At 50.4% G+C, this 71,576-nt stretch overlaps 1 protein-coding gene across 1 annotated transcript; it reads left to right on the top strand.

The window, feature by feature from the left end:
- Positions 1 to 19,642: 19,642 nt before the first annotated feature.
- On the top strand, positions 19,643 to 60,889 carry Kcnk3 (potassium two pore domain channel subfamily K member 3). Its single transcript, XM_015479418.1, has 3 exons — positions 19,643 to 19,648; positions 25,430 to 25,619; positions 57,617 to 60,889. Exons 1-3 carry the CDS (start codon positions 19,643 to 19,645, stop codon positions 58,552 to 58,554), a joined length of 1,134 nt encoding a protein of 377 aa, XP_015334904.1. The 3' UTR covers positions 58,555 to 60,889.
- Positions 60,890 to 71,576: the final 10,687 nt, after the last annotated feature.

Here is a 71,576-nt window from a genome sequence, read left to right as displayed (position 1 = left end):
CAACTTTGTAAGAACACAGTAATTTCAGGCATAGGATGGTCTGATTCCAAATTAGGAGATGGTGATATTCTAAATAGAATGATCCTCAGAGACATAATTTGACCAGTTCACAAACTGTATAGTATTAAAGTACTATACATCTCAGAGTAAATGATCTCCTTTAGGGCCCATCAGTGAGTTCCCATACTTACCAAGACCAACAGGTAGCCTCTCGTTTTGTATTAATAGAGCTCAAAGAGTTAAGTGGTACATTCCAGAACATAAGGATATCTCCCATAAAGCAAATTCTAGTCTCCGCCCAAAAAGGCATACACAAAAAGGCATACACTTTGTAATCCTAAAGTGTTTTTATTTCTCAGTTCAAAAAAACAACCCCAATTTATTATAATTCTATAATTCCAAGACAAAGGACAAGAAACAGAAAGACTTCAAGATTTTGCTGTGGGAGCCCTATTAAGACATCTAATCAAAACCGAAATCAAATCAGATGCAGAAATTTCCCAAGCCTGTTCCAAACAGCAAGATGTTGTATAACTTTTTAAAATTTTATTTTAAAATACAACTAAGCTCAAAAACAAAGAAGGAGAAGGAGAAGGAGGAGAAAGAAAAAAAGAGGGGTGATTAAAAAAAAATTAGCTACCAGAAATGAAGCAAAAATTGGTAACCAGAGGGTCAGAAAAAGCCAATACTCTCCTCCCCACCCCCTGAAAAAAGAATAGAAGACCATAGTGAAATTATCCCTAAGGAGGCTTTAATAACTCAGAGTACTTATAGAACTCCCATGAAAAATAGCTCCTGTTGAAGATGAGCTCACAGACAAAAATTATAAAACAGATGGGGAAGTTCAATGCCAAGATAGACATCTTATTAACAAATCAAATGTGATCATTTATATCAGAGAAACTAGAAATTATAAATTAATCTGAAAAGGACCTTAAGTTTGAGTAAGCATTTAAGAAATAAAAGAAGTTCTCATATAGAAAAAATAGAAAATTATAAAATAAGGACAAGAGGACTTACTATCTCAAACTGATTATGAGTTTGTCTATTTCTCCTTGCTGTTCTCTTTTGCCTCATGTATTTTAAATTTTCTTTTTAGGACATATATATTTGGTATTATTATGTCCTCTTGATGAAGTGTTTGTCCTTGGAAATACTTCTTTCTCTGAAATCTCCTCTGTATGGATACTAATATAGCTATTTCAAATACTGTAATAAAAAATTAAATATATATGGTCTAAGCATCCCAGTTAAAAGGTATAGTTTTCCAACTGGATTGGATTTTTTTCTTTAAACTACAGTTCAACTATGTACTTTCTATGAGAAACCCACTTCAAATATGGTTGTAAACAGATTAAAAGTGAAACTTATTCAAATATGTTACCTACTTTTCTCCTGGATTATCTTTTTTTCTTATTCCTTTATAGGAATTTCTTATATATAAGCAAAAATAACCTTTTGTCTAGGGTGACCAATAAATTATCATCTGACCCAATACACTTTTGAGAATGACAAATACTAGTCCAGAAGGAACATTAAGACAAGTTTAAACTAGAAGTTTAAGGAACTGAGGAACTCAGAATGTATGATTAATCTACTATTGTCGGTTACTTTTGCTTCCAAATTTTCTCCAAGTATATTAATTACTTTACAAAATTTTAGTAGACATTATTAGAACAGTACTAGGTTTACAGAAAATTACACGAGAAAGTACAGAATTCTCATCTATTCACCTTGCATGCAACAGTTTCCTCTACTATTAATATCTTGCTTTCATGTGGTACATTTGTTATAATTGATAAACCAGTATTGGCACATTACTATTAACTGAAGTCCATAGTTTACATTAGGATTCATTTTCTGAGTTGTACAATTCTGTGGGTATTAAAAAAAATGTATGGTGCCATCCATGTATCCACCATCATAGTATCATACAGAATAGAATATGCCCCATACTCTATCTATTCATCCCCCCCATGAACCACTAGAAACCATTTATCATTCTACTGTCTCTACAATTTTGCCCTTTCCAGAATGTAATATAGTTGGAATTACATAGCATATAGCCTTTTCAGACTAATTTCTTTCACTTAGCAACACATACTTATATTTCCTACATGATTTCTTGAGACTTGATAGCTCCATTCTCTTTGTCAGTGAGTAATATTCCATTTTACTTATGTACCACTGTTTGTTTGACCATCCATCTATTGAAGAATATTTTTGTTCTTTTGTATTGTGTTGGTTATTCCAGGTCTTTTGACCTCCCATACAGACTGTAGAATCAGTTTGCTTACATCCACACAATGACTTGTTGGGATTTTGATTGGGAGTGTGTTGAGTCTGTACATTAAATTGGGAAGAACTGATGTCTAATAACATTGAGTTTTCCTGTTCATGAACATGGAATATTTTATTTATCAGAGTTTCCCTTCATCAGAGTGTTATAGTTTTCTTCATATTGATCCTATACATATTTTGTTAGATTTACACGTAAGCCTGCCTGTTTATCTTTTCGTGCCCTGCACCCTTCTCTTTCTTTCTGGTACTAATATAAATGGTGTTGTGTTTTTAATGTCAAATTCTAATTATTTGTTGCTGGTTGTTGAAGCAATTGAATTCTCTTTTCAGGAAGCAAAATCATCACCAATATAACATCTAACTTAATTTTTCCCAAGTGGGAACTCCATTGTCCTCAAACCAGTTAGTCAGTTTGAACAGTTCGTCCTTTCTTACTAATTTAAAATGTTCCTTTATGGTACACTAGATTTCCATGGATCTGTTTCTTACTCCCGTTCCTTTGATTAAGTTATCTATTCTCATACCAGTAGCACTCTATTGATCAATTTATGGTAAATGTTTATAGATAGGCTATTCCCTTCTCGTTGTTCTTACTGTGTCAAGATTTGCCTGTATATTTTCCCCATTTTTTTCTTCTAGATGACTTTTAGGATTAGCTTATAAAAATGTAAATTTAGAACCCTTGTTAAGTTTTTATTGGGATGTCACTGAATTTATAGATTAATTTTGGTAAAATTGGATCTTCACCAGGACCTATTTGTATTAGGGGAGGTACGCTAAATAGCTTGGGAGCAGGCCTGGAACTTGAAGGCACTCAGACTAATGAACAGGCAAGTGCAACACAATAAGATTATTGCCTCTTCATTTATACACAATGGAGTATTACTCTGCATTAAAAAATGACAAAATCATAGAATTTACAGGGAAATGGATGGCATTAGAGCAGATTATGCTAAGTGAAGCTAGCCAATCCCTAAAAAACAAATGCCAAATGTCTTCTTTGATATAAGGAGAGTAACTAAGAACAGAGTAGGGTCGAAGAGCATGAGAAGAAGATTAACATTAAACAGGGATGAGAGGTGGGAGGGAAAGGGAGAGAGAAGGGAAATTGCATGGAAATGGAAGGAGACCCTCAGAGTTATACAAAAGTAGATACAAGAGGAAGTGAGGGGAAAGGGAAAAATAATACAAGGGGGACAAATGAATGTCAGTAGAGGGGGCAGAGAGAGAAGAGGAGAGGGGAGGGGAGGGGAGGGGGGATAGTAGAGGATAGGAAAGGCAGCAGAACACAACAGACACTAGTATGGCAATATGTAAATCAATGGATGTGTAACTGATGTGATTCTGCAATCTGTATATGGGGTAAAAATGGGAGCTCATAACCCACTTGAATCAAAGTGTGAAATATGATATATCAAGAATTATGTAATGTTTTGAACAGCCAACAATAAAAAAATTAAAAAAAAAAAATAATGGAAGGGGCTGGGGATATGGCTCAAGCGGTAGCGCGCTCGCCTGGCATGCGTGTGACCCGGGTTCGATCCTCAGCACCACATACAAACAAAGATGTTGTGTACGCCAAAAACTGAAAAATAAATATTGAAATTCTCTCTCTCTCTCTCTCCCTCTCTCTCTCTCTAAAAAATAAAAATAAAAAAGTTTAAAAAAAAAAAAAGATTATTGCCTCAGTTTACAATGCAGCCATCACAGGAGAGAGCCCCCAGGACATCCTGGGAGAGTCCAGACAGATTTAACAGACATAGAGGCAACATCTGAACTGAGACTTGAAAGATGAAAAATAAGATCTTTCCAGGGAGAAGAATGGGGGAGAGTATATTCCAAGAAGAGACAGTATGGACAAAGTTACCCAGATATGAGGGGACATGAAATGGCAAAAGGTGGTGGAGGGGGTGGTACAGAAATGGTGATGGATCAGCTAGAGGGACTGTTATGGTTTGGATGTGACATGTCCTCCGAAAGCTTCCATTGTGAGACAATGCAAGAAGGTTTGGAAGAGAAATGATTGGGTTATAGCCTTAGCCTAATCAGTGAGTGAATCCCTAATGGGATTAACTGAAATGGTAGGGTGTGGCTGGAGGAAGTAGGAATTGGGGCATGGCTTTGGTATATATATTTGTATTTGGCAAGTGGAATCTCTCTCTCTGCCTCCCGGTCACTAACAGGTGAGCTGCTTTCCTCTGTCACCCTCTCCCACCATGATGTTCACCTCAAGCCCTGAGGAATGGAGCCTGCTTTTTATGGACTAAGACCTCTGAAACCATGAGCCTGTTGAGAGCCATCTGTGAACTCTGTGTGGCATTGTAGCAAGTGAATAGAAAAATCTGGTATCTGGGAACTTCCAGTGGCAATCCCACTGGTTAAGACCTCCCAGATACAGGTGAAGTTCTCTTCAACTCTGCCAGGTCCCACACAGCACTGGAGATGGGGTGACCTGCTGTAGCCACACAGCTTCTCAGAGATGGGTGTGGCTTGCCAAGATGCCGATCAACCTGTTGACTGCAGGACATCATGAAGTAAGACTCCACCTCTAAAACCTTATCCCTGCTTTTGATGCTCTCTCTTAAATAAAGGAGGAGCCATTTTTTTAACTTTCAACTCCAGCTCCTGTGTGGGCTGGACCTATCAAGCGCTCTGCATTTAAAACTATTTTTCTGACTTTGTCTTTCATTTTTTCTCTAATTATTTCAGACTTTATTTTCTCAGGTGGCTTATCCCTTCCTGTACAAGAAAAATTACTGGTGGGGCACTGGCCACCTTGCAATATGAGCCCTCAAATAAACTTTTCCTTCTCTAAAATTGTTCTGGTCAGATTCTTCAGTCACAGCAACAAAAAAAAAAAGCTAAAACAGGGGCACTCATTTGCTGGTCAGCATGTGTAGACCTGGGAACGTCCTAAGCAATAACTCAATGAGTCTTTACAAGTTCCAATTATGTAACTACTGTTATGATCCCCGCTTTATAGGTGAGACAACATAGTTAAAGAGAGATTAAGTGACTTTCTCCAAGCCAAATGGCCAGGGAGTAATCTAGGTAGGATTCAAGCTCAGGCAATTTGGCCCCAGGGGACATCCATCTTCTTATCACTGCACACTCAGGAAGAGCCTCCTGTGCTGATCCATGGAGACTGAGTTTACCATCTAAACAACAAGGCTGCTGAAGCCAGAAGAGAACAGATGTGGTGGTTCCCTTTACAGAAAACTTGTCCAAGCACAGCCACAGGGAGGTGATATCTGGGGAGACACATGATGCTTGGACCGAAACAGCTGCTGGGGAAGAGGAGGAAAAGCTGGACAAGGGGCCACCAAATTCGAACCTTATAATCAGACTCCAAATTGAGTCTTATTCTTTATGCCACATTATCATTCATTCCTTCAACATTTACTCAGCCCTCACTGACTACCAGGTTGGCTGCTGGGTACCAGATTACATTCTGCTCCAGAACATGACCCAAAGTTAAAGGGGTGACTGATCAGAGCTGTCTCCATACCACCAACGACAAGAAGTCTCCCCTGGCTTCCACAGCAACCTCCCACTGCCTTTCCTGTCCATATGGGGGTCACCCTCTCTGTTTCCCCAGTGCAGAACATCTTCCTCCATCTTCCTCTCCTCCCTCCCTCTCTCCTGTCTTCCTTTCCTTTCTCTCTCCCTCCCTGCTTTCCTTCCTTTCTTTCATGCAATAAACATTCACAGATTGATGACTTCTACCAGGTCCAAATTAAGTGCTAGGGAAGCAGAGATAAATAAGATTAAGTCTTACTCTCATACTTCAAGGAAGAGAAAGAGAAAACAAACATGAGAAAGAACCATAAGGAATCTGTCCAGGGAGCCAAGGAGCTCAAAGGGCACTGTGGTGGTCAATTCAGAGTGTGAGTAGGGATATATCTTTGTAAAAGAAGCAGTTTCAGAAGCACTGAGGAGGTACAAAATATCCTGTAATGTTCTGGAAACTAAAAACATGGGATTGGGTTTCAAAGCTGAGTTTGGTTTGCAGTCACACAGGCAGAGCTTAGAATCCTGGCTGTGCCACACACGGTCAGCGTCAATGTAGATAAGTCATTAAACTTCTTTGAGACTGCAACCTCATTTGTAAAATGGGGGTGATAAACTTTTCCTTCACAGGGTCATTGTGAGAACTGAGAAAATTTCTTCAACAAAATATCTTTTGGTCACCTACTATGTGCCAGACATGGCTCCAGGCATGGGAATACATGAGTGAATAAAATTGATCAAGCCCCTGCCCCTGTGGGGCTTGTATTCTAGGCAGAATAAAGGGGACATGGCATCATGCCAAGTACTGACAAGTGGTTGAAAAATACAAAAGCAGATATCTCAGGTTGGGCTTCCTAGGAGCTGTCCCTGAGATGAGGATGTTTTAAAGAAGTTCTCCCAGGGAGATGGGCAGGGGCAGGGGAAACGGGGCAGGAAGGGCAGAAGGCCAAGCAGGAACCAGATAAAACCTGGCAGTGGGAAGCTTTAGGCTATTCTGCAGGCCCAGCCTCCCACTGCCCCCCACACCCTCACCCACTGGCTAAGGGGTACCCAGGGATGGAAATTTCCAGGCACTTCTGGTACCTGCAGCAAAGTTGGCTTCTTCTCCAGAATCCCTAGGAGGGTTCTGGAGAGGAGATGAGCAGGGAGAGGAAGGAAGGGAGGGAGGATTTGCACAAGGTCATAACGATTACAAGGCTGGGTCCAGCCCTGGCCCATCAATCCCAGTACTCTGTTGCTCACAGAGGCCCAAGCGTCAGCCCACGGGAAGGCCAGGCTCCTCAATATTTGCTTATTGAATAATGTCAGTGACTATATTTGTAAGTACTTCAACATGTGTGAGACCCTTTCATATAAGTTGGTGATTATTTGTATATGCTCTTTCCCCAGGATGGACATGTGGGGTGTACTGGAAAATGTGTAACAAACTGTCTAGAGGGAGGAAAGTCTTGACTTGTAACATTTGCCCTTTTATTTCTTTTTTCTTTCCAGTCCTGGGGATTGAACCCTGCAGTACTCTCCCACTGAGCTACATCCCCAGTCCTTTTCACTTTTTATTTTGAGACAGGGTCTTGCTAAGTTATCCAGGCTGGTCTCAAAATTTGATCCTTCTGCCTCAGCCTCCTGAGTCACTGGGACTACAGGTCTGAGCCACCACACCCAGCTACCTTTGGTCATTTCTGTGGTAGCCACAGTTCTGCCATGACCTACTTCAAGCCGGCCCACCTCATGCCACTGAACACAGGTTGGGAAGAAACACACACAGTTGGCTTTCAGGAGCCTGAATGAACTGGCCCCAGAGCATCACTGACTATAACCACTTTATAAGAAAATTGAGATCCAGACACTGGACCAATTCATACATTTGGTTAGCAGAGGCAGGACTGGAAGCCAAACCTGAAGCCTGCAAGCTCTACGCCCTCCTCTGCTGCCTGCCGAGGTTGAGGGGTGCTGCCTGCTCTCATGGGAGAACTAACTTCAGATCAGAAGATGTGAGTTTGAAGTCTGGCTCCATGACTTTCTAGCTAGACCCTTGAGCACACACTCGGCTTTCCTTACATGAGGCCGCAATTGCCTCGTCGATTAAATGAGAGAGACTGAGTACCCAGAACACACTGTCTCTCTGTGGCTCCAACAAACACAGCCCTGCTTTGCAACAGAAATTGGGGCTCCTATCCCACCTACCTTTGCCAAAGGTCCAAGGCAGGTAGAAGCATGACTGGGCTTCTGCTGGGGTCCCACCTCGGGCCTGTCTCTTCCTCAGCCCCCTGACTCCCAGCATTCCAGTGCAGTTCCTTGTTTCCACCTCTCCCCATGAGCTCAAGCCCAGAAGAAACCAGAAGCCTTCCCAGAGCTGCTGGAATCCTGTGCTCCATAAATCAGCATGAATCCTGAACTGTCAGACCAAAGGAACACTCTGGAAAAGTAAGTCAATCACCCAGTGATTGTTTTCAAACATCATTCCATTGAGTTCAGACCTGTCCGCAGGATTAAGCTGCCTTCCACCCCCACGTCCAGTAAGGATACTCAGAGCTCAATCTCCCTTTTCAGATATTCAAGCAGCATGGAGCAGCAGAGCCTGCTGCAGGGCTCAGAGCTCCTGGAAGCCATGCCCTGCTCTGTGACATGACACAGAAGGCGTTCAGCTGTCCTCTTGGAACCTGCACTCACCTAACCTGGCTAACTCTGGCCAAGGGAAACAGGAGATCTTTGAGGACCTTTGTAAGAGGGAGAGATTGTGCTCTCTTTAGGGACAAATCATGTGAGTCCACTCATGTGCGCACACATGCACATATATATTTACACACCTGTATGCCCAGTCCTGTCATTCATCCTAAAGCATCCTGGGATTTCAAAGATACACAGTGTGGTGTTGAGTCTGATCCTCAGGAGGGGCAAGAAAGAGATTTTTGGATGCCTTGGATCCCAGGAGAGGCTGAAGAAATGCAAATGGGGGAAAATATGGGTCGGAAACTGTCAGGGAACAGGGAACAGGAGAAGGGATTTCCTGAGTGCTGGCCTCTTGGAAAGAAAATGTTCCCAGAGCTAACTCCCTGGGAGATCCCAGGTAGCTGGGGTGTGCACAGGGCAGGTTTGACCTGGAGCTGAGAGAGACAGACATAAGGTCTGAGAAGGAGATCATTCTTGTGTTGTGAGTGGGAGAACCTGGAGATAGAGCTCTGACCTTAGACAGAAGGATGGAAGCAAGGGGCAGGCTGGGGTGAGGCCTGGAAACCCCTCTGCAATGGACTGGGACAAGCCCCAGCCATAGCAAGTCAGGTGGGCCAGTGTGACCTCGTCCTGATATGCGTGTGACGTCATCCAGAATTTCCCTTTAAGAACATGCCTGAGAAGGGTTCTGGACCAAACAGGATGAGAACATGAGGTAACAGTCCCTAGGTGGGCAGAAACCAGAAACCAGAAGGAGTCAGGGTTCAGAAGCCAGGATGACTCTGGGAGGTATTTCATGTCATGTCACTAAGTGGGGTGGTGACAGGCAGTGAGAGAGACTTTCTCTATGGGAACCTGGGCTGAGAAGAGCCAATCAGTGGTGTAGGCCAGGTTTCAGGTTAACCAAGGGATTTCCCTTGTAGCATTACCCTGGTGAACTGACCATTTCCCCAGACTGGGAAAATGTTAGGGTCTCAGATAGATCAAACTCCCAAGAGACGGAGACCCACAGACCCACCTTATCCAACATGCTCAAACCTGTTGTGGGCTCCTCTAAATTCTGTCCCCTGGGGATCTGTGCCAAATCTGAGGACCACTCCATCCTAGTCACAGTCAAGCCCAGAAACCTGCCCAGCCCACGTAAGAACATGCAGCCTACATAGAAGGATTGCAAGTTCAAGGCCAACCTCAGAAACTTAACAAAACCCTCAGCAACTTAGACCATGTCCCAAAATAAAAAAATAAAAATAAAAATGACTGGGGATGTGGCTCAGTGGTAGAGCGCCCCTGGGTTCAATCCCCAGCACCAAAAAACAAACATACCAAAAAACATGCTGCCTAGGACTGTGGTGCAACTCAGTGGCAGAACACTTGCCTAGCATGTGTGAAGCCCTGGCTCCAATCTCTAGCACTGAGAATAAGAAAAACAAACCAACCAACAGAAAAAGAACATGCACCGTGTTCTCTGGAGCATTCCTAGATTCAAAGACTTCCTCCAAAGGCGTTGTACAAATACTGTACCCTGAGGCTCCAGGTTCCCCTTGGCCCTTCCCAGGTCCCTAGCCCTCACCCTTAGCAAACCTCAGCATGCACTGATAGCACTGCCACCTTGTTAGTCCCAAAGTTACAGATAACTGTGGCCACTTTCCTCTGACGGACAGCATAAGCCTCTGAGGCATCTGCTGGAGTCTCCCCTAGGATCTGCTCATGAGCGACCTTGGCCTCTGCTGGGGCAGAGGAGGAAGCCCTCTGATATTGGAGATCTGATCCAGCAGGATGTTTGGGTTGTGAGGATTCTGGAGACATTCATGTCCACTTCATATGCCATATAGGTGGGGATTCTGGGGCCTGCAGAGGGGACACAGCTACTCCTGGATTACAGAGGTAGGCTTAGGGCAGGTGCCAGGCCTGAGCCTCCTGCTGCCCTCTTTTTCTATCAAAGCTCACCGTGCTGCTCCTAGAGCCAGTCCCAGAATCTGAGATACAGACAGCTGAACCCAGGCAAAGACCCCAGACCACCCTACCCGCTTTTCCCAGGAGAAGCCTTGGTGAGGGCCAGGGGGATCTCTGGCCAGGGCAGGAAAATGCTGTCTAAACATGCAGTGGGGCCTGTGCGTCTGGCTGGCTGTCACCCGGGCCAGGTGGGCCTCTGACACATAGCAGGAATTTTCCATTGGCGCATCCTCTGGCTGGTTGAGATCCAAGGCATTTTTCAGACCTTTGGTTTTTTTTTTTTTTTCTTTCCTTTTTTTATACTCCAGTTGTCTCCCCTGCCCCATGAAGATACACCCTGGGGCCCAAAGCATGGGGACCTCAATTCTTCAGGAGGCATCAGGGGCCCTACCCTCTACCACCCAGGAGCCAGCGGTCATACCTAAAATACAGAATCCTGGCATGTAGGAGAAGAAAGTGCTTTTAAAAAATCTACACAGACAATGAAATTGAAGTTCAGAGAGAAAGGTGACATGCCCAAAGTAGATCAAACACAGCTTTGTCTAACCCTGGTCTCATTCTATTTTCACTGTACCAGTTCCCCAAGGTTAAGAACCAAGATCACTGGAAGGGACCATGAGCCACATGAGGGAGGTCCAAAGATGAAGCTTCAAGCAAAAACTGAGCCATCTGTGGGGAGACTGTTGGGTCACAGAAGTCCTCAGATGGGACTGCTTAGTGTGCAGGGAGACATGCACCTATGGTCTTGTCAATGACAACTCTATCAGCTCCTCCTCAGGGTCCTGTGTCCCACCATGCAGTGGTAGGAATGTTTTCTGGGCTGGGGCAGATGCACTTGGCCCTGAATCCGGAGCCTGGTGAACCTGTGAACATGCATGGACCTGGTAAAAATGTGTGGAATATGGTCAGGGAGGCTGGGCCTGCACATTGGAGACCAACTGGGCTGAAGCCCACCTGAGTCTTGTGGGATCCTTGTCAAATGGTGCTGGGGCCCACAGGGGACAGGCACAAGCAAGAGGCTTGTTTCCAAGGCTGTATTCTTAGTGGTTAGGCCAATACCTGTGTCTGCAGGGTGAGTTCACAGTTAAGGGAAGAAGAATGACCCTACAACCTGACTGGCATCCTGCAGGCTCCTCCCTTGGATCTAGGAATATTTCTCATAGTCACAACCAACTCCCTGGAGGTTGGGCCTTCACAAATCTGGGCTCTGGGAGACTCCAGCCTGTTCAGGAACATGGGCAGGTGGAGAAGGTGGTGACTAGAAGACCTGGAGCACCACTGGAACTGTGCAACCTTCTACCCTCAAGAAACACCTAGACCTAGGTCCTCAGTGTTTCCCAAAATAAGTCATGTGAAACAAAGCCAAAGAGCATCAGAGAAAAAGGTTTCCCATGGTTAAATCAGTTTGGAAAAGCAGATTAAACCAATCCTGGTTCCACAAATGGATTACAGATTTCCAGCCAATCCTAGACAGTGGTTCTCAACCAGGGGTGACTTTGTCCTCAAGGGGACATTTTGATTCAAAGGCTGAGAGAATGCATCTGGTTGGTGGAATGAGGTCATGGGTCTCTCCCCTTGCTGCAAGAGGGGCTGGGACAATGTAGGTCAGCCACTTCTAGAATCCCTGTCCTAAAGCATTGCAATAGAGATCAGGGCCACAGTGTAAAGAACCCCTTGTCATTCTTTTGGGCCACCCAGCACCTGCTCTCCCTGCCTAGGTCTGAGGATGTCCCCCTGTGTTTTGAGGCAGAGGCTGCCTCCCAGTACAGAAGCTGGAAGTAGCTAACCTACTATTGTAAAGAAGAATTAAATACAAAGAAGCAGAAGCCCCAGCATAGTGATGGGGTGGGGCTTGGGGTGTGGCAACGGTCTCCAGAGGCTACAGCGGAGGTGATGGTTCCAGGGCTGGTGGAGCTGGTGGCCCAAGCTAAGGTGCCTGTGTGGCAGTGGGGTCTTCCCGGAACCAGTGCTACAATGTGACTTTGGGTGCTTTTCCCAGTTGCTTTATTCCTGAACTTTATTTTCTGATCCTTCAGGAAATTCTTTGAGCTACCTCATGTCCTTAGAATAACTCCTTTCTAAGCTTAAATTCAGACAATTGGCTTCTGTGGCTTGCAATCAAGGACTGAGAGGGACTGAGTTCCCCAGATGTATCCGAGCAGAGTATTCTTTCCTTTGCAGAAGCATCTCAAGGAAACCTTTTGAACATATTTTGAGGAACATTGACCAAGGTGAGAGTCAACTAGGGATTCCCATGAACCCTGCTCCAGCCAGAGCCAACCCACTGTAATGGCTCCCCATCTATCCCAGGCCCAGGACCATGGAGAAACCCAGCATTTTTCTCCTGGGCCCCACTGAGTCAGGGTTATCCCACAATGACCCTCCTCTCCAGTGCCATCAAGAGTTGAGAATAACTGCAGCTGGCTGCAGCCTCAAGAACCAAAACAAAATCAAGGCATGGAGTGACTGGGCTTGTCAATGAAGGTGGGTGAACAAGAAAAATGTGCATCTAAAATCTGTTGCTTGATTGGGGTGATGCCACTGGTAGGTCAGAGGAAGGTTTAAAAATTCTTTTGAGAATCTCCAAAGTCAGGAGTCAGGGAGAGGTGGGGGCGGGGGAGTGGAGGAACTTTCAGGGAAGGTCAGGTGCCCACCCAGAGGGAGCTATTTCAGGAAAGTCTGTGTTCAGATTACACGGAAAGTAACAGGATCCATCTCAAGAGTGTTTAAGGAGCAAATTTCAATGACATTCCTTTATGTATTCAACAAATACCTATTGGGAACTGGGCATTAAACAGGTGCACAGGACCATGTTGAAGAAAATAGGCGTCCCAATCTGTCCCTGCCCAATTGCAGCCTGTGATCTAGTGGGGAGACCAAACTCTTGGGCTTATAATGGAACAGATCTTTCAGTTCAAATGGTGTTTTGTCACCAGGGGAGAAGGATAACAGCCAGAGGAACATGACCTGAGGGACTGAGGAAGGGACCATAACAGGAAGTAGAGTTCACGTGGGGGCCAACATGGAGGGAGCATGGTGAGTTTGGGGACCTAAAAGAAGGCTCCAAAAACCCAGGGGCAGGGCAGGGCAGGAGGGCCTCAAAGTCAGGCTGGGCAAGTAGGCAAAACCTGCTCCACAAGGGCCTTACAGGCAATACTGAGAACCAGGGTTTCAGCCTAAAAGCAATGGGAACCATTTAAGGATTCAGATTGGAGCCATAAGACATAGGGCTGAGGGAAACCTGAACCCTAGTCAATCCTCAGGACATTGTCTGAAGTCCCAGTGTCAGAAAATACGAAGTGACATCTTCAGTGGGCAAGGTGGATGACGGGTAAAAACTGAAAAGAGGGAAGCAAAAGGGAAAAGAGCAGATTTGAGGAAGCCCCTACAGCTGCCTGGGGAAGCACACAGTGTCTCCCAGGTGACGTCCCATTCGCAGAGGAGCTGAATAGCTATATGAGCAGCGCTGATCATGCAGACCCAGAGCATATGCTTTCCTGTCCGCCTCCCCCAGGTTTGTGTCCCCAGGTTTATGACTATCAGAGAGGCTCTGAGACAAACGGGCAGGGGAAGTAGTACACAGGGGAACCCCATCCATACAGCTGGGACAGCTCCAAAGGGCAGGCAGGACTCTTAGAATCATCCTGTCCAACCATCCCCGTTCCAAAGGAGGAAACTGAGATCCAGGGTTCAGTGGCAGAGCTGGAAATAAAGCACAGCTCTTCAACTCCTCCTCTGCTACTCTTTCTGCTGCTCCAGGTGTGTGTGTGTGTGTGTGTGTGTGTGCGCACACGCATGCGTGTGCATGTGTGACCAAGACAAAGCCATTCAGCTCCCCATCCGGCTATAATCCAGGCTGGCCATGATGTTGGTATGAATTAAGATGTTTATAGAAATAAAAAAAAAAAGCTTAGGAAAGAAGTTAATCTCTATATGGGGGTTCCAGTTTCAGAAGGTTAATGTCTTGATTTTTTTTAAATCCCTTTTCTGTTTTATTCAAAGAGGATTTGGTGTTCCCAGTCCCAGCTGGGAGCTTAAGAAAACAGAACAGTGCTTCTCAGCCTGCTGCCGTCCCTACCACTCGAAGCCTCTCTTGTTGGACCTGGGGACAGGGATGCTGGAACCTGGTCTAGGCTCAGGTCAGAGGCATGCCTCAGTTTCCCCCTCTATATGGAGGCCAGAGGCTTCCCTTTCTGATCCTCTCCCCACTCTTGGAGAGAAGGTTGGTTTGACCCAAGAGCAAAAGGGCTGGAGGTGAAGCAGGCTTTACAGTTGAAGTTATTGAGGGAACCTGTCGTAGTGTTCCCTTTGAGGAACTTCTGAGGTGGCTTAGGGAGGTGTGTGCAGAGAGAAAAGGAAAATGCACAAACCATAGTGTGTAGTGGGGAATAAGCCAGGTATCCCTCCACCCCCATCTACTGTCTGAGAGAACCTTGGAGCCATCTGTCCTCCTGGAGGAATGGAGATGACAGTGTGACCAAATATGTACTAGATGTACCCTTAAAACTGAGTTTTGAGGCAAATATGAGAGTATATTTCTTGAAAGTTGCTCAGCAAATGGACAGAGGCATTGGTGTAGCCATTTCTCTCCCCTAGTCAATCCTCAGGACATGGTATGAAGTCCCAGTGTCAGGCAGCTCCCTATCCACAAATTCCAGGTGAGCATCCTCCTGTGCAGAATTTGGCATTGCTGCATAGAAAGAAGTGAGCTGAGGGCCCCACCCAGGACTAAGCATGGTCTCAGAAATCATGACTACAACAAAAATATGGGTTCCAATTTCTCCAGATTCCCAAGGCTGACACAGGTATCTGTTCCAATCCAGTTTCCCAGCCATTATCATTGGTTCCATCATCTCTTTGCTACACAGAGATTATTTTTATTAGAATTTTCAGCAATGGGGGACTTGAGCTGTCAGACAAGCCTTAGTGCCAGATCATGCTAACCCTGGGATCTTGCCGTCTGGGCTTCTGTTTCCTCATCTATTAAATGGGACTTTAGACCAGCTCAATCCCCTATCACATACAGGTCCCCTTTGGCACTCATTTCAAGATTTGAACTTCTAAGTGCCTGCTGAGTCTCTGGCTGCTTCTGATCATCCCAGTCCTTCTACAGCTCACCCACCCTCAGCCAGGTACAGGAAGCTCTTTCCCCTGCCACATCTCCAAAGGCTCAGGCTGGCTTCCTTCCTGGGCTATGGTATACAGAGTGGGTTTTCCACCCCTTATCCAGGAAGGAAGGAACAGAGGGACACAACACACCAATCCAAATTTAAGGGACTGTAGTTTTCCTTGCCTGACTTGATCCTACCAACCTCCTGCACGAGGAGGATCAGGAGCCCCATCTTAGAAGACAGATTACACACTGGGAAGGGGAAGGGGCAGGAACCACCCAGCCATGCTGACCCCACGACTCTGCTCTTTCTCAACCTCATGCTGCCTCCTTAGATCTGCTCTGGAGAAACAGGGCAGTGTTCTCTGGCTAGGAGGCCTGTCGTGATTCAGTTCATCAAGCATTTATTAATAGACCAGAGGTTTGCATGACATAGTATTCAGGGGTAGAAAAGGACCGTGGAGCCTATAGGGTAAGTCCCTTCTAGCCTAGGGACTGAGGGTCTGTCCCTCCTCCAGGGCAGTGTCAGGCCGTCATCAGACACTCTTGGGCCTCTGGCAGCCGTTTTCCCGCTTGTCTTTTCAGATCCAGCCAGTTACAGCTCATTCCTTTGGTGCACATTGTTCCTTAACGACATCACTTTTTCCATCTCCCTGATGGCACTGTGCCCTTCCGCCTGAGTGCGGTTTCCCAGCTGACCTCCATCTCCTTGACATGCTGTGGTTTCCATGAATCATTGGACAGCACCATCTCTGGAGCATCAGAGAACTACACATACAGAGCCCAGTACCCCCTGCCCCATGCTCCGTGCATTGCCATGATCAATCCTCATCTATGTGACGGCTGATCCCTTCCCCTTCAGATCACCAGAGGCCCTGGTGGAAACAGTCTTCTCCCAGGCACCCAGCTTAAAATCCCAAAGGCATTCTTTACTTTGTGCACAGATGTGGAAATTCTCCTGGGTCCTTGCCTAGGCTGGGGTCTGGGTACCCTGTCAGGGCTAGGCCCTGGACAGCTCTGGTCCTCCCTTCTGCATCGCCACCATGAATGGTTCCCTAGCTTGTTCACTGGTGGTCCTCTCTCCCAGCCCCTTTTTGAGCTAGGGTTTCTAGGCCCTGTCCACAGTTTCTTCCTGTTTCCTATACGAAGGGAGTAGGGTAAGCCCAGGTGCAGGGTCCTGGCCCATCCTGCTCCTTCTCTGAGCTACTCATTCATTTATGTGTCTCATTCATTCTAAACTCTATGAGCCAGCCCAACATTGCTAGCACCGTCTGCTCTCCTCTCCCTGTTGCTGCCTGGCTCTGACCTCCATCATTTTCTAGAGAGGGAGTGTGGCAGAGAAGGAAAAGGACAGACTTTAAAGGCAGACTGATCTGGGTTTGAATCCTGGATCCATCTATTTAACTGTTAGAGCTTAGACAAGTTGCTTCACTTTGAGCCTCAGTTTCCTCATCTGTAAACTAGGAATGAAGCCTGTTCATCTATGTCCCTGATATTTGTATTTCTGGTATAAAGACAAGAAAGAGCCTAGTGCATTCGGAGGAACTGCAAAGAATACCGAATGGCAGGAGCTAAGACCCCTAAGGGGAGCCACAGGGATGAGGCCTGAGAGGTGAGCTGGGCAGATCATGCAGGACATGAAATGCTGGTTTGGCTGTGAGGACCATGCAAAACCAGAAAGACCATGATCTCATCATCTGAAACCCCTCCCATGCACCTTGCATGTCCCTTACTGCTTCAGCTGGGACTCTAGGCTTTCTAACACTCTCCCAGGCTAGCGTTCTCTCCCATAACTCCCATAAGGAAGTGCAGAATAAAGTAGTTTTTTTTCTCTATAGCTTCTCTCTGAGCACATGGTTAACATCAGGCACAGGACAGTCCAGGCCTGCCTCAGGGCTCTGGTATCCCCCATGCCACCTCCCTCCTTCTCTTCTGCACTGAGGCAGATCTGGAGAATCTGTTCTCCTCAACCCTAGTCCTGAATCAAGGTTGCTTCTCATAAACTTCCCAACCCCCAGAAAGGCCCGAAGGCTGAATGTGGCCCAGCAAGGTCACTGGTTGCCAATCAGTGCCAGGGCTCTTCTCAGAAGACAGACCAAGGCCCCCATCTAATTCCACAGGCACCGGCCATCTGAGAGCACCAAGGCCAGAGGAGCTGGAAGTCAGGTGGCCCCAAGGTCTGCTCCAGCAAGGCCACCCTGCTCCCAAAGCCACAGTCACAAAAATAAAAACAGAGAAAAAGGCTAGGAGGGACAGGGGCCCTGGGCCCCAACTACTAACAACATCGTCACCTTGGAATGAGTCACATCTTCATTTCACATTCACCACCTCACTGGAGTCTCCCAAGCACGGTGTGAGGAAGTCCTATGGGGACCTCTCCTGTCTCCTTAGATCCTAGTAGAGGACCCTGAGGCCCAGAGAAAGCCATAGCTCACCCAAGGTCACAGCTGGTACTCTTGCCTTTTGGATGCTTCCTCTGGGATGCCCAGATGATAAGTTTGAGTCACACCAGTTAATTGGTATCAGCCCAAAGAACACAGAACTTTAGCACCAGAAAGAAATGATGTTTAAAATCCCTAATTAACATACTGACAGCTCCAAAAGTCTTTCAGATAGTTCTTCCTCTAGAAAAGGAAAATACTATTTGAATTGTCATTGACAGATACCCCAACCATGGCCAGTATCTCATTTGTCTCCATCTTGCTTGTCCCTGATTTCCAGAACCCCTCTTCCTACCTTTTCATATTCTAACATGACCTAACTTCCCTGACAAATCTGAGACCCAGAAGCTACTAAACCGGGTGTCTTGGGGAACACACATTTCATAAAATTTCTATGGGAAAACTGAGTATCAATAAGGCAGCTATATGTTTTAACAGATATTATTACAATTATTTTTTCAAAGGTAGTCGGAATAATTAGACCCAATAGTATGCATTTCCATGTTTGGAGATTTCAGACATGTTTTAACCTGAATGAAAATCCAAACCACTGGACTGGTTAGACTAGGGTTTCAGGAATGAATCTTCTCTAGTCCACTTTATGCACTTGGCAGATATGGATACTGAGGAAAGGCCTGAGAAGTCCCTCCTCAATGAAATTCAGCTCCTTAGTGGCAAAGCCAAGTCTCAGCCTGGCCTTTGAACTCCCTCACTGCTATTTCCTCAATGCTCTGGCCCCACAGTGGTATGAGATCCACACAACCTGGGAAGGGCCAAGGTCACCACCTGGGGAGCAGCCCTGGTCTTAGATGAGCCTGCCAGGTGTGCCCAGGCTGCTTTGATGTTCCTGCACATGCTTGTGTCTGGCTCAAATGGCTGTCCCTTTGGACTGTTGCAAGGGGCTGATTAGGTGTAATTGCTTTGCTGGGAGCAAGCTATCTGCTTAATAGAATCAGCTACCAGTAATTGGCCTGCCATAGGCCCATTTCCCCTGTTGGAGTGCCAGGGCCTCCAGGGCCCCTGCTCCGACCTTACATGCTGGACCCCTGCAGGTGGCAGTATGTAGGGTGTTTGTGAATGGGCTTTGGGCTTGGTTTGGGGGAGCCAAGAGAAAACAGAGCAGTGGAAGCTCAGCAGCAAGAACCCCAGAGCTGCCCTTCCTGTGGCCAGAGGCCAGGGAATGACAACATTTCCAGGTTGGAGGGACAAAGAGCCTCACATAGACAGTCTGCTCCAAAAATATTGGACTGAGCCCAACGGAATCACAAAGGGCATCTAGTCCAGCCTCAAACTCAATGCATCTATCAGACAAGTCCAAAGGCATTTCTTGCAGACCTACTTTGTGCCAGGCATGGAAGTAACTCCTAGAATCCTTCTAAAATGGCCTCAATCCAAAGGGTCAACTAGGCTATGTTTTCACATCCATCTTAACCAGGAGCTCATTACCATCCTGGGCAGTTCATTTCTCTTCATGGGCATGGAGATGTTCCATCTTCTGTTGAAAGCTCTTGGCTGGTTACATCACCCCCACAGATCACTGGCTCCTTGTCGACCACAAAGAGCAAAACTAATCCCTCCTCATGTGGCAGCTCACATGTCCCCCGCATCTTTTCTCCAGGCTGAACATTCCAAGTTCTCTCACCATGCCACGTTCATCATGCTGGTAAGGCCCCTCATTAATTTGGTTGACAGGCCTGGATCCTGCTCCTGTTCGTCAATTTCTTTCTCTCAGCATGGTCTGGAGCCCAGCAGCTGGAGCCACAGAACTCAGGATTCCTCCCTTGGCAGAAACAATTGCAGCCCTAGACAGAAATGACACTGCTGAAGAGTGCCATGGTGGCCGCCCAAGCCCCTCCGGAGGGAAGGACACCTAAAGCCTGTTCCCTGGGAGCAGAGTTGCCTCTCTTGCCCTCTTCCCTACCCCAAGAAACAAACACACGCACACACGCTGTCATGTACACTTAGGCACCACGCAATACTCCCTGGCTGATTAATCATTGCAAGTGCTATTATAATTATTGTGTTTGGTGCTAAGAACAGGCTGCCTCTGCTTGCTTCTCAGAAGCCATAAACCTGCAAAGAAGGATTTCAAGATTTGTGAGGCTGTTGACTATATCTCCAGGTTCTCTTTTTTTCTTTAGCAGCACATGTTTGTCAGGAAAGACAGGCTATAGCCACTCCAGAATTTCTGCAGAGGACAGTCTTAAGGGACATGATTCTTACAATGAGAAGGTGAGTTTAGGGAGCTTACCTTGTAGTTCTGATTGAGAAGTCAGGAGAGCTGGGCATGAACGCCAGCTCCAGCCCATATGCTGCAAGGCCTGGAGGTGTTCACTCCCCTGGACAGGCCTCAGTTTCCCCATGGGCACTGGGGGGCCTAAGGTTTTCTCTAGCTTTAATTATTCTATGAAACTTGGCAAATGTAGAAAAGAGGGTGAGTGGAGGGGAAACATGAAGACTTGGGAGAAATAGTAGGGGAAGGAGACCAGGACTGGCTGGGTGCAGTGGCACACACCTGTAATTCCAATGATTCAGAAGGCTGAAACAATAGGTTCATAAGTTCGAGGCCAGCCTCAGCAACTTAGGGAAAGTCTAAGCAACTTAGTGAGACTGTATCTTGAAGTAAAAAATAAAAAGGGCTGAGGATGTAGTTCAGTGGTAAAGTTCTTCTGGTTCACTCCCCAGTACCAAAAATAAAAAAGGCCCAAGGCTCATAGCCTCTTGCACACTCGCTCACACATGCATGTGTACACATGTATGCACCAGGCTGGAGAATAGCAGCTGGTTTTCTGCAGGTCACACTCTGTCACCACTGCTGCCTAAGACCCCAGTAATATCTTTGTCTGTCCTGTGTCCCTGCTCCAAGTGTGGGGAGGAGGAGGAGGTTTTGAAGGAAGGAAAAGGGAGAAAATGAAGGGAATGAGTAGAAAGTAGGGAAGCATATAAATGACAAAACCAGAAAAACTGAAAAATAAAAGTTTTGAGAAGGATGAAGTGGATAATCTCACACATTGCTGGGGAGAATGTAAACCAAGACAGCCATGCAGAGGACAACTCAATAGGACTTAGGGACATGCAGTGGGCAAATATACAGTGACCACTGTGCTCATCACAGGCCAGTACTCATTGTCAGAGAGAAGGAGGCACTTAGGAGGCCCTGTCTAGGAGAAGGGCTCCATCAGATGCAGGACATGCAGCTTTGGGGTAAAGACTCGGCTTTATATTAGTGACGGGTAGGAGCAGGCCTGACCCCACAGCAACTTCACCAAGATCAGTTGTTCCTCTCTCCTCATTACGAGAGCCAAGCCCAACCCAGGGCTGGGGCTAGCCTCATTCATCTCTGAGTCTGAGCTTTCATTTTGGTCCATAAAAGGACAGCCCTTTCCCCAGGTAACACAGCTCAACTGGGGCAGGACTAAGAGGGCCAGGTGTCCAGCTTCCCAGCAGTGCTGTCTCTCAGCAGCCCACAGAGGCTTGCTTTGCTAACAGTTGCCTTTTGTGTTTGATTTGGGCTTGAGATGTTAAACAAACAGTGTCTCTTGACAAACGCAAGCTGGGTGCAATGGGACCGGGTTATGCTCCGTAAAGCCAGGCTAATCCCCAACTTCTCTCCCTGCAGAGATACACTAAGAAACATCTCGATCACATCCAGAGCACCCTAAATCTCACCAAAGTGAAGCCTGAAGCTGGGGCTCCTGGATTCGTGGTCTGTGTTGGTCATTCCCTGTCTTTCTGCTGCAGCTCCTGGGTCCTGCCCCTCCTTTTGTGGCCTGTCCCTTACTGATGCTGCTGGAGTGAACCATGAGCCCCAGGCCCTACCAACCCGCCTATGTCAGCCAAGCTGACAGGAACAGATAGAGGAGAGCTTGCAGAGCCCTTCTCGGCTCTGGCTAATGGATAAGGGGTGCAGACAGGAGTAAGGCCTGTCCCTGCCCTGCAGGAGCTTATACCTGGTCTAGACATAGGATGGACCAGAATTTCACATGAGGCTCTGGTCCAGCTCATAACTGATGGGGCTGAAATTTGAATCTAGCCTGTCTAACTCTACTCCCTCACTCACTGGTACTGCCCCAGTCTCCAACAAAACTGCCCATAAAGCAGGACTGAGAAGCAATGAATAGAGGGATCTCTGTGCACTCTTCTACCTGCCATTCTTCAGGCCACATTCTCAGCCATTGTAGAATGAGTAGGGCTCTCATTAGTATTCCAGGTCATCAGAGTGAGAAGGGACCTTCTGACATAGTCAACACTTTTCTCTCAGAGGAAAGGAAACTGAGGCACAGATGGGCCATATGGCCCTCCCAATGCCTCCAGCAGCACTGGCACTGAATTCCAGGCCTCTGAACTCCCAGTTCAAGACCCTCTCCTTTGTGTGACATGCTTCTTTGGGCTTTGGGACACTGATATCTGCCTGTACCTTCCTTCTCTCTGACAGGGCTTGCTCCAGCTTTAGAAGTATCTGTCTGTAGTCACAGAAGCAGATTGCTGAGCTTTTCTGCCTGAGACTCAGCCCTCTGCATCCCTCTCCCACTGATGCTGCTGGTTTTGAACCCAGCAGTTCAGGATTCTTCAAACCTTCACTTAAGTACCAAGGAAACATATAGGGCAGCTCTGATATGCAAAGCACTGTGGGAAGAGTAGCAAGAGAGTAAGTAGGGTCGCTACCTGGAAAAAACACTGAGCCGATGGGAAGAGAACAACTAAAGAGCCAGCTAATCTACTAGGCAGAGGAAAGGCTGAATTGAAGCTTACCCATGAGTCTGTGGAAGAACAAAAGAACTGGTGGCTCCGATAGGAGGCAACCAGGGAATTCTTCACGGAGAGAATGGCCTCTGACTTGGGTCTTAAAGCCTGAATAAGAGGTTGACAGTCAAATGGGAGAGGCAAGGAGTTACCAGTATCCCAGTTTATGAGAGCCACTTGAGTCACGTGAAGCATGAAAGTACTCAGATGTGTTTAGAACCTAACAGAGAAATGGAGTAAAAGATGAAGTTGGAAAGTAATCATGTATAATGTTTAGTGTATAATCAAATACAGCAACTAATGACAAATTCTAGACTATTGATCTTAACTCTGTCAGTCTTCAAAGCAGTGGCTATTCCTCTTCTTGGCCTAATTCTTGAGAGAACTGGGAAAACAGATGTAAGCAACCCAGGAGGGTCCTCGGATGTTCTAAATGAAAGAAAGGTGCACATTTCCTGGTCTAACCACCCCTTAATTTAAGGATGTGCAAACTAAGGCACAGGAAGATGACTGATGGACCCCAAATGCCACAGCAAACAGGAGGCAGAGACAGGCTGACCTTGGGCAAGTATGGGCAGACCCAGGGAGTCCTGCATGGAAGGAAGTAAGATAGGCTGCTATGTTCTGAGCACAAGCCAACCCAAGTCAAGAGAGCATGCAAACGTTCCATGCAAAAGTCCCAGGGGCCACTCAGAAACCTAAACTGTGCCAGGATGGCTCCTCCACTCTGGTTCCCATTCCATAAGAGACAGGATGGTGGAGAAGAGGGAAGGAGGGGATCCAGGCCACCCTCCTGGGATGTCTTAAGTGCTCCCCACTAACAGGTCCCCTGGTCCCATCCATAATGGGTGCTGCATGCCAGGGAGCATGAGCCTCGTTTCTGCCCACTCCCTCACTGTGCAACTTTCAGCAACCCCATCCCTGGGTCTCAGTTTCCTCATCTGTAACATGAGAAGGCTGAACTAGATTATTTCTAAAGGTCTTTCTGGTTCCAAAATGCTGTAAGAACGAGCTTTATCATAATTAATAATGAATGCCCTGCCCCCCAAACAGCTTTTTCTTTTTTCCAAAGCTCTTTCACTCATATTATCACCTTTCATCTGTACAGCAATCGGGCTTGGCAGCCAGAAACAAGCAAACCCTGGACACACTGCATTCTCATTCTGACAAGCAGGTCGAGCAAATCCCTTACATAGGAAGATAGACTTTGGGGGGACTGGTCTCTAGAGTGAATATGACCAAAACCCAATATATCATAAGTGCATAGAGCCTACCTTGTACCCAACCCTTGGGAAGCTGGGAAGTTGAGGAGTTGAGTGACCTTTGGTTATTGTCTGCATTGCTTTTAGCCTCAGTTTCTCCATCTTTAAAATGGTCATAAGTATAAGTAGACCTGCCTTTCAGGACTAAGGTGGGGACTAGAGATAACAAATATAGCACACCTAGCCAAACACATAGCAGATGCTTGATGAATACTTGTGGTATGAATGGTTGTGGAATGAATGGTTAGTGGCACTTCTGGGTGCCATTGGAGAAGGAATGTGGTAGCTGGCAGTGACAGGCTGGCCCAGGATGTGGCAGATGGTGCCTCGCTTCTGGCTGGTTGCCTTCCGAGCCTGTCCTCAGTAAGGGGCCTTGGGCCTCTTCCATGTCTGTGTGGCCTATGCCAGGGTCCCATGAAGGACTTTTTGACCCTCCTTGGCACTGGGATTTGCATTCCAATCATTCTGCTCACTCAGCCCATCCAGAGCTGTAGGAGCTGAGCAAGGACTGTGGGCTCATCTGCTATGACACCTCACGGAAGAGATAAAGACAGAAGGCTCCGAGAGAGGCAGCGACACCTCGCCTGAGGTCCCCTGCCTGTCTCTCTTCACCACAACAGTCACAGTGTTGACAAATGAAGATACTGAGGTACAGGGAAACTGCTCCAGTCCTTCCAGTCCGGAGCCACCTGATCTGGGCCCCAAATCCCTGTCCTGCTGGGATGCCCCAAGGTGGCAGTGAAGCTATCTCTGGCAGCCCAGAACCCTGCCTGGCACACTGGCGCAGGGCAAAAGCATGGATGACATGACAGCCTGAAAGCTCCTAAGGAGCAGAACTGGGCTGAGCTACTAGCCTGTTTCCTCACCCAGTTCTGGAGGCTGCACAGAGCTGGGAGGGACCCATTTCCGGAGAGCAGCTCTCCCTTGGGTGTGGGCTCATGTGTACCCAGGTCCCTAGTTGGGCCCTGCTTGTTTCTGAGACAGCCTGAGCCCCAAGCAGGGGAGGGAGTGTGGCCTGTGGGAAGGGAAAGCTTAGCTGAGTCCCAGTGCTGTGGCCAACACACCGAGTGCCCTGAATCGTACCTCACCCCTCTGTGCCTCAGTTTCCTTGCCCATATAAGGGGCAAGACAGCAAAGCCTAAGGTCCCTTCCAGTGACAACATGCTATGATCTGGGTGGGCAGTGGGGGAGGGGCTCTCCTGTCTTTTCCCCTTCCTTGCTTTGCTGTCTTTCTGTGGCATCTGCTTATCTCTCCAGCTCTCCAGGTATCTCAGTCTCAAGTCTGTGGCTTTGTTTCTATCCTTCGCCCGCGTATTCTCCTACCTGCCTCTTCTTTTTCTGGGTCTGCGTGTCTACCTCTGGTTTTGCCTCCTCGGTCACACACACCCCTTCCCTGCGTCTCCCCCTCTCTCTGTAGTTATCTGTGTTTCCCGGTCTAGTTTTTTCGCTGGCTCTGGGGCCGGCGCGCTCGCTCTCTCCCTCTTCCCCTCTCCGCCCCCCCNAACCTCAGCGACGGCGGCTACGAGGAGCTCGAGCGCGTCGTGCTGCGCCTCAAGCCTCACAAGGCCGGCGTGCAGTGGCGCTTCGCCGGCTCCTTCTACTTCGCCATCACCGTCATCACCACCATCGGTAACTACTCTGCGCGCGGCGGGCGGGGACCCGGGGCTGTCGGGAGCCTGCTGCGGCTGGGGGGTTCTGGCGAGAGGGGCTGGGCGCCAAACCGCGCGCTCCCAGCACCCGAGTTCAGCCCGGCGAGTCTGCTCTGTGGGGACCGCACTCGGAGAAAGCGTTGATTTCTGGCTCAGGACCCGAATCTCTGGCCAGGCCAGCCCTAACTTGGCCCCGCCGGGCTACGCGAGGACCCCCGGGGATTTGAAGTGTGTGAGAGGGGCAGGAACGACTGGCAGAGGCTCAGGAGGAGGGGTGTGGCCGGGCTAGGCCCTGGGGCAGGGCGCCCAGTGTGAACAGCAGGAGCGCGCGACTCCTCTGTGTCCCTGCGGATGGGCTTCCACGCCCGAGTGTCTACACCTGCTGGGCTCCAGGGCGGCGTGCAGATGCCGGTAGGCGACACTCCGCGGCACTCGCGACCACTCTGGGTGCCAGGAACATCCTGTAACTGCGGCTGTGAGTGCTGCTTGTTGTGTGTGTGTGTGTGTGTGTGTGTGTGTGTGTCCAACTCCAGGAGTTTGGGCACCACCAACCAGTGCATGTGATTTTCTTAGGGCAGCAGAGCTGGTGCTGGAAGCCAGATCCAGACCTGCCAGCCTTGCTCTCCCCACTGTCCCAGCAAAACAGTTACCTCACAGGAATGGCTCCAGTTCTCTTTACTAAGCCAGTGCGGATCACTGTGTAGGAGGCCACATGCACACCAGATCCTCTGACAGCATAGACACAGATATACACAGGGCACACACAGGACAAGGTTGCACACACGTGTGTGCACACACAACACACACAGCATAGCACACAAATGGATGTTCAGGAAAGGAGTCTCCAGCCAGGCCCTTGATGGTGCTACTCAAAGGTCCAGACAGAATTAAACACTTTACCCTTTCCTGAGACCCTACAAGTCCATCCCAGCTCCATCACTTACAGGTTGTATGACCTTGGGCAAGTACCTTTCCCTGCTTGGGACTCAGGCTAATGTCCAGATATGGAGAGTCTGGCCAAAATGATCTCAAGGGCTCTTCCCAGCCCTGTTGTAGTTAGATTCTAAGTTGGAAACCCACCTTCCCCTCAAGCCAACTGGGATGCCTCCAGGAACTGTTTCCTCCATCTTTCTCCAATCTTTTTTCTCTCCATGACCCCCCTCCTTGCCTTGGCTGAATTCCCAGGGGCTCATGGCCATTTGGCATGGCCTCTGACAAGATGGCAGTGTTTTCCTGGGAGTCAACAGGAGTCAAGGGGAGTCGTGGGGTAAAAGGGGTAAAAGGTAGAACTGGGCACTTTCTATCCACTGCAGGACTCTGTTCCAAGGCTTGCAGCTCTCTGGAGACCAAAGACCTGCCCAAAGAGGAGCATGAGAAGGACCAGACCAGGTTTGGTCTGCAGTCCGTCCTCTCACACCCACTGCCACCTGCCAGAGTTCCAATAGCTGTTCAGCAGTCTGGAGAATCAGACTAACAGCGGACTCAGGTTTTCCCTCTGTCTTTCCCACACTAAGTGCTTGCTTGCTGCCCCACTTTCTTTCTTAGACCATGGTCCCCAGCTCCATAGTGACCTCCCCAATAATTCACCCTTACCTGGACAGGACTGCCAGAAAAAAAAAATCTCCCCAAACAGTCCCACTGTACCTATTCCCTCCTCAAACACCCTCATGATTCCCCACTGCCCACAGGATCTAGTTCATTCCCCTTATATCCACTTTTAAGGACCTTTATACCTGGCTCCAACCTCTCTATCTGACTTTATTTCTCATTTCTTACTTACATGATTGCTCTCTGCTACAGCCAGACTATCCCCTGAGGATGCGTTAAGCGTGCGCCTTTTCTAGGTCTTCTCTTTATCTTGTCCAAGCTAACCATCTAGGTCCAGCTCAAATCCTACCTGCTCTGCAAAGCCTCCCAGGCATTGCTGTGGACGACCACAGGATTTATTATCAAGACCACCTGAGAGATCAAGTGCAGGCTCATTTGAATGGTTATTCACATTTTAGAAGGTGCGTTTGTCTCTTTAACCACACTATAATTAATCTCCATGTGAGCAGAGCCTTGTAGGTCCCACTGCTGTACTCCCAGTTCCAGCTCGGTACCCAGCAGCTGTGAGCACTCAGGAAATGTTATTGATGGGTCTAAGGTATGCAGAAAAGAAAGGGCACCGCCCTTCTCCTCCATTCTTGCCATTTTTTCCCAAAGTGCTTGTGGTCCTCACCTAGAGACAGGCTTAAAAGCTGGGGCTAGAAGCAGAGCGCAGTTCCGGCGATTATTTATTTATACAGTGCTGAGCAAGAAGAAAGACAGCATCAGACCATCATCCCAGTTCTGGGGGTCCCCAGACTGGTACTCCTTGCCCTGCCTAACCATCTCAGGTTTTTTGTCATCTCCCACTGTGACTATGCCACCTAGCAGGAAACTGCCTGCAGGGATTCTGCTGTAAGCAAACCCTACCTGGGTGGGCAGTGATGGGCCTTGTGTTGGATTGCTATTAAAGTGACCCTTACCCAAAACCCAAGGGCAACAGCCCCTGTACACCTGTTTTGGGAACCTCTCATGGGGAGTCCCATAGGAATGGAATAATGACAGAAACTACCATTAATCTGGTATCTTAGTGATCACAGTGTTTTCATCTCATGATTGGTTCTCAGCCTTCACCACTTGGTGAAGTTACCAGGGCAGATACTGTTATCTCCCTTGTACAGATGAAGCTGGGGGGAGGTCAGGTCAGAGAAGAGAACCCCCTGGAGCCACCCAGCTGGTGAGCAGCAGAGTCAGAGCCGGAAGCTGGGTCTTCTGACTCCAGCCCGGTGCTCTTTCCCTGCTGGCCTCTTGGCTGCTTCCTTTGCCTCCATATGCTGTGAAGCCCAGATTCAGCTGGGCCTGGCAGAGCCACAGTGTGCTGGGTGATGCCAGCTTGCAGGGTGCTCATAGGCATCCCTGATTGGTTGAAGGTCAGCCTGGCCGGACTTAGTCATTCACCTGGTTAGTCACAGTCTCCACTGGCTTCGAGGGTTCCTCCTGCTCCCTCATCCCTGGCCTCCCAGCCAGGAAACCCTTCCTTTGTTGTTCTCCAAGTTCACCAAACACAAATGGAAACTCTTTCCTTGGGAAACCTTACCCTCCCTAGCTGTTGAGTCATCAAACTCCTCCAGTGCCCCAGCTTGGTCTATTCATAGCCAGGGGCTGTCAGAGCAGGAAGGGGTCTGGGGATCAGCTGGTACCACCCCCTCTTCTTACAGATAGGAATCAGAGGGGTGAAAAGAGACACAGAGTAGTGGGGGGGGGGCAAGGGCAAAATCTGATTCCCAGACCCCTGCCCCTTCCACTTTTTCAGGATGCTTCTTTATCTGTTTCTTTGCTTATTTATCTATTTTTGGAGTACTAGGCATGGAACCCAGGGCTTCACGTATGCTAGGTTAAACCCTCCACTACTGAGCTCTAGCCCCAGCCCTGTTATTTTATTAACAGCAACAGCACAACAATAATAATGGCAGCCTCCATTTATTATTGACTCTTTGGCAGGCTCTTCCGGACACTTAATTTGTATCCGTTCATTTAATTCTCACCAACCTTCCAAGATGGGCAGCTGAGGAACCACGGGCTCTGCATAGAAATGAGTTTCCCACAGCCTTCAGGCTGGAAATGAGGCACCTACCCAGACTCAATGGGCCTCTCTGACTCTCATGCCCTGGATTTTTCACTAGTTCTTGTTCCACCTCAAGAATCCAGCCAGACCCTTGTGTCTCCAGGTGCTGAGGAGCCAAAGCTGGACCATTCCCTGGCAAAGCACCCAGAAGGAGGGATCCTCTTGCTCTAGCATCGTATAGCCAGTCTGCTGCTCCCCTGCAGCCTGGCCCCTGACCAAACCAGACCATGTGCCAGAGCTGTGCCCAGCACCAGGCCCTCCCTGAGTCTTCCACAGGCTCACAGGTGCCTGTTCTCCCACTGCAAGACCAGGAATCCTTGGGGCTCTAAGGCAACAAGAGACCAGGTGATCCATCACTGGTTGGAGCTGGACGGGAGCTCTGTCCTGCCCCTCCCTCAGCTTCCAGCCTGTTCCCAGGTGAGCACAGACTCCATGCTTGCCACAGGTCCAGGGCATCCTGAGTCTGAGAGTTCAAACAAGTGGATCATCAGGGAATGTGAAATTTTTACACCTTTCAAAAGGAGGAAAGTCCAGAAGTGACCTTCCATTCTCCAAATCCTAGAACCCTTTAATAAAAGAGAGAGAGATTAGCCTTCATCCAAATACTCAGCATAGTCACCAGCAAATGAGGGCACAGTCCTGGTTAGAACGCAGGCCTTTGGGTGCCCAGAGTGGAACTCTCAGCACCACGACTCCCCTGATACCCTCATCTCTCTCAGCACCGAGGCCTCAGCCCCCACTATTCCTCTCTGGACCGTCCAGGGGACAGAGGGGCAACCCAGCTGGCGTAGTCTCAGTACCCACTCAGCACTTCCATCCTCCATGCCTGAGGGCCAGCCACTCTGCTTTACCCCATACGCCTTTCTGCAGGGTGGTGTAGGAACGTGGGCACGAACCTGGAAGCCAGTGTCCCTGGTGTCCTCTCAACCTACTCCTCACCCCCACCCTGCCTTGGACAAGTTATTTAGTTTCTTGGAGTTTGTTTTGTCAGTGATAAAATGGAAATAAGAACATCTGCCTCCCTGGATTAAATGGCACCATGCAAAGAAAGTATCTGGTACATAATGGGCACTTAATAAATGGTATCTGCATTTATTATTATATTAATATTATTGTTCATGCTTTATTACTTCCCCTTGGAGGGAACTGCTCTATCTTCTCAGGGTCACCATGGTGGAAGCTACCTCTGCTCCTTTCTAAGAGGTAGGGATACTGGAGTTGAGGACCAGGAAGCTGCCACATCTCTTTCGCTTATACTCCCCATCCCACTCCCCCACCCTAAGTTTCCCAGTTCCTCTCCCATGCCTGATGTCCAGGCTCAGGGGCAGCTCCTCCCACTCCCAGCAAATAGACCCTGAAGAAAACTAGTTAGGGAGAGAGAGGTTCCTTGGAGTAAGAGAACCTACCCTGGATTGGAGCAAGGAGGCAAAAGTTCTAATCCCACATAGCTCAGTTGCTGGTCCTCTCTAACCCTCAGTTTCCTTATCTACAAAGTGGGTGTATTTGGCCTTCTGGCCCTGCCATGCCTCCTGCCTGCGTGTCCAGTCCTCACACATCATGGTGGAAGCCCGGAGGCATGGAGATAGTGGGGTTAAGAATAGAACAAAAATAGAAGACACACGCCTGTCCGCAGTGGGGACAGGACAAACACAATAAGTATTTTCAAAGAAAACATAAACAAGCACAGATGAATGTAGTGCAAATCACCACTATAAACAGCTTTCAGCTGGCAGCACAAACGGTGAATCTCTGAGTTGATTTTGTAATTAAAACAAATGTAAAAATGATTTCCCTGTCGTCAGCCAGCAGCAAGGGAAAAAACCAAGCTCTAACGGAGCCCCTTGTCCGTCTAGGCAAACTTCAGCAGAGACCTGGGCCGAGCACGCTCACCCACCCTCCACCCCCACCTTGGCCACAGGGAACTGACACGTGCCTGCAACAGGCCAGGTGCTGCCTGGAGCTCCTCATCGCCAGGGTTCCCACCCTGCCCTGCTCAGAGAAGTTTGGAAATTTGCCCAGAACCCAGCAGATATCAAATGAGAGCACAGGGAAGTGGGCTCCGGCCTGGAGGGAGCAACTTTTCATGGAGTTGTTCCCCCCCACTCTCCAGGAAGCCTCTGTGATTCCTTCTACATGGATGTAGCCAGCGATGAAGGATGGGAACCAGGGTTTAGCAGAGGCACTTGCACTATTCATAGAGCATTTAGCCCAAAGACATAGCAGAATTTTAGCTTCAGAACTCTCAGTGTAGACCAGCCTGGAGAAGGGGCATGCTGAGGGCCACACTTACAATTATCATCAGAGCCAGGCTTGGAGTCTGTTCCCTGACCCTTCCAATAGCCTCTAGTCCTCAGAGAGCCACATGACAAATGCCTGTCTGGCAGTGCAGAGAGCAGTCGAGTGCCAGCTGCTGCCTCCCGGTCTGTGCACCCTCCTGTGTTGTCCAGAAACTGCCCAGACCCAGGCTCCCAGAGGGCTCCCAGAGACCTGCCCCTTGCCTGGAGTCACCCAGCCCCTGGCTAAGGCAGTAGCTTCACTTGCTCATTGACTAGAGCTGCCTCAGCAGCTGCCTACAACAAAAGAGGTGTCCTGGCCCACGGGCCTCTCTGTGTCTGGGATCCCTGCCCAGCTGGGGCACACCTCCCATCTCGCCCTTCGTAAAGGCTGGTCCCTCCCTTACCAACCTTATTTCCCCATCCTACATCCTCCAGTGACCCAGCAAAACCTCCTTAATGAGGGAGTTCATAGTTGCCACAAATGGGAGACAGGAACCTGGCCTTGGTGCTAGACGCTGGGTTCTTTCTGTCTCTCTGAGTGGCCTTAGACAAACTGCCCTCCACCCTGTGCCCCTGTGATCACAGGAGGAGCAGACACCTCCCTGGTGAGCCTCAGGCCTCAGTCTTTTCTTCCATATGGAGTTGGGGCTCAGCAAGTGGAATTCCCTAAGTTAATGCATCTCAAAGGGTCATCCAGAGAGAGTGACCCGTTGATCTTGTTTAAATGCAAATTTTGAATCCATAGATCTGGGACCAGGCAAGAGGTTCTGCATGTCTACCAAGTTCTCAAGCACCATTTATATAGATCCAAAGCACGCTTTTTTTTTGGGGGGGGGGTGCTTAAAACATAGTTTTATTAATTAATTGTAATTGATGCAAATATTCCCAAAACATAAACAGCCATGTATTATCATCCTACATGTCAAGCTTTTTGATACCACACATTTATCAAATCATAAAGCAATAGAGTCAGAATTCCAGAGTCTTGTCACAGCAGGAAGCAGATCCTCTCCCCTCCAAATGGCACCTTGAAGTGGGAAAGCAACACAAGATGGAACATGTCCCATTCATGGTGGCTATAAACAAAAATAAAATGGGCCCAAAGAGAAGAGTCGGCTCCAAGGGCAGGAATTTTAAAAATGGGGCAGCTGGCCAGGTATCTGCCCGCCTCTCCCCTAGCTCAATGAAGATATTTACTGGCATTTTTAAAAAGAAAAAGTAAAATACAAAATAAAACTAAACCCCCATTTTATAAAAAATGTAACAAAGTGACAACAGTGGCTAAGTCACTAACTGAAGGAGACGTGAGCTTACCCTTCTTGTGCCCTTAACAGGGCACGCATTTTGAGTAGCAAGGATCTAAAGAATCTGAAGGCCTGGCTTCTGGGATTAAAACATGAGGTGTGGACTATGGTTTTAAGAAAAAGAATATTTTAAGATGAAAAAATAGGGATATGGTGTGCCCACAGGGTTTAACCAACACCTGTGGGTAGGGTTCATGGAAAGACTTGGTTCAGTCCAATCTGAGACAGAAGTTGTTAAAGTTGAGGCTGGCCAAAGATGGATGGTGCTGCTTCAAGAGGTAGTAAGCTCCCCATCACAGGAAACATATAAGCATTCCTTGGGTGAACAAGCTGCAGAGGTCACCGTATCAGCCAGGCTTCAACCAGAGAAGCAGAATCTGTAGGAGATAGGCCTAAAGAGATGTGCTGGGAGGAACTGTGTTGAGGATGGTAGAGCAGGCCAGGCAAGTCCAAATTCCACAAAGCAGGACATCAAAAAGAGCAGGCCATGACTCTCTCCAGGGCTGACATTGCTGTCCACAGAAAGAGTTCTTCTTCAGGGAAGAACTTCTTCTTTAGTTGGTCTTTTAGCTGATTGAATCAGACCTATGTGGATTATCTAGGATAATCTGTTGAGATTACCCTGGATTCTAATCTAGAGCCAACCTGTGCCCCCTTACCTGAAGTCAACTGATTGTGGACTTCAATCACATCTACAAAATGCCTTTAGAGCAATACCTAGATGAGGGTTTGAATAACTAGGGGCTCTATCCCAGCCTAGTCAACACATCATAAAGACCATAACACTGCGTGTGTATTGGACTGAAGGTTACAATAATCAGTTTTTAAGCTTCTTTCAAGCCCTGAGATGCCTTGATTTCTTGATCTTCAGAGGAGCATCCTGGGAAATTGGATCACCCAGAGTTGAACTCAGGGGGCTCCCAGACCCTCTGGGTCACCTTCCAAATAAAACTGGCTTTTGCCTTCATTTCAGGTCACTCTACCAAAAAATCATCGAGTTCACCTGCAGTCGCCTGTACACCAAGGACTATGCTAGTCCCCAAGATAATAGACAATGGAGACTCCAATCCTTTCCCGGGAAGCCTTGGGTCTAGTGGAATCTTGAAAAGCACAACTGGTATATGTGCTAAATCCAAGTGAAACAACTCAAAAGAGAGGTGTGAGGAGGTTTCTTGGGGGCACGTAGAGCTTGAGTCAGGCCTCTATGGTGAGCAGGTGATGATCTCAGTGGGTGACGATTAGCAGTGTAAGTTTCAGAGAAGGGGACAGCACAAGAGAGGCTGGGGGGGTTTAAGTGTGCCCAGGGAAAGGTGGCCAGGAGCAGACCCTGCAGGGGTCTGGGCTCTGGTACTGGACTAGAGTTGATAAGCCCTGGAAATGAGAAGTGACAGAGACAACCTGTGTTCTCTCACCTGGATCCTGACAAGTGGCTGCTCCCAAATCCAGTTAAACCAGTGGATTATGGAGACCTGAATCCTGATTGCTTGCTTTCCCCCTCACCCTGATCACCCAGCAGCTGGCACCAGCCCTCAAGGAGCACTTGCCCTCCTTCCCCTGCTCATTTCCTTTTCTAGGTCAAAGGTCCCTCTGGAGCTCAGACCAAACAGCCTTATCGATGGTGTGCAGGAGCACTTGGATGGTGACACTGAGCTGCAGGCAGGACGTTATCACTCAAAACAGTGTAGATATTTTCTGCAGGGCAACTCCAGGTTCCTGTCTCAGACCCCCTTCCTCTACCACACACCCTCTCCCATTGTAGAGATGCACATCTCCCAAGTCTACACTTCTGGACTCCAGGCATCCCTTGCTAGATTTCTGCTTCAGATTCCAAAGCCTGGTGTGGACTCATTGTCCCTTTCAGGAATGTGCAGGGCCTCTCCTGACCACAGCTCCAATTCAGAAATGACCATCTCAGACACATCCAGAGAGTCACATTCCAGCTTGTCGGCCATAGGACCATCAGGGGGCAGTTTCTCCAGAGATCTGAACTGTAGGTCCTGTGGAGCAGCCTGGAGAGAGCAATAATAGTCTCCCAGACAGGGGTGGCCCTCCTCCAGGACAGGGTCTAGTGCTCTTGCCCCTGCAAAAATCCCCCCTGAGGCCTGGAGCCAACAACAAGGGACAAGCAGTTCCAGGCAGGGACCAGCCTCTGATCAGTGCAAAAGATGGCTCTCTTCCTGGCTGTTCCATTCAACTCTTAGACCTGATGTGAAGCAGCCAGTGCTCATGGAGCCTGCCTCAGTTTCCACAGTCATGACCCAAGACTGCCATTCATTGGGTGGTTACTCTGGGTTGCCATCTTTATATGTAGTACCTCATCCAACCCTCACAGCCACCCCAGGAGGGAGGCTATACTCCAATCTCTATTTTAAAGATAGGGAACTGAAGCTAGGGGGATCAGGACTTGGTTGCTGCTGCTGGCAAGTGGCAGAACAGGGCTATAACCTACATGCACTGCATTTGGTCATATAGTACCTCTCCTAAATCCCCGTCAACCCCAAGGTATAGGCATCCTTATTCCTACTTTGCCAATAGAGAACTGGACATGAAAGAAGAGAGTCACTTCCTATGAGCCAGACCAAGTAAATGTGAGGCAGGGGTCAAGTTGAAATCCAGAACTTCCAACCTTCTAATTAAGCCTTTCCCCAGAATGCAATTGCTCTCACCCCTGGGCAGAGGCTGGGGGTCTCTTCCATGATGTGGGTATAGGGACATTGTAGAGATGCACATCAGCCTACAGAGGGCAAAAAGGGCAGGTGTCTTAGAAATACATTTGTTAATACCATCCCCACCCCCCAGCAAAGTGGGAACCTGAGTGACAGTTCTTAAGTGGGGTCATTAGGGGGCCTTGTTGGGAGTGACTTGAGCAACTAACATACTCCCTAGTATGGGGGGAAGTATGGGGGGTCACCGACAAGTAAGATGTCCCCATCATGCTTGGTAGGAAGATTGTAGCAACCAGAACAGTAGCAAATAGAACCATGGGTATTAGGGCCCTGCCCCCAGGAGTTCATTCACTAGAGCTAGAGCAAAAACCCAAGAAAGTCAAGTTTAAAACTCCCCAGGTGATGGGAAGCTGCAGCCAGGTGGAAAGTACAGGGGAGACGAGAGCTTGTTAGGACCAACATTCTGTCCTTGGGAGGCTGGGACACCTGCCAGCCACAGACCTGTGCTTTCTGGATTTCCTTGGCATCTCAGAAACATTCAAAGGGTGGCTGAGGAAGAATCTTCACTAATTCAAAGCCAAAGCTCCTGGGTGAGCCAGGTGGCAAAGTCAGCAGGAGTTAGTGGGTGGCTCCAGGAGCAGGTCACATTTGCCCTCCCCGCTGGGCACTCAGTGGAGAACCTGAGGACAAGCTGTGTCCCCACCATGGCTGAGGCTCTCAAACTGCTCTCAACCCATGGAGAGTCTCCCCTGTCGAGGAACAAGTCAGATGGCTTGCACTAGACTGATCCGCATGACCCCATCTTCATGGCTCAGAACCATGGGTTTTCCACGCTGAGAGTCAGACAGAGTGAGACCCAGGGCTCTGGAGCAGGGTCCCCTCTTGTACTTGTTTCTCCTCAGGGTGGGGCCAGAGAAAGAATGAGAGAGAACCTAGAATTCAACTCATTTGCAGCCCTCCTCCTCTTGGAGCACCCGGCTCAGTGCCCCAGAGATCTGAGCACTCATTTTCCTGCTGTCCCAGGGTCGACCAGTAGACCCATAGAGGCAGGTTACCAGTTCTTTCTGGGAGCTGAAAGAGGATTTGACTTAGTGTAGCTAAGCTAAGGAAAGTGGGGGACCTGGTCCCCTCCACTGTTTCTCTGTTCCTGGAGCAAGTCAGACCTGAACTTGGCTTTGCCTGTGAGGGGTTGGTCTGGTGATGCCCCTTAGTTCAGATGTTCTCCACTGGATCTAGCTTGACCTTCCCTCCCACTCCCTCCTAGGAAGCACACTATTATGAATTATGCTCTTGTCCCGACTTCACACCATATTTTCCGGACCCTGGAGGGACTTCCTCTGTGTCCAGTCCCAAGAACAGAGATCTGGACATGACCGCCAAGTCACGCTGTTCTGGAAAGAGAGCATTTCTGACTGTGGCCAAGGTCCTGCTTATCAGCAGAGCTAGGACATTGCTCCAGCCCCTGGGGTGCTGGAATGCAGGAACCTCCCATCAGAAGGGGAAAGGATGGGGAAGGGTGGGCTGCAGGCTGGCAGCTCCCTCACTAGCCCCTGCGCTGGAGTGCGGAGGGAGTGCTGGTGCTGAGTGCCGGCTGACTCTGGAGCGAGGAGCAGGAGCAAGGCTGCAGACAGCAACTTCTCAGACTGAGCAAACCCAGGATGTGCACAGATGCAGGGCCTACTCCGAGGCTCCAGGGCCCTGGGAGCTGATATCCTGCTCACAGACCAGCCTTCAACATCGCACCTGGACAAGTGGCCTATCAGATCTCTGAAGGGCCAGGGATTAGGACAGTGGTTTGTTATCTCAGAATATTCTTAGACTAGGATGGTGAGCATTTGAGGGACTGACACTGGCCACTCCTGCAGAATAAGGCCTCAAGTGGCCATGCATGGTCATCCTGGGTCCTTCGGATTCCTTGAGCACTGTCCCCCTTCCTGGAGGCTCTTCTCTCTTCCAGGTGAGAAAGGAGACACACGTGAGGATATGGGGAGTGGCTTCCCCAGCCCCACAGCAGTTCCTAACAAAGTCCCTGACTCTCTCCACCCCTCTCAGTCACCTGCATGGTTGTTTTCTCCTTCACCTGATTATTTCAAGCATCTTCCATGTGTCAAGCACCATCCTAGGCCCCAGGGACTCTACGGGGGGGAAATGGTAGCCCCTGTTCTCCTGATGCTTATATTTCAGGGAATGTAGAAAGTCCATAAACAAAACCATATTGTAACAGATAAACAACAAATGTCAATGGTAGGACACACCAGGAGACAGGAAAGCCAGGGGATATGGTGGAGAAGGAAGGAGAGAAGAGATGGGCAACTAGAGGTCACTCACTAGAGTGATCTGGAAAAGCCGCCTGCCAAAGAGGGCACTTGGCAATGCAAAGATGGGGAGGAGCCTCCAGGCAGGGGGGAAAACTAATGCAAAAGTCTGCAGGGAAGTTGCAGTTGAGGAATTTGAGGAACAGGAGCAGAAAGAGCAGTATGGCTACAGCCTGCGAGTGAAGATCTGCAGAGGAGGTGGCTGGATCCTCAGGGCCAAGGAGGTTGTGGCCTGGGTATGGATTTTATTCTAACCACAGTGGAAGTCACTTGGCTTAGTCTGTTCAAGGTGCTATAACCAAACACCATAAGCCGAGTATCTTAAAACAATGGAAAATAATTTCTCTTAGTTCTAGAGGCTGGGAAGCTAAACGAAGCTGCTGGCAAGTTCCAGTATCTGATGAGGGTCCACTTCCCTGTTTAGAAATGGCACCATCTAGCTGCATCCTCACATGGTGGAAGGGTCAAGGCAGCCCCCTGGGACCTCTTCTATAAGGACACTAGTCCCACTCATGAGGGCTCCACCTCTCAAAGGCTCACTTGCTGATACCATCACACTGGTGATTAGTTTCAACCTAGGAACTTGGGAGAGCACATTCAGACCATAGCACCATCGGGAGGACTGTGACATGATTCAACTTAAATTCACAAGATCACTCTAGATGCTCAGGTGGACACAGTACAAGAGGGATAGCAGGGTTTTCCAGACTGCGGTTCATAGCCCATAAGAGAGGACAATGGTAGTTTGGACAGGTGGTGGGGAGGTGGAGAGTGTGGACAAATTGAGGCTGTTTTCTGAGCAGAGTGGACAGGACCCACTAATGGGTAAGATGCATGTGTTCGGGGAGAGGAGTGGGGGGAGAGATCTGTGAGAGTGTGGGGAAGAGAATAATCAAGGATAGTCCTGGATCTTTGACCTGAGCACCTAGGTGGAGGAAAAGCATTTACTAGATGGAAAAATGGAACCTGGAGAGTAACAGTTTTGGTGAAGAGGTTCAAAATTCCTGTTTTAGATGTTCAGGTTGATTTTGAGATGCTCTTGATGAACTCATAAAGGCAGTTGGATAGACAAGTCTGCAGCTCAAGGCAAAAGACAATGCTAAGATATAAACTTGGGGGGTTATCCTGGCAAGGTGGCATATCCTATAATTCCAGCAACTCAAGAGGCTAAGGCAGGAAGATCACAAGTTTGAGGCCAGCCCGGGCAATTTAGCAAGATGCTGTCTCAAAATTAAAAAGAAAAAGAGCTGAGGATATAGTTCAGTGATAGAGCACCCCAGTGCCATAAAAAATAAATACATAAACTCAGGAATTAGAAAATTGGTAGTGAAATTTATGTGCTAGACAAGGTTCCTGGGGAGAGGGGATAGGTGTCAGTAGAGCAGAGTGCCCAGCCCTTCTTCCCATAGTGAGAGGTCAAGCAAGGAAGGAGATAGGGAGGTACCTGGCAACAGAGGCCAGGAGGAGTGTTCCAAGAGAGGGAACAGTCCACTGTGCCAGCTTCAGCTGGGAGGTCAAATCAGATGATCATAGAGGAGCAGCCAGTGGATTTGGCAACACGCTGGTCAACAGAGACATTGGCCATGAAAACAGTGTGGCATTTGACAGCTTGTTCCAGGTGCCAAGGAAGGAGGTGGCTGCACAGGGGTTCTCTGTTCTTGCTGGTGGCTGCACAGGGGACTTCTGTTCTTGTTGGAACAGAGGGACCAGGTTCCAGGAGAGGCAGGCAAGAGAACCAACATCATGGCAGCTCCTTCTGTTTGCTGGCCTTTCCACATGTGCCTCACAGATCTCCCACAGAGCCCCAGACGTAGTTATCATTATATCCATTATGCAAATGAAGTTCTAGGCCAGCCAGGTTGTGGGCTCAGGGCACCCAGCCGGGAATCCCAGGCCAGCTCTGTCTGACTTGCAGCCCTGATCTTCCTCCAGTAGCCCTCTCCCCTGCAATCCTGCCAGCCTGCAGCTCCCCATCTCCCCATCCTCCTTGTCCTTTGATCACTCCTGTCAGCTCCCAGCAGTCTTGGCCTCTGCCTCCCTCCTCTGGGAAAGCTCTTTTTTTCTTTGATCCCTGTGCGCCTGCCTTCAGCTGCATCTTCAGCTGGGCCCCCACGTCCTGCCCTCCCTGCTGCTGCAGGATGTTCCCATAATCTCTGCAAAAGATGGGGGCTGCATGAGCTTCCAAGAGCCTTGAGGGAACCTGGGCCTGCAGGACAGGAGTGTTACCCAGGCTCCCTGCCTGCTCTCTGGAGAAGAGGGTCTGGCCAAGCTTCGGTCCAGCTCCAGCCCAGCCCTGAGCACTGAGTCTGGAGGCAGCCAGGAGTGGGAAGCCAGAGGGCCTCTGTAGTCATCCAGATGGATCAAGGACCTCAAAGTCCTTCTTGAGAGAATGTTATAGCTGAGAAGTGGCAGGCAGAGCATTGGAGTAGGTGGGGGCTCAGGACCTCAGAGTTTCTTTTGGAGCCAAGGCAATTGCAGTGGGAAGTCGTGGTGGGAAGACACCCAGAAACAATGTGGGGTCAAGAGAGAAAAACCTGGTAGGAGCTAGGGGACCTGAGCTCTCTGCAGGCCCAATGCTACCCTGCCCTGCCCTGCCTGGTCACATCCTGTCTATCCTGCCTCATGTCCTGGTCTCTGAGATGAGGAATGTCACCCTGGATGCCAAGAGATGCCTCTGGCTCTGACTCTTGGGGTTGTGAGACCCCCATCTGCCACCAGCTACCCTGGCAGGGCTGGGTACCTGGCTCCCAACTGGAAGAGACAAGCAGAGGGGACTCAACACCCAGATACCATGGACGCCCAGCTGCACCCCGCAGTCCTGACAGGGGACTGCAGTAGTAATTAGTTCCTCACACATCCCCAGGGTTATTTTTAAGCTTCATTCTTCCACGGTTTATTTTTAAAGTAACAGTGGCACGTGCGTGGCCGGCTGCCCTTCCCAGGTGCCTGTTCCAGTTAGGACCAGGAATGAGCAGGGCAAGATGGGCCCCTTTCCCCAGGGTCCCCTCCTAAGGACCAGAGTTAACCAGCCCCTCTCTGGATGGCTCAAAGAAGGTTCCTGCTATGCAGAAACCAGGGCCCCAGCCTGGGGCAGCAGGTAGGCCCACAGCAGAAGGCCCTGGGAAGGTCCCATGTCAGACATTACATGACCTTGACCGAGTCACCTTCCCGTGGGAGCTCAGCCTCAGGGTTATACAAAATTTCATACAAGAGGAAGTGAGGGGAAAGGGGAAAATAATACAAGGGGGAGAAATGAATGACAGTAGAGGGGGTAGAGAGAGAAGAGGGGAGGGGAGGGGAGGGGAGGGGGGATAGTAGAGGATAGGAAAGGCAGCAGAACACAACAGACACTAGTATGGCAATATGTAAATCAATGGATGTGTAACTGATGTGATTCTGCAATTTGTATACGGGGTAAAAATGGGAGTTCATAACCCACTTGAATCAAAGTGTGAAATATGATATATCAAGAACTATGTAATGTTTTGAACAACCAACAATAAAAAAATTAAAAAAAAAAAAGAGATGAGCAATAGTGACACTTGCCTCACTCTTTGTCAAAACACTCAAGAGTGAACCACAAACGGAAATCGTGCGCAAGCATAGGGAACATGATTAACTCCCATAGACCAGGCTGCCTCCCACTCTCCCACGAGACCCCTCCCAGGCTCATCTTCTTCCCTGGAAGAGTGACTCCCCCATCTGTGAGAGCTCCTCTGCTCTCATTCATCCCTCCCCACCTACCCAGAGACCTGCCTTCGCATTTCCCTACTGGCCAAACTCACACAGAAACAGTCAGGGACAGTACTGGGGAGAGCCCAGCTCTGCCATGTGCTTACTGTGTGACCTTGAACAAGTACTTGACCTCTCTGTGGCTCAGTTCCTACGTCTTTAAATGGGGATAATAATAGTCCCTACTGAATAGGGTTGTTTGAGGATTAAACGAGGTGCATATATCAGCTTGCTCAGAGCGGTGCCTGGCACGTAGTAAGCGCTGTGTAAATGTTAGCGAGTATTGTTTTGAATTGGGGAGGAGGACCAGTGACAGAGGCATTTAATCATTTGAATAAAGTCAAGTGCAGAGAAAGCCAGCCTGCCTGGATTCTACATTGCCGGTGGGGCTGGGAGGAGGAGGGGAGGCAGACAGTACTGTAAGCAGTGACTAGAGAGGGCTGGTCCTGGGGAGGCCGCCTGGGACCCAGGGAGGCTGCCTGGGTCTCTGGAGAGGTTGCTGAGCTTGGAGCTCTTGGCACCATAAAACACAAGCTAAGGACACCAATGCATAAATGGGCAGCCTCTATAGGCCACAGGAGCCGGGAAGTCACTCTCCTGTTTGACCCTGGCTGGGCCCACCTGTTGTCTGACTTTGGCCGGTGAGAAGCAGTGTGGCTGAAGAGCTGGGAAGGCAAGTGGCCTGTCAGAGGCCATTGGGAAGGGGAGGGGTGTCTGCCTCCCGGTCTCTGTATGAAGGGCAGCATCCCCAAAGATGCCGACCAGGAATGGCTGAAACCTTGGTCACTTGATTCTGCATAAAGAACATTTCCAACAGGGCCCAGGGTTGAGTGAACCGTGGTTTCACAGACAGTGATGGAATCTTAATCTCTGAGAAGAGTCTGCATCCCCTTGGGCTGGAGGAGGGCAGAGGGACCCAGAACTCTCAGGGCCCAAAACTTGCAGGAAGAGTGGGGACCCAGGGGCCAGGTTCTGTGAGGGGCCCTCACTCCCTCATTGCAGTACAGGCTTTTCTGCTTCCTGGGGCTGTGTACTCTACAGCCCAGCAGGTTCTTGCCTTCTGCCTTGGATGGTAGACTGAGCTCTGCCAGGAGTCTTCGGAGAAGCGGGAAGGATGTTGGAGTATGTGTGCATGCATGTGTGTCAGGAAGAGAGAGAAGGAGAGAGAGAGGGAAAGAGAGAGAGAGAATGCAGCTGCCCATGTGTGTCGGAGGTGGGACCCCATGTCTACAGGCTTGCTCAAAGGAGTCAAGGTCCCAGCAGCTGCCTCAAGTCTGAAGTCCCTGTTGCCTGGAGTCCCTCTCCTCCTGGGCACAATGCCAACCTTCACCATCTGAGCTCCTGAGCCCTGGGGAGGGTGCTGAGCCTAAGAAAAGCCTTCCTTCACATCTCCTGGCATCTGCTCCCAAACTCCCTGCCAGGCCAGAGCTGTCTGGGCCACTAGCCATGACCAGGAAGGAGAGTGAAGAGCAGGTGATGGAGATGGGGCCACCATGCTCCAAGGCCTCCCCACCTCACCCGAGCCATCCATCAAGACCAGTTTCACACATCTGCAAGGCTTCCACTATGGGCACAGGGCAAGGCGGGCCAGCAGGAGAGAGACCCACCTCCAAGTTCAACCCAGGGCCAGGCAGAGTGACAAGCACAGAAGGTGTCCTTCTCCCAGCTAGGGGACAGGGAAAAGTGTGCCAGACAAGGCAGACCCAGACCTGTCCACAGAGGGCAGAGGAGAAGCAGAAGGGAACTCCGGGCAACAGCAAGCCCGTGAGCAAGTGCTCAGAGAAGCTGGCATGGAGTGGGAAGCTCTTGGAACAGCAGGAGCTGGAGTGTTGGGGGCGTTGGGAAGGAGCAGGCCAAGCTGGGGTGGGTTGGGTTGCAGATGAACAGCCTGTGTGCTGGACCAGGCCCCCTCCCCACAACTGATTGTGGGGAACTAAAGTTTCTGAGTGATGAGTGGCAGCTCAGCACTATGCTGGAAAACCATACAGATATGGTAATAACAGCCCCTGCTTCTTGAGCCCCCACATACCAAATCTTGTTTTAGGCACTTTCCATACTACATTTCTTACCCCAAGGTCATCCAGCTACCTGGAAGAGGTGGGACCAGGGAGGTGGTATGGGTGGTAGGAGAAGCAGCAGGTCTGGTATTAGGAGACCCAGACCCAGCTCTGGAGCTGCATCTGTGAGTGAGATATTGACTTGCCAGACTTCGTGTCCCCAAGTATTGAATGGATATCACCTCTGCCAGTGTGCTGCACAGGGCCACCATGCCCCTGACCACTGTAGAGTGCTGCCCATGTGGGTCTCCTAGAACCCAACCAGGGCCCTCCTGCTACACAGCTCACCATGTGGGGTTTGCTGGGATGCAGAGCATAGAGCTGGGCCCTCCATCTGGCATGGCTGGGGCCTCGCCAGGGCACAGTGCCCCTTTGGACCAGAACAAATAAGAGGACTTATAAAAGGAAACAACACCACTTAGCCAGTGTCAAAGGTCAGCAGCCAGAAGCACAGGCTTCTCCTTCCCAGTCTCTCCGGCTGCATTACTCCTGTCTCTGCTTTGCTCGATCGCTCTCTGGCTTTCCTTCCTCTGTAACTCTGACTTGCATGTGACTGTGACTCAGAGTGACAGAACCTGAGTGGCTCAGGCGAGCCAGCAGTTTGGGTTCTCTTGGGTCAAGTGTCCCATGCTAGTCCAATCCACTGTGATCTGGGCCAGGATGACAAGGTACAGGGTGACTTGTCCACTGTCTTTGGTCCACTGTGGCTTGGACAAGGAAGAGGCTACCTATGCCCGCCCTTGATGTATTGCAGTAAGAAGGACCAATCCAAAGAGGTAGGCAGGGCCAGGCATACCTCACATGTGCCCATCGACAGCCTCCTTGGAGCCCTGGCACCTGCCCTCCGGCTTTCTCTCTTCTCCTGTGCTTTCTGACTCAGGGCCATACTGAAGCCTTCTGGTGGTCTCCAAAGAGAGGCTTCAGGGGCTGCTCTCTGGACAGAAGGGACTGGCCATCCAACCACTGGGTCCATCAGCTGGCAGAGAACAGGAATGAAGCTGAGAAGAAAAGGTTTTTGGCCAGAATAGCATCCTCCATCCTCAAATGGAGTGTGCCAAGACTGTAAGACCAGGTCCTGCCCTGAGGGGGTTATGGTAGTGGGGTGTGGGGGTATTTTGCATACTTCCCTTCCTCGTTACACCCATCATCTGTATTCTCACTGGCAGCCCCAGACTTAGCTGGCATGGGGGGAAGTCCAGAGGTGAGAAACGCCCACCATGCTAGGGGCCAGCTGGCCCCCCACACTGCACATGCAGATTGGACTAGAAGGATCGTTGCTCATGGAGACTTTGCTGTGATGCTATGTCGGCCAACGTCGCCAAGAAAGGCCAAGTGTGTGGCGGAGAAGGATGCTGTGTGGGCAGTTGGCAGAAGGGGACGCTCAGGGACCTAGAGTAGGAGGAAGGCTTCCTAAGAGAAGGTGATGGAGGGAGGGAGGCGCACACAGTAGCCAGTGCAGGAGAGCTGCTGAGGTTCCAACGCGGAAGGGAGGTCTTGGCCATAATTCTGTAAATCTAAAACTGTTCCAAAATCAAGTGGATTTTGTACAAATAGTAAATGGTGAATCCAACCAAACAAACAACACGGAAGGAAGGGGGAAAGAGAGTATGGCCTCAGACATTGAACTTGATCCAATTTGTAGTTACATCCAGGGCCCAGAGGCTTTGACACACCAACCAGGTGTTCACATTGACCCTAAATGATGTCCAGGGCCATCTCTGGAGGCTGCTGGGAGCAGAGCATGCCAGGCTCCCAGCCACAGAGGCTGGCACATCTGTGCACCTGTTTTCACCGTGCTGGTTTCCAGTCCCATCTTCACCTAGTGCCACCCACCTCCAGCTCCCACATAGATTCAGCACATCCGGGGGCAAATCTCCACTTTGGGGCTTCTCCCACCTGCCAGCCAGCTGGTGTCTGTTCCCAAAAGGCCAGTCCCAGCTATTCGGTCTCAGCCCTTAGCCTAGCACCTGGCACAAAGTGGTAGGTGCTTAGGAAATGTTGGCTCTATTTATTAATTAAGACAAGCTCAGAAGGAACAAAGTCATGTTTGTCTCACTGACTTTCCAGCGGGTACACTTGGACAATCATGCATTACAGATTGTCCAAAACCTGAGCCCTTCAGCTCCAGGGGTCCCTACTCTCTGCTCAGCCTCCCTGGGCACCATAACCCTCTCTGCCAGAGCTGGCTGTCTTCTTCCAGGGCCAGCCATGAAATCCCTGACAGCCTGTGGCAGCCTCAGCCTGCCACCTCCTGCCATCTGGCTCAGACCAGTGAAGGAGTCCCAGTGCACTCTCAGGCCCTGCCACTGTAGGAAGGGCCTGGGGGAATGGAAGTGGAAAGCACTCACCCACCCCATGTCACCCCTTTCCCAGGACAGCCTTAAGAGCAGTGATTCTTGAAGGTCATGCTCAGATGAGCCTGATCCCTGACCTCAGTCCAGAGGCCCAGGAGGCCACTGAGATGAAAAAGAAAGAGAACAGGACTTGGCCTAGGAAGGCCTGGTTCTGCCATATGCCTGTGTGGCCTTGTCTGTGTTATTCAGCCCTTCAGCTCAGTCCCTATCGCTGGAAACCCAGGACCCCCCGCTTCCAGAATTCAGCAGCTCTCTGCTGACGTTGGTAGGGTTGTCCATGATGACAGGCCCAAACAAGGACTTGTACTCAGCCATTCACCAGCCATGTGGGCTTGAGTGAGTTATGAAAGCTAACTGTGCCTCAGTTTTCTCATCTGTAAAGTGGAGATAATGCCTCTGTCATAAAATTTCCGTGAAGATTAAATCATGTGTAAAGCACTTAGCACGGTGCCTGACAGACACTGAGGCACCAAGCATTTATTGACACATGCTTGATAACCATGAGCTTTCCTACCGTTACTACTGCCACCACCACCACTACTGCTACTGTATGCCAGGTATTGAGCAGCTGAGAAGTAGAAGCCAACCCCACCCACAGAAGGCTCAGAGGCCAGAAAGACCAACAGGAGACCAAACTCAGACGCATCAGTCACTGAAGAAGCAAAAGGAAGCAGAAACTCAAGGCCCCAGGAGACAGGGTCCAGGATCAGAAGGAGGGGCTGGGCAAGCAATAGGGAAAACTGAGGCCAACAAGATTGTCCAAGTGCCCTGGCCAGCCTTGGCCCTGGGCGCCTCAGGCAGTGTGGGGAGGTTGTCTTGAGATGGATCAAGGGGTCGGTTTTGAAGCTAAAACTCCAGCTGCCCCTCTGCTTCAGCTGGGGGAAGGTTGATCAGACCCTCCCAAGGCCTTCACTGACTCCATGGCATCTCATCAATGCCAACCAGAACCATGGTCTAATGTGCACCCAAAGGCCCAGTGCATTGCTTGAGCATCTGACAGGCCCAGGGGCCCTTGACTGACCCTCCCACTGACTCTGCTTCTCTCTCCACTGTTGGTAGGGGACAGATGGCAGCACCCATGACGGCCCAGAATCCTAGAATGCTGATGGGCCCCGAGGACATCTCCTCCAACCTCTTCAAGACCAGGAGCGGGGCAGGGGTTTGCCTGTGACACTCACACAGTGGCACAGCTGGAACCCGACCGCAGGTCTTCTGACTTCCATCCCAGGGCTAAGGGTCCTAGAGCAGCCAAGAACAGAGGAAGGGGGACTGTCTTTGCATTTCAAGTTAACTTTCAGTATTTGTGGCCTGAGATTAAAAAAAAAAAAAAAAATGTCTTTCTGAGACTCAATTTTCCACATCCATAGAACAGGGTAAAAATAATACCTCCTGTGTAGGCCTTCCGTGCAAACTTCAACAGTGGAATGTATAGAAACTGCTTTGTAAGTGATGGAGGCTGGTGTGGAGGAAATACGAGGAACGATTACTACTCTACTTGGAGCACAGTACATAGGAAAGACTCAAAAATGTCAGCAAGATGAATGGATGAATGTTTGAAGGATGATGAGTAATGATCAAAGGGCCTCAGGAACACTGATTTATTTAGGTGGGTGAGCTCAGGGAAGGCTTCCCAGAGGGGGTGGCTTTTGAGGTGGGTTTTGATGGAGGAATAGGAGTGTGTCAGGTAGGAAAAGAACATAAGTATCCATAATGTGGAAATGGGTCCTCCCAAGAGCTATGAGGACCAATCCCACAGACAGGTTTGGGCTCTTGGCCTTCCTCAAAACTCACCCCTCTCCCATGTGCATGGGACATGGAGGAGCTAACAATTTATTAAATACTAAATATAACTTTCCAGAGAGACCTTGGGGAACTTTTAATCTAATATCCCATCTATAGGTAAGAGAACCTGGCCAACTAGGGCCTGAGGCTGAATCTGGCCCACTGTTTATTTTTCTAATAAAGTTTTATTAGAATAAGGCCATGTGCATTTGTTTTCATAGCCTCTATGGCTGCTTCCTTGATCCAGTGGCAAAGTTGAGTAGTTGTGAGACACTATCATATGGCCTGGGAAACCCAAAACATTTACTGTCAGGCCCTTTATTTAAAATGGTTTGCTGACCTCTGTCCTACATCAAGACAGAGGCAAAGTGAGGATGGGCACACACAGGGCATCTTGACTCCCAGTTGGGTTCTCTTCAACTCCTGTGCACCATCACCTCTCTGTGACCCAACCCTCCCCCATAACTCTGCCCAAATGGTGAGATTTCAGGCGTCCAGGCTCTGGACCCCTACCTGGGCTGTCCACTGTGGCAAGTCCACTTTATATTGGGTTGTAGAGTTCCTTCTCAATGTCAGGCTGTCCCTGGCAGATTTATTTAATTAAAACTGCACTACATCAAATCTGAATTTGTTGTTCTGAACTCAAAGATACCCTGCCCAGGGCTGGGGCTGGGGCTCAACCGTAGCGCACTTGCCTGGCATGTATGAGGCGCATATAAATAAATAAATAAATAAATATCAACAACTAAAAAAAAAAAAAAATACCATGTACAACTGGTCATAAGGACACACAAAACACAGGTCTGGGCCGTGACACCATGCCCTAGGGCAGATCCCAAAGGCCCAAGGTCAGCATCCTTCCCAGGATCCTGCCCTGCAGTGTGTTCCTGCCCACTTCCCTCTGGGGCCTCGCATTCCATTCATCCTCCCTGTTTCCATCCCATTCAAACATCAGGTCTGTCTTGGATGCCCACCTCCCCCTAATTCAATAAATCAGCAGAGATTTATCAAGCACAGGCTCTAAGCCAAGCACTCTTCTATGTGTGGGGGACATACCAGTGAACAAAAGAGACAAAAAAATTCCACCCGTAGAGCAGGGAGTTTCACCCATAAACACAAGGGCATCCCAAACACTGGTTTTTGTTTTGGGGTTTGGGGTTTTGTTTGTTTTTTGTGGGTTGGGGTTTTGTTTTGGTTTTTTGGTATCGCAGATAGAATCCAGGGACACTTTACTACTGAGCTACATCCCCAGTCCTTTTTATTTTTATTTGAAAACAGGGTTTCACGAATTTCCTGAGGCTAGCCTTGGACTTGTGATCCTCCTGCCTCAGCCTCCCAAGTCACTGGGATGACAGGCCTGTGCCACCACATCAGCAGGTGTCCCCCACACTGTGTGCTCTCTCTCCCCTCTCTTCCCTTCCTCTTTTCTCTCTTTACCTTTCCCCACCCGCCCCCCACTCTCTCCTCCTGAACTCTTGAATTCTCTACTTCTGTCTAGCTCACACCCAGGCCCTTGACAACTGGGCCATGCCAAGTTTCCCCTAATGAATCCTCCTGCCCCCATTTCCCAATGTCGCCCCTGCCCCCACCCAGGGGTGCCATGTCATTCATCTCAGCACCTCTTTGAGCACCTACTTCCCTTACTCGGGAGCTGTCAATGGCTCCCCATTGCCTTCCAGGTAAGATTTCTACCCTGAACCTGCCTTTCAAAGATCCTCAAATTTGAGCCCTCTCCCTCCTCAATGACCTTCATTTTTCAACAGAACTTCTTGCTCCAGCAGGAAGATTTGTATTGTTGTTAGGTTTATAATATTCATCATCTTCTATTTATAAAAGTAATAAAATTTTTGCAAAACATAGAAAGTATAAAAAGAAAATTAAAATTAATCATGAGCCCATTATTCAGGATAAACTCCAAGAGCTTTTAGTATATTTCCTCCTAGCTCCTTCTGCTGCGGGTATGCATGTATACATACATTTTTTATATGCATATAGTTAGTATGGGGTCCCACCATACAGAAAGGGTTGTGCCTCCCATCTTTAACGTGATATGAGGTTTTCTATGTAATTAAGAGACTCCTCAGGAACAGCACTTTAATGGCTGCACAATATTCTGCCCCATAAATATACCTTAATATGTTTAACCAAACCCTATTGGTGAACATTTGGACTGTTTACAATTTTTCACAATGAAAATGCTGCTATAAACATCCTTGTTCATAAATCTCTGTTCCCATCTCTGGTTTTTTTCCCAGCAGAGATTCCTAGAAGTGGCACTGCAGGGTCCCCTGATAGATGCATTTGTAAGGCTCTCGCGCACCAGGAAGCTGCCGTTCTGAGATCCTGCAGGTCCCCCCAGCCCGACATATGAAAACACCTCCGCCTGTTTTCTCTGCCCCTACCAATAGGTGTCCAGTTCGCAGCAGTTTCCCTGTCAGTCCTGCATCTCCCATCAGCCCCTTGGAGCTCAGGGAAAATGCACCCTCCTCCATGAAGCCCTCCTGACACCCTGAAGTTCTTCACCTCCAACCCTCCTCTGTTCATCTCAGACCCCACCTAAAAACTGATCAACTTTGCCACACATTTGAATAATACGGGCAGTGCTAACCTGGGCTTTAGATGGGTCTTTGAAGTTTTCAAAGTGCTTCCACTGAAAGGGTTCATGTGATTTACTCCCAGATGGGAAATGTTTTGAGGTCACCTTGGTTTGATCATCTGGTCTACTTCTCCTGGCCACATCACTGGCCTTGAGTCTAGCCTAACCTCAAACTAGCCTTGAGTTCATGGACATTTTAAACCCAGCCTTTCCTATTCCTTGGCCTAGTAGAACAGATTATAGAAGGCTCTCCTTCACAGCATGGGTCAGTCAAAGAGAACAAAGGTCCTGCAACCCAGTCTTTGCTCATCACCAACTTGCTGTGACCAGGGGCTGGTCCCTGTTCCTCTCTGAGCTTGGTTTACCTATCTATAAAATGGGCAAGTTGAACTGTACCGTCTCCATACTCCACCACTGATCGCTGCTGAGATCCCTGTGGCAGGCACCCAAAGCAGCTCTGGGTGCCTCTGAGGTCCCTGCACAAAGCCGGCCTCTGGGACAGGCCCGAGGGAGCTGGCCCAGGAGGCAGGCCTGGCTCCAGGCCAGACTGTGTCTGCAAACACTGACCTTGGCTGCTGCAGGGATTTTCCATGACACCAGCACCCTCCCTCTCAGCTTCCCCCACTCCACGTGGGCCCAGGGAAGGTGGGGGCTGGGGGCCTTGAGACTGTCCTACACCAGAGGGCCCCCAATCAGTAAGGGGGCACCTGCGGATGGGAGAGAGCTAAGGAGAGAGAGAATGGAATCCGGGAGGAAGGAAGGGGCAGGGACAGACAAGCTGGTTCGGAGTGGGGGGAAGAGCCACGAGAGGAGATGGGAAGAGAGGCCTTGGGAAGGGGCAGGGCTGAGCGAGGGGATGGGTGCTGGGCTTCAGAGCTGTCCTTCCTGGGAGCTCTGGCCTGGAGGGCGACAAACTCCAGACCCAGTTCTGTACGCTGGTCCCCACCCCCACCCCCACCCCAACTCACGAGGCTCTGTGGTTTCCCAAGCCCAGCTCTGGGTTTGGCCAGGCCATGGGGGAGGGGGGGGTCCTTCTAAGGCCTTAAAGTTGAAGGGGACAGGGTACCAAAGCAAGAGCAGGAACTATGAGTCACCAAAGGACCTCCTGCTGATGGCCACCTCCCCTCCCACTCTGGGTGTCTGCCGGGAGATTTACTCTCTGCAATTTCAGACTGCAAAGTCCTCCAAAACCTTGGCCTTTGGGGTTGAACAATATTTCCTTAGCAACTGCCCCCTACAGGCCCTGTGTGGAACTCCAAGGGGACTTGCAGCACTGGGAGAAAGATTCCAGCAGTTCCTGAACCAGATCTTCCAAGAGGGAGGGAGAGCACCTGCACTCCCCCCTACCAATGCCCCAGACCAGCAGCCCTGCCCTCTGCCTCCAAGAGGCCTGAGCTCCTGTGCCCGATGCCTTCCCTCACCCCCTTTAGCACACCAATCAGGCTACCTAGGAGCCCCCAGTCCCACCTCCCAGCTCCACACTGATGCCATCTCCAGACTAAAGGCAGCTCTGCTCCATGCCTCTGTCCCTGAGGAGGCAGAGCACTCGAAGGCCCTTCCCAGGTGACACTCAGCTCAGGCCTGGCTGCCCTCTGCCCCACCGCAGATGAGCCCAACCCTCCTCTCCTCCCTGGAGCCCCCGCTCCTTGCTGGCTGCCCCACAGGGCCCAGGCAGCACCCCAAAGCTAGGCCCTTCCCCCATTTCCAGCATCAGTCCAGAATTCAAAGCCTTTGGGTGTCTTGGGCCATAGGTCACCTCATCCATCTTCCCTCAGGACAAACATTAGCCCAGCCAGGGCCATATTTACATTAGATAACTAGGTCTGCAGGGAGAGAGGATATGGCCAGGCACCGCCAAGCACTGTGTTTCTAATCCACCCCGAGATGGAGATCAGAGGACCTCAAAGTCAGAAACGGGAAGAAGGACCCTACAGGCTCTGGATGTGAAGGAAGAGTGTTTCCCAAACTGTGCTCCAAAGAATGCTTGTTCAGCAATATGCACTGTGAGGAAAATTGTCCATGATCAAATAAGTAGGAAACTTAGCAGCTTCCCCTGGCTTCCACTGGCCTTGCACATTAACACATGGCTGGCACTGACACAGCCTACACTTAAATCAAATGACAAATCCTCTTTAATCCGGCATTTCCCCAATTTAATTTAACCAAGCAACCCTTTTCTCAACCAACAGTTATTAACATCCCATGGAACTGATATCTCAGAGAATTATCCTTGGGAAAGACTGATCGTGGGTTGTTGATGTTATTAATAATTAATATCTATGGATCCCAATGCCCTAAGCATTTTAAGTCTGCTTAAATCCCCCCAGGAACTCTATGAGGTACATATATTATTATGGCCATTTTATAAGTGGGAAAACTGAGGCACAGAGAATTAAGAAACTTGGCCAAGGTTAAAAAGCTATTTAGCTTCAAAGCCTGGGCTCTTAACTACCTTACCAAACTATGGAGATCCCCTCCTTATTTTCAGTATTTCAAACATATAACAATTAATTAAGTCAGTCAGTCTCATGGAATCATTATTATTATCCCATGCCAATCAGATGTTCTATAAGCAGATGTGTTCTTAATTAATTTTGATGGAGAAATACATTATGGCTTTAATAATCATGTATTCAGTGTCTGCTCTACGTAGTATCAACACCGTACTGATTAACACATGGTACTTCATTAATGAAACTTTTTCAAAATCTTGGCTCTATAAATGGGTAGGGGAACAGAGAAGATAATACACTGATACCATGAGAGAAGGTGGGAGCCTCCTCTCTGCCCATGACACTGAGATGAGGGGAACTGAGGCCCAGAGAGGGGAAGGCACTGGCCAAGACACGAAGTTAGTCAGGGGCAGTGAGACACACAGTCCTTGCCTCCCAGCCCCAGGCGCTTTCCTCCACCCAAGGCTGCAGGTGGCAGCCTGGGCTTGTGACCAGCTAGGCCAGAGGCAGGAGGTCAGGCCAGCAGGCCAGCAGGCATCTGAGGCCAGTGGGGAGCAGGCAGCCCAGCCCTGCCCAGCCAAGGCCGTTGCCAAGGGCTCAGAGTGGCTAGTTGTGCTCTGACTAGGAAACAGGCCACAGAGCGAGAAGGATCAGCGGGGGAGGGGGGGGGTAGATGCACCCCTTCAGGCTCTGCATGACCCCAGAAGATGGTGACAGCCAGTGTCTGAGCTCCTTGCTGATGCCAGGAGGAAAAGAAAAGAACAGCCACCTGGAGTTCCCGTCCTATCTCTTAGTTTCTCGCCACCCTCAAATATTTATACTAATAATAAGTTCTCATACCCAGATATATAATTAATTTTTATGTCCAGTCACCTGGCTTCCTCAAGGCAATTTCTATTTCTCCAGCCAGGTTCCAGAGCCATCTCTTAGCTAAGCTGCTCCCAAGTTGGAGTTGCTGGCCCTAGTTGAATGAACTGACTCTGGTTACCCATGAGCCAGAGATCAGGGAAAAAAAATATTGGTTTTGGAATCAAGTATCCTGGGTTATAGTCCTGGCTCTATCATTTACCAGCTGTGTGAGCTTGGGCAAGTAGCTTTCTCTCTCTGGTCTTTGATTTCCTCATCTGTATAATATAAGGACTGAACTAAATATCACTCAGAGCCTGTCTGGCTCTGAGAACCTTTAAATCTATGGTGGGTTCAAGGAAGGGAGACAGAGTGAGGGAATGGGAGACAGCCGGGTGAGGACTCAGAGAGGCAGCAGCAAGTGTCTCGTGGTCAATCCTGACTGCCCAGCCCAGGAGGTACTGTGAGAGAGGATGCCCCAGAGGGACAGCAGAGCCCCTCAGCCAGGGCTGGGCAAGGAGGAGATGGGTAACACCTCTTACCCCCTCCCTCGCAAGGCCAAGCCTGACGTGGGCAGGGACCAGGCCGGAGGCCGACCTTCTGGCAACAGATGGGGCTTGCCAAACTCCCAGCTACTTCCCAGAAGTCCGGTGCCTCCTGGGAGTGGCTCCACCCCGGCTGGCCGTCCTCCAAGCTGGGCACCCACGTCAGCAGGTCCTCCCAGATCCCCTGCCCTTTCACCCAGTGACATGGAACAGGCAAAGGGGCGGGGCATGCTCACCTGGGACCCCATACTTAGAGAGGCCTCCGTCTCCCTGGCCATCTCTCTCCCCTCCCCCTTCTGTTGCGTCCTGTTCAAGTCAGCACCTGAGGCTGAGGCTCCAAGGGTGACGCTCCTCAGTCGCCCTTCCGGTCACCCTTCCTATGGTGCCACACTGACTCCAGTGCCTGGGGGTGCACACTGAGTCAGGACAGCTGGGTGGGCTTGGCCAGCTCACAAGGCCTCTCCAGGCCTCCTGACCCCAACTGTGAAGTGGAGCTGGTCTCCACAGTGGCCTCCTAGGAGCCTCTGAGGACTAAGTTAACAATACCCCCGAGGAGTCAGATCTTCTGATTGATAAGCCCTGGCCTGCAGTGGGAAGTGATACCCTTGGGGACATCTGACCCCAAGGGGCAGGCCCACCCAGGCCAGGGCCCCCCTGGACAGGGCAGTGGCTCTGTCCTGGTAAGAGCCTTGGTCAGGCCTGCATGAGTCACTTGCTTTGAGAGTTACTAAGTTCAACAGGAGGAGGGCATGGGGGGGGGATTGTCGCTGTGAACGCTGGGCCCCATGGGAATGGGTGCTGGGCAGTAGCAGTGAAGACAGGCACTGTGAGCAAAGGTGGCAGTGAGGGGGCCGGGCAGGTGGCCACTGGGTTTCCTAAAAGGCGTTGGGCCCAGAGAAGACACAGTCTATGAACAATCGCCCAGCCAGGAGGCGGGGATGGTGTTGGTGGTAGACGGGGGTCCCCTACCCTGAGCCCACAGAGAGCCCTGCTCCCTGGACTAGCTCTCAGGCACTCTCCCCCAGGGTCCCATCACACTGGTTCCAGTGCACACTGTACAATCCCAAAGCACTTTCATACCTAGTTCCGAAGAACTTTCACGCCTAGTATCTTCTTTACTCCCAAGTGCAGCTCGAGCAGGCAGCCAGGGCGGGAATTAATAGCTTTAGTTCAACCCCTGCCCAGTATTACAAGGCAAAGAAGCCCAGAGAGGGAAAGGGATTTGCCCAAGGCCACACAGCTAGGGCCAGGCCCACATTCCCCATTCCCTGTGGAGTCTTGTCACCAGTGCTGCACCTGCCCTCTAGCCTGTGCAGTGCTGGCCTTGGGGACTTGAAGGACAGGATAAGCAGCAGCTCTGGCTCAGGACCTGCACAGCTGTCGAGGTGAGTTGTGGTCTGGCCGCTGCGGCCGAGCTGGCGGGCACAATCTGTTCTCACCCTGCTGGGCCAGGGATGGGCCAGGACCGCTGCTCAGCAGCTCCGTTGTCCAGGCCTCTGACAAAGGGGACACAGCCACTGGCTCGATGCCACAGTGGGGGTGGGGGAGCCCATTCTAAGGGCAGCCCCACACCTCACACACCCTGAGCAGCTGTTCCCAGACCTCATTGAGCTTTAAGATTCAAATGGCCCTAGGCTGGCAGAGATGCCAGCTTAACGGGAACACAGCTGCCCCCAGACCTGGTGCTGTCTTGGAAATGTGAGAGTCACCTGGCACTTCATCCGTTCTTCATCAGTGAGCCATTATTGAGCACTTGATATGGACCAGGCACTAGGCTAAGTGCGCCACATACATTATTGCACTTATTCCTCCCCAAAGCAGGTGACTCATTAGCCCCATTTTACAGATATGGAAACTAAGGCTAGAGAGGTTTCTCCCTCTCTCTCTCTCTCTCTCTCTCTCTCACACACACACACACACACACACACACACACACACACACTCCACCGTCAGGGCAGATCAGATACAAAAGCATGCATTCCCCTGCCCTGCAATTTAGACATCAAGTGTATTTTGGGTCCCCATGGGGGCAGTGTGGCTGACAATGTGGAGGTGGGAGTTAGAGAGGAACATGACAGGCCTTCCAGTGACACCCCCCACAAGGTAGTGTTTAGATGTATGTCATCCAGGGCCCTAGAGTTCAAAGCTGAACATTACCAATTCCATTCAAATAAGCAGAAATCACTTTCAGCTATGAGGAATCCAGGAGGACTGCATGGAACAAGAAGAATTTGGTTAAGATTTCTTAAGGCTTCGAAAAAAGGCAAAATTGGAAATGCTGCCAGCATTATTTTATTAGCATAATTCTATTAATAAAAGAAATCAATACCTCCATAGCTTGGTGAAAGACAGAGGTTCAGACCAGTGGACCTCATTTTACAAAAAAAAAACATAATCAGAAAGGGAGAGTAATTTGCCCAAGGTCACAGCCACTAGTGACAGGGCCTGAACTTGTGCCCAGAGTGTCTAAGTTCCCATCCAGGGTCATTTTCTGTCCAGGTAACCAGGCAATGGTTGGCTCAAAGGGAGGCTTTGCCTCTGCTTGGCTCCCGACTCTGTGAGAACTGGGGGTGGGGGTGGGGTTTACAGAGACTGCCTTGTTAGTGACAGTAACACACCCGGAAGGACACTCAGCTCCTGCTTGGCCAAGGGTAATGTCACATCCCCATGAGGGCATATCCTACTTTGGGGCCAAGACCAGGGAAGACTCCAGGCCCCAATACCAGATTGGGAGTTCAAAGACCTGGAGCACTTACTCCTCTGTCTGGGAAGGCCAAGGCAGTTGGTCTCCTTTCTCTTTCTCTGCCACTGCGGGGCCAGCAGCCCCAGAGGCCTACCACCCCCATAGCTTTGGCTGGCAGCAGGGAAATCATCGAAGGCTGGTCCCTGCCTCATTTTCCCTCGCTCCACAGTGAATCCCAGGATGTCAGAACCCATTCAGTCCAAACACCTCCCCTCATAGTCAAGGTCCAAAGAGCTCAGGGAGCATATCGGGGGTGGGGGCACTAAACTAGAACCCAGTATTCAAGTGACTCTGGTACTCACACTCCCTCAGCTGCCTCTGGACACAGTTTCTAGGAGTTCTGAGAGCCAGCTCCTTCTCCAGCTACATAAAACCACCTGGGTTTTGAAGCCAAGCAGATTCGAGGTCAGACCCAGGATGCTCTGCTTCCAAACAGTGTGATCTTGGAAGAAATTAAGGGGCCCTTCCAGTTTCTTCCTTCTTACCTGCCTTCTGAAATTGTCACAAGATGACTTGCATAGGAACGCAGATATGCCCACGGGGGTTGAAAGGCCCAGGATCTGCAGGATGGGGAGGGAAGTGGAGGAGGAGGAGGAGGCTCTCCGGAAAGGCAGCCCCACAGCCTGTGATTTCTCTCCTCTTCCCGCTCTCCCCAGGCTATGGCCACGCAGCGCCCAGCACGGATGGCGGCAAGGTGTTCTGCATGTTCTACGCGCTGCTGGGCATCCCGCTCACACTCGTCATGTTCCAGAGCCTGGGCGAGCGCATCAACACCTTCGTGAGGTACCTGCTGCACCGTGCCAAGAAGGGGCTGGGCATGCGGCGCGCCGATGTGTCCATGGCCAACATGGTGCTCATCGGCTTCTTCTCGTGCATCAGCACGCTGTGCATCGGCGCCGCCGCCTTCTCCTACTACGAGCACTGGACCTTCTTCCAGGCCTACTACTACTGCTTCATCACGCTCACCACCATCGGCTTCGGCGACTACGTGGCTCTGCAGAAGGACCAGGCGCTGCAAACGCAGCCGCAGTACGTGGCCTTCAGCTTCGTCTACATCCTCACGGGCCTCACGGTCATCGGCGCCTTCCTCAATCTCGTGGTGCTGCGCTTCATGACCATGAACGCCGAGGACGAGAAGCGCGACGCCGAGCACCGCGCGCTGCTCACACACAATGGGCAGACGGGCAGCGGACTGGGCGGCCTCAGCTGCCTGGGCGGTGGCACCGGCGGCGGCGGCGACAGCGCGCACACCACGGACACCGCCTCGTCCACGGCGGCCCCCGGGGGCAGCGGCTTCCGCAACGTGTACGCCGAGGTGCTGCACTTCCAGTCCATGTGCTCGTGCCTCTGGTACAAGAGCCGCGAGAAGCTGCAGTACTCCATCCCCATGATCATCCCGCGGGACCTGTCCACGTCCGACACGTGCGTGGAGCACAGCCACTCCTCGCCCGGAGTGGGCGGCCGCTACAGCGACACCCACTCGCACCGCTGCCTCTGCAGCGGGACGCAGCGCTCTGCCATCAGCTCGGTGTCCACAGGCCTTCACAGCCTGTCCACCTTCCGCAGCCTCATGAAGCGCAGGAGCTCCGTATGAACCCCCCCCCGCGGGGCCTGGACCACCTGCCAGCGGGGGCCGGGCCGGGGCTCCTGACCAGAAGAGCAACGGGGGAGGGGGGTCGGCCAGGAGCACCCCCACCAGCCGCCTTCGGTCCTTGGGATGCCCCCAGTCCCCCACCACCACTGTCCCCCCACCTCCCCAACTCCAACTGTGCCTGCTCGCACCAGCCGGCAGGAGACCGGGCTCTGAGGACTCCTGGAGCCCCCATCCGAGCCCAGCATATTCCAAGAAATGTGAAACTTGGGGGGGGTCTTAGAGGGAAGGCAGAAGCTAGGAGGGAGCCTCCCAACCCTTTTGGAAATCTAAGAAGCTCCCCAGTCCTCAGAGGCCCTGCTGGTACCCAGACCCCCACCTCCCCAGGGGACTTAGTGTTCCACGTTGGTTTGCATCTCTCTATTTATACCTCTGTCCTGCCGGGTCTCCCACCATCCCTTGGCTTCAAAAGCCAGGGTGTCTTTGTCCAGGTCACCCCCACTCAGTCCCACTCCTCACCCCCTCATCCCCAGCTGTGTCTCCTGGCCTCTCACTACCTTCTGTGTTGTTTTGCATGGCTTCACCTTATGGAGAAAGTGGAAACCTCAGCAGCCCCTAAAGCTAGCCCCCAGAGGGCAGGACAGAAAGAAAGAACAGGCAGGTGGCAGGAGGGGGAGAGGGGAGCAGGGGAGGAAAGGCTCTAGGGCTTTGGGCTGCGGGGCAGTGGCACGGGTGGGTAGACCTAGTGGCCTCTAGTGCACTCTCTGGGGGAAGAGGAGGACTCCAGCCTTCCACACACTGCCCTTGAAATCCAGAACAGAACACCAACTGGCCACCCCTGGCTGCTACTGCTACTCATTACCAACTCTTAAATTTGTGGAGTGGGTTTTTAGCTTCCCCAAACCCCATCTGTCTATTCATTCGTTCGAGTCTCACAAAACTCCAAATAGTTCACCAGGGCTGGAATTCTTGTCTCTATTTCATAGACGAGGACACAGGTGAAGTGTCCTGCCCAAGGTGACACAGAGAGCAAAAGGCAAAGGGGAACGAGAACCCCCTTGCCTGTCATAGCCTGAGTAATGTTCCTTCCAGCTTAGAAGCAAGGTTCCTGCCCCACACATGCAGCATCCTGTGGGCGGCCGAGGCTTAAACCAGAACTACAAGCCCCGGGCAGGGACCTTGCTGATGCTCAGCTTCTGCTACTCCTGTCCCAAGACAGGGACTCTGAAGGGGCCCTTGTCTCTGGGCTACCTGCTTACAAGCAGGAAAGTCCTTGGGACCAAGGTAAGCAGTACTAGGTCAGGAACTGCAGCTCTGGGCGGTTGGAAATTGGGCAGAGAGGCAAAGACAGCCTGTCTTTGCTGTCCTACTGGGACATCGTCCCTAGCCCCGCAGCAGCCATTGTGGGTACCTGTGTCCCAAGTAGCTACTGATAAGCTATGGCCAAAATCATGAATACTCCTCCAAGCAGGAGGCTTAGACCTCTGTGCCCTCTGCCTGCCCCACCTGCAACTCAGAGGCTCAGGTGGAGTGTGGTGGGTGGGGGCATGCCCTCTACTCTCCCCACAGCTAGAGCTGGTAGAGTAGCTGGGACCGCATCAAGGTGGAGGTGAGGGACCTCTCCTCCCACAGCTCGGCCTTCCCGTGCTGCTCCAGGGTCAGCTCCTCAACTCTGCTGAGCAAGGTCAGCCCTGGCATTCAGTGAAGGTGGAGAGAGGGGCCTGAAGGATGGTCAGCCTCAAGCTCCAACTCAGCAATGTCCTCTAGGCCCTGGGAACCCCAAGAGGGAAGAAGTCCGGCCTGTCTGTGATCCCATCTCAGTGTAGAAGACCTGGCCCTGGTGCCAAGTGGGGTGGGGCCCAGGGCCTAGAAGAGTGCCCTCTGTTTTTATGTTGGGGGTGGGGGACAGTGCTAGCTGCCTCTGTCCTATGTGTGACCCTGCCCTCGAGGGGTCAAGTCCCGTCAGACCCGAGGGAACCACAACCAAAGTTGCAGAGAGATGGTGGAGAAAGAGGCAGCAGGCCCTGGGGCAGAGCACGGCAGCCTGCTGGTCTCCAAATGGGTCTTTCCTTTCCAGGGAACTGGAAGGCCAATGTCACTTCCCCGTCTCACCCCACACACACCGCAGGCAGTCTTTCTGCTTCCCCAATGCCTTATGCCTGGGCACACTGCCACAGAATATGCAATATGTGTGGGTGACATGTCCCCACACCCACACCCCACCCGGGCAGCCCCTGAATTCCCCAGGCTGTGGCTGCCAGGCCTCCCCTTGGCTCCCCTGCCTATCTGTCTTCACACTGAGAATGGCGCCTAATAAATGCTGTCCATGGAGACCAGGGTCAGGCTCCAGCTCTTCTGTTATCACAAACCCTTACGGCAGTCAGAGGGCAGCCACCCCGTGGTCCCCAGTCCGGGTCTACAAACACACCTAACTGATCGCCTCAGGCTAATCAGACTGGTCTGCGGGCCTTGGGGAGAAGCCTAATGGGGAGCACTCCTTTCCCTTTTGGGACTTCTCAGAAGATCCAGATTTTCTTACTATCATCCTGGAACACACTATGAGAACAAGAGCTTAGACATCTCCCCATCCTTGTACATCAGTAAACTGAGGCTCATAGAAGGGCAGGTCATTTGTCCTAAGTCATACAACCATGAGTGGCAACCTAGGAGAACTGAGAATCCTCACTCCCATGTCCCTCTCCTCACACAGCCTGCAGTGTCCAGCCTGGCTGGACATACCCCAGCTACACTGTCAGCTAGGAGTGACATGCCGTTCTCTTTCAGTGGACTCCCTGCCTCAATGACCTGATTGACACAAAAATGTCTCTTTCAAAGAAGACATATCACAAACACCTTTCTTCAGGGTACATCTTTTCTCTGGATCTAGAGGTTACACCTCAGATTTAGGTTTGGGCCTCAGAGCTCAGAACAGACCCAGGGAGCAGACCCACCCTGGCCAGCTGGTGCCAGCAACCAGAGTTAGCTAACCAGTGGCTTCCAAATTTCAAGGAGCACAATCCACAGTAACATCTAACACCACAGTCTACATACCTATCCAGCCCCCTATCTAGCTTTCATAAAATAATATTTGCCAGGCATGGTGGCATATGTGTGTAATCCCTGAAGCTCAGAAGGCTGAGGCAGGAGGATTGCTGGTTCAAAGCCAGCCTCAGCAGCAGCAAGGTGCTAAACAACTCAGTGAGACCCTGTCTCTAAATAAAATACAAAAAAAAAAAAAAAATAGGGCAGTGGGTGGGGTGGGTGGTTCAGTGGTGGAGTGTCCCTGAGTTCAATCCCCGGTACAAAAAATACATATAAATAAATATGTAAATCCTATTCTATTGCATGTTATAAAATGCTGGTCATCACCCACTCAAGTGACTTATCCATCTGCTAGTGGTTTTGCTATGTGCAAACTGAAGTATACTTGAGAAATAAGGGGATGAAATAGGGACACTTTCTCCAAATCCTCCCTCTTTCACACATAGGACAACTGACAGACAAGAGAAGGACCTATTTAAGGGGTTCAGGATTCAAGCAGAAACAGGTGGCACCTGTACCCTCTGCAGAGGCAGGACACGAGGAGCTTCCCCGTGATGGTGCTCCTGCCTGCTCCCTGCTGCCATAGGCAGTCTTCTAGCACATGCTCCTAGGTGGCCTGTGGGATCAGGGTAGCCACAGCAGAACTGGGGCTTAATTCCCCATTGGCTCACTCACTCCCAAGGCCACCTCATCAAAATCCAGGGCTTACGACCTGTGGCACAAACAGCCTCTGCCTTTCCTAGAACAGTTAAAGGCACTGAGACCAGAAACTGGTTCATTCTGGAGGTCAGCGGAGACAGCACAAGGTTACTTTTAATTTCTTAAAAGTGCTTGCTGGGCAACATGCTGACCCTTGCCCTCCTTTCTTCATCGAAAAATAATCACAAACAGACCTTGTGAGGATCCCCCAGGGGAACCGCACTCCAGTCCCCGCCCGTGGTGATTAGAGCTCAGAATTGCCCATGGTTCTAGAGTGGGCTCTTTATCCGTGGATGACATTGGTGTCGCCCTCCTCACTCCACATGGCATCTGAGGCCTCCCGCACTAAAAGATAGACACACAACAACACGAGAATAGAAAACCAGCACTGCAGAGAGAGGATTAGGCAGAAATACACCAAGTCCCCATGGATTTGGTCACTGGGATGAGCCTCAAAGGAGACAGGCACTTCCTGGGAGTCAAGAGAGAAAGGGATGTAGTGGTATCTCTACCCCAAATATGTCCTATGTATGCCTCCTAGGAAAGGGCCAAATCGATTTGGGGAAACACTGCACTCATCATCCTCTCATGGAGCTTCGCGAGACTTCATAGCTTAATAAAGGCTATGAAAATCCCGCAGCACGATGCTGCTTGCCTTTGCTTCGCCCAGCATTTCCAAACTCATTCCAGGCATCAGAGCCTCTGTATGCATGACATCTCTCCATGTCCTGGATTTCCTGAGCACACTTTATGGGAAATGCTCATCTCATTTATGAAAAGATCCTTCCCTCTTTCCTTGCCCTAGGTCCTAGAAGGAGTTTAGCTTGTCAGTGCATCTGTGACAACCCCAAATATATATGTGATGCTCAATTATGGGCCAGATCAAATCGGGGCTCAGAGCAGCCCATTGGCCCAAGATCAGGCAGTGAGTTGGTGGCAAAGCTAGTGTCTAAACCCAGGCCCAGTGGCTGCATTGACCAAGCACGTGTCCTCACCCTCCTCACTGGGTACTATTTCATGATGGCCCAGGTCTTGAGCAGAGGTTTGGTAGAAGTTGTAGACCTCTCTTACAGTGGTCGCTTCTTATTCACAATCGAGGTGAGAGGGTACGCTTTATCTAAACACACCATCCTGCCAAGATGGCAGATTCTGACAGAGCTGAGAAAAGATGTTCCCCCTCAGGCCCTCTCACTCCCACTCTTAGGGTTATTTAATTCTTTCTACAGCCTCTGCCCAACCCCAACAGCCTCTTCACAACTCATCTCAGGAAGCCAAGGCAGGGGCGGGGGTGTCTCAGGGCCAGGGAAGGATGTATTCAGAATGGACGTATGGCCAGAGAAAAGAGCAACTACCCACAGATGACCACGCCCAACTCTGGCCTCATCATTGCCACTGAATAGCTTAAAACTGATGCTCCCTCTCCATCTCAAAGCTGGGTGCTTGTTAGGAGGCTTAGTGACCCTGTTTCCCAAGTAGGCCCTGAAAAGCCTGTTCTAGGGTAGACTCAGTGCCCTCCTCCCGCCCAGCCAGATGACATCCCTCCAGATACCATTGCCCTCGACAAAAATTGCAAACACACACACACACACACACACACACACACACACACTTTAGATTGTTAGTCCAATTCCACTGTATCAGGGGAAGGGATTTGGGTTCACAGAGGGAAAGTCATGAAGCAAGATAATGTTGCAGCCAGGATTAGCATCCACATATCCTGACTTTCATACACACACACACACACACACACACACACACACGAGGGCCCAGGCTTCTCTGACTCTGATATCAATGAAAGCTGCTAATCTCTGTGGTTGAGTCACTCTGACGCTGGAAATTTACCACATTCACATCTGGACAAACATTGGGAGACTCACACACCCCACCCCCAGCCTCCCAGCTGCAGAGAGGGCCCTGTGGGTGGTGCCATCCTTAGGGTAGATGCTATGGTATAACTGCATGGCACTCTCTGGTCAGTGACTGACCGAACCCACCTCAAGAATCTACATTAATGCCATGTTGCTTGTACGGAGCTCTTTCATGCCGTGTCCTCATTAAACCGTCAGGACAGCACTGTGATTTAGGTGAGAACTAATGTCCTCATTGCACAGATGACAAAACTACAGTCAGGAAGCCCAAGGTCCTGCTAGAATGCACTCTGTATATGAGGTGCTGAGCAGGGTCCCAAGCATTTCCTTGGTGACTGGTGTGCAGGGCTGGACTACATCCAGGTCCCAAGCACTCCAGGACAGCCAGTGTCCCACTGTTTACAGCCTCCCAGTCCTCTGGCCATGCCTCTTGGATTGGGAGGGGTTCAAGTGGACCTGGCTCCCAGAACCTGTGAGCAAAAGGAGACATGGAGTTAGAAACATTCCTCCATGTCCCCCAGAGCCCTGGACATGAGATCAAGAGCAACAGAATGTCCAGCCAACAACCCCTGCCCTTCAACTGAGGGGACAAATTTTCCTGGGGAAAGATCATGCCTTTGACCTGAGCCAGCTCCCCACATCTACACTCTGCCATAGTTCCTGTTCCCTGGAGGAAGGCACATGTGACCAGGTCATCCCTGACTGGAATACTCTGGTTTGACTGCCAGGCCAGAGTGGCAGAAAGACCCATGGCTTGCTCTGGACCCAGAATCAGGGTTCAAGGGACGCTGTCCAATCAGATCAACAGGTCCAACCTGGGGGCCTAGAGGCACAACAGGACGAGGAGCTTGGCATGCCAGTTTGCGCTCTGACCTCTCTTTGGTCCCCACCCACCCCCCATCTTTGTAGTACAAGCTCTCATTCTGACTTAATCATAGGTCCAACAAAAGTCCAGGACACTTTGGCTTCCAGGGTACTGTGCGTCCACGTCCTTGCCCACCTCTCTCTAGAGGAGAGGCCAGAGGTCAAGGGTGTGGTCCTTAAGGACCCTCTGACTGAAGCTCAGTCACTGCGCTGCACCTTGGGCCTGGAATGCAGTCCAGCCACACCAGCAGGGTCCCCCCAGCAGCTCCCCTACAGGGTGGTCAATGTCCTCTCACAAGACACCCACTGAGCAGCCCCGGTAGCAGCTCCAAAGGCCATAATGGCTCCCTTTTCCTGAGACAAGAGCTGCTTCTAGTGTGGATCTGCCTCTGAGGCTGTCACCAGAGAGCAAATGGCATCATTCAAAGAATTCAAGAAGCCCTCCCTCCACTCGGCCAGGTGCCTCCAAGCCTTCTCAGGTTAAATGCCCCAGCTCTTCAGCCACACCTCCTGTGACGGCACCTATAGACCCCTTCACCAGCTGGTGCCCCTATCAGGAAGACCTTCAGAGTCCTCTGCTCCTGTGGCTTGATATACATGTGATCCAGCCAGTAAAGAGGGGTGACCATCCCTCCCTCTGCTGTGGATGGTGTTCTATTAATGCCGCCCAAACACACCTCAGACTTTCAGGCGGCCAACCCTCCCGCGCTTGCTACTATGGTAGGCATTGGTTACTAATCAAGAGCCCATCCTATACTCTTCTGCCTGCTGCTGAGGTCTGACATTTTTTAGGTGTTCGCCCTTCCCCTGACCCAGTCCCAAGGACTCCACCAATCACAGTGGCCTCAAACGCCTGTCCAAAGGCTGGGTTATGTTTCATTCTGGTTTGGGGCTCTTCAGGAATGTCTTGGTGGAGCAGACGCATTGGGAAAGGCTTCCTTCCTCCTAAAATATATCATGGGGGAGGACACACCCTCTGCTTTGGGCCTTGCCAGGTCTGTGACATCTGGGAACCGAGGCAGCCATCTTGCAACCATGAGGGGAAGCATCATGGACACAATGAAGATGGCAAAGGGAAGAGATGGAAAGACTGAACAAACCCAGGAAGCCCTGCCCTCCACACCTCTTGTCATAGTGATGACAGGTGCCAGACGGACCCAAATGGGTTTTCTGTTAGTGGCAGCTGAAGGCCTCACAGCCCACGCTTCCTGTGACAGGATTGTCATACAGTCTGAGCCTACTGGACCCCAAGGAAGAAATAGGTTTTTTCCTTCCCTTGGGATCTTTAACAACCCTAAGTTGACTCTCCCATTCCTGTCTCTTAAATGACACTGAGGGCCAGACTCAAAGATTGGTGGTCTCTCTTGGATGTACAGAAATCCAGTCCAGTCTGACCCACTTAAAAACTTCAGTCTCAAATCCACCAAATGCTAATAGTCTCCCTGTTCCTGGGACAGACCATACCACAGTCCAATCAGGGAGAGGGACAAAAATGACAATGGAGCCCTCGGTATGGCCAGGGTCCAGATACTGACACCTACTGGGATCCAGAGGATCCATGCAGGAGTCTCTCCCGGCTCTGCTCCAAAGAGGGGCCACCCAATGTCCCCTCAGCTCTGCTCCTGTTGGTCCCCACAGCCAGTCCTCTGCCACTTCCCAGTGTCCACTTGGCACACAGACAATGCACACATGCTGACCATCCCAGATAGTGGGAGTGCAGACAGCCCCCAAGGAGCCCTGCCACCTCTGCCTGCTGCTCCTTACCCTCAGTCCCAGGCAGAGGGAGAGGAGCAAGCTCACATCAGCAGAGAAATCTGCCCAGGGAAGAAGAAGCCACGTGCCCTCCTTGCAGAGTCCATGCCTGGTTCCTGGGTGCCTGCTGCCCCAGCCTGTCTTGGAGTCTTCCCCCAGTGACAACCCTCAACCTCAGTCATCCTTTCTCCTCCCTCTCAGTGATCCAGACGGCAGAGAACAGGGACACCTCTTTGTCCTTGACTGTATGTTCTGGTGGCAAATTCTAGGGCAAGAGAGAAGCTCGGTGCCCATTTACACCCCTTTCGAGCCCCGCCTCTCCCATGCTGGAGCTCAGCAGCGGCTCCTCCCGTGTCGGCGCAACACAGCACACCCGCACACTTATACCACTGCTGCTGTGCCAGGCTTTTGGTGACATCCCGGTGTTGAAGACTGGCTCCATGGTAAATTGATTTCTCCCCTCTCCCAGCCCCACCTCATCCACTGATTTGATAATCCAGCCTTCTGTGCCATTACTCAAGCCTTTGATGATGAAAGTATCAAAGAGGACAGAACGCGATAGAGGGCCCTTAATTCAGGGTGACATTTATTCCGGCATGTTCTTGGTGAACTGTTGCTGGCTCCATCTACTCACCACTTCCTTTTATCTATGCTCTAAAATTGTCTGTTTAATCAAAGCTGGCAGGTGACTGGGCTCCAGTCACATTCGCAGAGCTCCCTCATCCTGGGGTGTCAGTGACTTGGACTGAGGATTTGAACTTACTGAAAATAGCAGGTGCTCCCTTGCCTGGCTCTGCCTTCCCCTCCTCCCCACCAACTGCCCCTGCCTTATCTGGGCTGCTACATTTCCCTGAGATCTTCCAGTCCGACACCCCATCCTGGCTCCTGGGCGGGGCTCTGCCTTGCCAGCCCCTTTCCAGTTCAGACTTGTCCAACCTTGAAGGACGTATGCAAAGGCCCTCCAGGGAGCCCTAAGGGTTGAGATCTGCCATAGGGAGCTTGAGGACCAGGGCTCTTAGGCCAGTCGGGGTTGGGGTGAGTGAGTGAAGAATATTTAAGAATCATATGCTAGAGACTGGGCTAGGAATGACACCAAATCCTGCTAACTCCCCTGCAGGCAGAGACATAATTCTCTGCATCCAGCAGGAAGGACATTGGAGACCAGGGAAATCACCTCACAAGCCCAAATGGCAGAACCAGGTTTTGAACCTAAGGCTACAGTGGCTCTACTTTCCACATGGGCCACTGCATCCTCTGGCTCTGGGGGCTGCCTGTCTTCTTACCTTCCCAGGGTTCTCACATCCCACCCCTGGCAATTAGAGACTCTGGAAACTGCTCAGAAGCCTCTGGAAGAAAGGGTAAGCATAAGCCCTTCCTGACCCACAGGACAGAGCAGCAGGTTGGTGGGATGACGTCAGGCCAGGAGGAAACCACTCCAGGGTTCCTGAGACCTGAGTGATTTGGGATTAATCTTCCAGATCTGGCACCAGAGCTGTAATGGGAAGCTGCTGCCACCCCACCCCCTTCATCCTCATCATGGTGAACAGATGGGCTGACCCCTCTGTGGGGTCTAAGTAGGGCATGCTGCTAAGCAGGAAGGGAGACCAGCCAGCCACAAGGTGAGTGTCAGTGGGAGAGAGTGGGGGTAGGCACATCCAGCTCTACCCCACCTGCCAGGACCTCTGGTTGAGGGGGTTGGAAGGTCAGCTCTCTGTTGCCAATGCGGGGTACAGCTGTTGCACCAGGCAGAGACACATCTCTTGGGGTAGTAAAAGGGGATTCATGCACATACACAATATTGCATGTGCTTTCTAATTCCAAACTCCTTACCCTAAGGCTGCCAGTGCTAAGAAGTTACAAAGACTCACCCCTCAGGCTCAGGAGAGTCTTGGACTGTGTGGTGCTCAGAGCACCCAGGTCCTGACTGGGCCAGCTTCTGCCATCGGCCCCACTGTCATAGGAGTCCCTCAGGCTGAGGTGGGCATGGGATATGGTAACAATAGAGAAACACAAGGATAGCCAATTATCAGAGCCAGAAGGACCCTTAGGAACTTGAGTTGGATACTTATGTTTCCAAAAGGAATAGGAGGCTGAGAGAGGGGAAGGAACTGGCATCTAGCAAGGGCAACAGAACCAGGACTTCAGAACTCCCTGGCTGGTGCTGGACAGCTTTATCTGGAATAGGTCACACTGGAAACAACTCATAGGTCCTCAACAGGTAAAAGGATAAGCGAACTTGGCATACATGTTCAGGATGCTTATTCTTTGTATGAGAATGAGCTACAGACATAGGCAACAACATGGACGAGCCTCAAAGCCATCATCCTGCATGAAAGAGATCAGACAAAAGAGAGCACAGACGCTGGGGACAGCTCCATGGCAGAGCATGTGTTCAGGTATGCAAGGCCCTGGGTTCAGTCTCCAGCATCAAATGATAATAATAATAATGTTAATAATACAATTCTTTAAAAAGCATAACTGTAGGATTCTGTTTATACAAAGCTCAAGAAAACAAAACCACTCTAGAGGGACAGAGGTGATAGGGGCTCAAAAGGGGAATAAGGACAGGTTCGAGGTGACAGATACATTCACTCTCTTGATTGTAGTGATGGTTTCCCTGGTATATACAGCTGTCAAAACTTATCAGATTCTACATTCTAGGGCTAAGGACGTAGCTCAGTTGTAGAGATCTGTTTACCATGCATGAGGCCCTCAGTTTGATTTCCAACACCTCAAAAATAATTTACATATTGAATATGTGCAATTTTTATATGTCCATTTTGTCTCAAAGAAATGTTTATTAAAAAAAAATAAGCTACAGGGCTAGGGTTGTGGCTTGGTGGTAGAGTGCTTGCCCAGTATGTGTGAGGCACTGGGTTCAATTCTCAGCACCACATATAAATTAGTGAATAAAATAAAGGTCCATCAACATCTAAAAATTTTTTTAAAAAATAAGCTGAAGAGATATTAAACATGCATGGCCCACCAGGCGAGCAAAGCAAACCCACCCATACCCATTTGTTCTGATGGCCAGGGTAGAAGGCATATCTCTTTGTCAGAGGGCCACCAGTCATTCTGATCACCTTCTGCCCCCTCAACCCATGCTGCTGTAACGTGGTGCCACCTGCATCACTCAAAGCTGAATGAATCAAGGTAGGTGGATGTAACAATTCCCCACGAGGCCCCCACAGGATATTGCTGGCCCAAGCAATGGTTCATAGGGTGGCAGGTAGCATGAAACTTTATGCCCATGCCTACCAGGCACAGGGAAATGGGAGGTCCCCAGAATCCATGAAACAGTATTTCATTGTTTCTTCTCCTTTTAAAATCACTCTTCAAGATCTTTCTAGGAGTCCCAAAGGGTCTCACACCATTTAAACCACTACAGAGCAGCCACCATTTACCTCCTTGGCTCCTGGGCTGGCACCCACACCAGGGGTCAGGCAAGTGCCATGAGACCCAAGCATCCTGCCACCTGCTGTTTGGGGCTAGAGCTGCTCAGGGTGAAGGGTGGGGTGACTTATCCTCTCCCACAATCATCCGAACAGGTGGGTCATCCATGCTGCTGCTCAGACTGCAGGGTTCACCTACTGAGGACTGTCCCCACACCACAGCCATTCAGTGCCACACTCCATTCTGCAACATGAAAGTATTCTGTCTGATACTCCAGTGTCTCCTGGTGAGTTTAGTGAAATACCTTCCAGGTTTTTAGTCACAGCCCCTCCTGTGGCCCAGCCCACTTTCCTGGGGCCATGAGAACTGGGCTGAGTGGCAGGGACCATACAAACTTCAATGCCATGCTCCCTGGGTATTCCCCTGAGGGGTGGCATCTGCCCTCCAGAGGAGGCTACCAAGAAGCACCTTAGATCCTCAGGTGAAATGACTACCTACGGATTCCAGTTCAGTCAGGCAGCCCTGCACTCCTGAATGAGTCCAGTGTTGGCCCCATGGGGACCCCCACATTGTCATCCATTGCTAGTGGCTGGACCCCAGGGGCAGAATTGAACAGGCATCCCAGTCCTGCTGCACACCAGGACTGTGGCCATAGGGCTGACCACGCTTTGCAGGAAGAGATAAAGGCCTGGGAGAAGGTGTGCAGGCCAAATACCAAATGAGACAGAGACGGCCCCAAGGCTGGGGAGCAAGGAGCATAGGGGTGCGCTGGCCTGGTTCTGAGTCTTAAAGAAATGGTGGAGCTGAACAACGGACAATGGAGTTTAGAGGCAGGAGAGGAGAATGTTCTCAGAGGTCTGCAGAACCATGAGGAGAGCTCAGGATCTCCTCAGGCAGGAGACAGGGTAAGCTACGTGAGTCTGGGCTGTATGCATCTCCTTGGTGGTTATATTTCTGGAGTGTCACACTATATCTACATTTAATGAGCATCAATAAATGGTCAGTACAGTGTGTGGAAGAGAAGAGGGAGAGAGAGAGGAGGAGAATGGAAGGGAGACCTTGGAGGCATCCACCAAGGTAGGAGGTTTAGCTATGTTATCCCACAGGAAATGGGGAACCAGGGAATGTTTCAGAGCAGAGAACAGTGCATGTAATTTAGAGTTTCTAGAAGATGCATCTGCATCGTTCACTCCTCAGGGATGTTCCTGGGCCCAACCCTGCCCTCTGGAAGAGGCACTTTCTCTCTACCACAGACTAGAGAGGGGAGTGGCAGGGTAGGGGGCACAGACCCTGCTCTGCAGTCTGGGAGAGCTTGGGATGCCTTAACTGATGCTTCCGGAGCTTGGACCAAGCTACTCACCTGCCTGGCTGCCAAAAAGAAGATTGTCAAAACCCTGGGCTGGAATC

This window comes from Marmota marmota, unplaced genomic scaffold (assembly GCF_001458135.2).
Source record: "Marmota marmota marmota unplaced genomic scaffold, marMar, whole genome shotgun sequence".
Lineage (NCBI taxonomy): Eukaryota > Metazoa > Chordata > Mammalia > Rodentia > Sciuridae > Marmota > Marmota marmota.
The sequence above is the reverse complement of the archived record's forward strand: the minus strand, read 5'-3'. Positions and strand labels throughout refer to the sequence as shown.